The sequence below is a fragment of the Megascapheus bottae genome, chromosome X (assembly GCF_031878675.1).
Source record: "Megascapheus bottae isolate mThoBot1 chromosome X, mThoBot2.hap1, whole genome shotgun sequence".
Taxonomy (NCBI): Eukaryota; Metazoa; Chordata; class Mammalia; order Rodentia; family Geomyidae; genus Megascapheus; species Megascapheus bottae.
The window spans coordinates 35,584,691-35,656,779 of NC_143547.1; the positions used below are offsets into that span (position 1 = coordinate 35,584,691).

The window sequence follows — 72,089 nt, forward strand, 5'->3', positions numbered from 1 at the left end:
GTGATTTTGGTTATTGTTCACCTTCTAACATGTTTTTGTCCCTTTCCTGGTCAAATCCTTCCAAACACTTTCATAATGGGAATTTTTTACATATATATGTATGATTATTTATATATCTATATATGAATATATCTACATAAACACATACATAGGTACACACACATAGACACTCATACCCACACACATATACACAAAGAAATGTTCAACATCCATGGTCATAAAGGAAACAAAAGTCACCACAGAATTGATCCAAGCACCAGTGGTTCACTCCTGCAATAATCAATATTCAGGAAATTGAGATCTTTATATCAAGGGTCAAAGTCAGCCCACACAGAAAGTACATAAGAATTTAACCTCCAATTAAACACCAAAATGCTTCAAGAAGCACATTGGATCAAGTAGAACAAACAAAAGAAAACAAGCATTGAGATTTCATTTAACTCCAATTAGCATAGTCAGCAACAAGAACATAACAACAAAAATGCTTTGATGGAGGTGGGAGAAAAGGAACCTTTCACCTTGTTAGTGAAAATATTAACCATCATATAAAAAGAATATGTATGTACATATACACAAACACACAAATGTATACACATAAACACACAGAGATATACACATAAACACACCCACATAATCACTTATATGTAAACCATCCAGTTGTGGAGACCACCAGGCTGGAGATGCAAACTCTTTCCCAGTTTCTCACTCGTGGTTGTTCTTCCACACATTTCAGCTGTTTTATTCCTCTCTTGTGATTTTCAATGTTTTTCTAGATTGGCTCTTCTGAATATTGTCTCTCTTTTGTTTCCCAGACTCTTCTCTTTCAGCACCCACTGGAGAAATCTCCTTCACAGTGAATTTCTCTTCTCTTGCTACTTTCTGGTGGTCCTAGCAGCACTAAGAGGAAATAACTAGAGTCTGTTGAAAGCCAGATTCCTATCAAATGTCGCTTATTGGGGTACCACAAGCAAGTCATTTGCCTTCACTTAGGTTATCTAATTTGTTTAAAATTATTAGTAGCATTTTCATATTGAATTTGATAAATTTTCTGTACTCTAACTTTTTCATATCTAATTTTAATTCCTTCTTTTTCTTAATATGATTAGGAAAAGCTATGCTTTTATTGATTCTTCCTTTTCAAAATTATCTCATTAATCTCCCTTTTTCTAGATTTGGGGTTAGATTGATATTATATATAATTAAGCTGAAAATTAAATTACTAATTTAAAATCTTTTTGTTTTAAAAATTATATTTTTATTATCTTTAATTATATGAAGGAATTAACATTCAAAATTCAATTTATGAATACAATGCAGCATGCTTTCCTTTCATCATTCTCCCCTTCCCTCCAATCATTCCTTCAATTTTCTTAATTTCAAAGGATGCTCTTTGAATGTTATGACTGCATTGTCCCTCCCTTCCTCTCTTTATTTATCTATCCACATCCCTTCCTCATCCTCCCACACACCTTTCATTCACGTTTCCTGGTATTCATTTTGTTGTACTGTAAGTTTGTTTGCTGAGGAATTATGCTGTTTGAATTCTCCCATGTAAATACTATATTTTGGTTAATACATTTGTGTACATTTGCAAGCAACCCCATGTGTGTTTACCTGTAGATTTATAAATTCTAGTTTCCACTTATCAGAGAAAAACTACATCTTTGTCACTCTGGACCTTACTTGCTATATCTAACATAATTTTTCCAGGTATATCCATTTCTTTGTAAATGTTGGAATATCTTTCTTCCTGAAGTCTAAGTAAATTATATATATATATATATATATATATATATCATATCATATTATTGAACCATTCATCAGTTGAGGGGCATCTGGGCTATTTCCTTACCTTCACTATTGTGAATAATACATCAGTGAACATGTTGGGTAACTTGTTTTACTGTATCCTGATTTGAAATCTTTTGGATAAATATCCAAGAAGAGCATGCATAGGATATTTCTGCTAAGTTCTTTGAGGAACCCCAAAATGATTTCCTGAGAGGTTGAACAAATTTATATTCCTTCCAACTATGTATTAGGATTCCACCAATTCCTTTAAGACTTTCCTTGAAAATAATACCTCTCCTACCAGTATATTATAAAATGACTATAATGTTCTTTTTGGTTCTTTTAAAAATACTTCTATTGCCAGGCGCAGTGGCTCACGCCTCTTGTCCTAGCTATGCAGGAGGCTGAGATCTGAGGATGGAGGTTTGAAGCCAGCCCAGGCACTAAAAAAGTGGACTCTTATCTCCAATTAATCACTAGAAAATGGGAAGTGGGGCTGTGTCTTAAGTTGTAGGGTGGTAGCCTTGGGATAAAGAGCTCAGGGACAGCACCCAGACCCAGAGTTCAAGCCCCATGCCCGAAAAAAAAATATTTCTATTGTTTTACGTAGTTGTACAAAGGAATTACTAGCTCTCTAACACTTGAGCCACAATAGCACCACTCCTAGCTTTTTCAGAATAGTTTACTGGACATAAGAATTTCATGGACTTTGCTGCCTGAGCTGGCTTTGAACCAAGAGCGTCAGATCTCAGCCTCATGAATAACTAGGATTACAAACATGAACTACCATAAATTCTTAACTACATACTCTCCTCTTTCCCACTTCACTCAGCTACCCATCTCTTGGCCCCATTCCTCTCTTGCAAGTATCCATTTCCTGGTACTTATTTTGTTGGGCTTTGATCTTAAATTATAAATGAAATTTTACTAAATATCAGTGGCTAAAGTCTGCATTTTGAACTACTTGGAGGGCTGAGAGAAAAAATGAACCTTCACAGCCAGCACTAAGAAAACAAACAAAAAAGATCACCTGGAACTACCCTATAATAAAGCAATCCCACTCTTCAGCATTTATCAAATAGAGCACAAAGAATATTACTGTTATGCCATCAGTTCATCAATAATGGAATTTTACTTATCCATCAGAAAGAATGATATTGTTCCACTCGTGAGGAAATGGAAAGACTTGGACAAAATTATATTAAGTGAAGTTAGGCAAACCAATTAAAACCCCTTTTATTTGTTTTAAATTATTTTCATCTTTAATTTGCCCTCTTAGTTTTATTTTTACTCTACTCTGTACTTTTTTCATGATCTAGTTTATGAGTATTTTCTAATGTTCATTGTGACTTCCTTTTTGGTACATTGTTGAAGTGTATTGTTTGGTTTGTATTTATTTGTGAATTTTCTAGTCTTTCAAATGCTTTAATTTGTAACTGTTTCATTTTCTTCAGGAGACATAACTGGTATTGTTTCAATATTTTCAATAGATTTAACACTTATTTTTCATGCCTAATTTAGGAACTATATCTCCAGAATACTCCAGAGAACCTTGTGTTGTATGTATAATGGGCAATTTTAATTGAGTAATTTACATATGTCTAGTTCTCTTACAAATTTGTTCAAGTCTTCATTTTTGGTGTGCGCAGGTACTGGAGATTTAGCTCAGGGAGTCAGTACTATTCCTATGCATTTTAATTCATGGTCCCAAAACACCATAATAATGAAACTGAGTGTAAATCTGTATGTTGTATGCACTGAAAAATTAAATGAAGTTCCCTACTTTTCTGGTACTGGATACAGTAATGTTCTTAGAAGAACTGTGTTCTCAAAACACATTAAACACATCTTAGGAGAAAACGCACAATGCAGTTTGATATGAGATAACAAATAGAATCAATCATTAGCCACTTTTACTCCCCAGTCAATTTTCAGCAACATTTCAGAACATTTTCTAACTTATTTCCTTTTTCTGATTGATTTTCACTATTTAAGATGCACACTCCTTTTCCCCAGCACACATTCATTTTCTTTTATTTGCCAGTTCTGGGGCTTGAGCTCAAGACCTGAGCACTGTACTTGGGACTTTCTCAAGGCTAGAGCTCTACCACATGAGCCACAGCACCAGATCTGGCTTTTACTGTGTATGTGGTGCTGAGGAATGAACCCGGGCCTTCGTGCATGCTCTCTACCACTAGCTACACTCCTGGACCCAAGCACACATTATTTTGGGAATTCCCTGGAATCTCACAAGCTCTTTCATCTTCTGTATCCAACGTAAACAGAATATTCGAAAGCTCAACCCAAAGCATTCACTGGTTGAGGTTTTTCCCCAGTAGTTGCTGAGCTTAGGAATGTGAGCAGGTGCAGTTTCATTAACACATATCAGTAATATATAGCACATGTACATTTGTCATCGACCTAACCATTTTATATATCACAGACGTATAATATCCACAAATAACACTTAAGTAGATCTAAGCATATATAAGTCGAAAACATTCTGAACATCAGTATATTTGTGTATGAGTGTGTATAGCAACATTACACGTCTTCCCAATGATTTACTTCAAATAGTAAGCCACCAGGACTCTGAAAGTATTTTCATCTGTGCTGTGACAAATATGAGTCAACTCTTAAATATAGGCATGACAAAGTAGTCAGGGAACAGTTTTTGGGAAAGCAGATAAGCATATGCATTCAGGAATCACCAAAATATCATCCCTATGCTCATTAGACTCAAATGTTATTCACTAGCACAGCCCATCTTCACACTGATCCCTGCATGTCTTCAAGATTACATTTAAACATGAACTTCAGTGTCCAAAATCCTATGGTGCTAAGATACTCACACCCTCAGCTCTAGTCTTTTGGTTAGATGCTCTATGACTTCCCTGCCTCTGCATTGAGAGTTCTTTCTCCTACCCACATTTTACTCTGGAAAAGAAAACATACCTCATGGGCAGTAAAACTACTACTCTTGTAATGAAAGACTGACTGTTTTTATATTTATATATTGTGGAGGGATACTTACATATGTCATGGTGCAACTGTAAACATGCACACTTTCCAAAAAGACCAAGGACACATATAGTAAGTAAACTCATTACAAACAAGCAAAAATAGTATTATGGCAAACTATAGTTTTCCTTGTACTACTTTCTCTTGCATAAATTTATGGACATTCAATTTTGGTGGGCACACTCACTCATTTGTGATATGTCCTTTGTAGCTTATTTTACCAGTCTTGGGGCTTGGACTCAAGGCCTCAGCAGTGTCCTTGGGCTTTCCTCAAGGCTAGCCCTCTACCACTTGAGCCACAGCACCATTTCCAGCTTTTTCTATGTATGTGGTATGGAGCAATAGAACCTAGGGCTTCATGAATGCTAGGCAAGCACTTCACCAGTATGCCAAGCTCCCAGTCCTTTTTGTAGCTTTAAAATAAAAGGAAGTCTGATTTTATCAGTGAGATTTGATTTGGTATCATAAAGGCATGAAAGAACAGCAGTAAAAAAAAAAGTCAAGGTGGAACCAGTTCTACTTTCATTAAATTCCATGTAAGTAGGCCCTTTTGACACAAGCCTGGCTTCCTGGATGGAACAGAGTGCTCCATTTGTTCTGTCAGTGTCAGTTTGGCTACTCCATCAGAAACTATTTTTTTTTCTCTCTTGGAGTTTGAACTTTCAAGTTTCTATTTGTTAAGTGTTGTACCACTTGAACCACATCACCAGACCAAGTTTCGATGACTGGTTTTCAGAGGAGAGTCTGGACAAATCTGCCAGGTTCTACTAAAAACATAATCATGGAGGAAGACGGAAGATGGCACCAAGATAATAGAGACTCTGCCTAGCTTTCTCTCACAAAAAGAGAGAACCAGGGAGTCCCACGAGCCAACTACCTTAAGAAATCCACAACAACAAACTCAAAAAGCAACGGAGAAGGACTCAAACCGGAAAAGAAATCCAGATAAAGCTCACATCCAACTTTCTCAAAGAATTCGGAACGCGAGGACCCCTCCCCCACCCCTTGCCACCGGCTCTGAGCCGCCAGCGGCAGAGGGCACCAGGCCGGCCAGCCCCGACCCGCAGAAACCAGCATAGGACCAGGCCAGCGAGCCGCAGAAGCAACGGAACCCAGACGCGGAACACAGGTGGCAGAGGAGACCCGAGGGGAGTGAAAGACTCCCCACCACCGTGGAACACCCACAGACTGAACGCAGAGGCGTGAGTAATACAGCGCGTCCCCAAACACATCAGGAAAGCAGAGCTGCTGCCAAGCAACAGAACTTAACTCAGACCCCTCCACCCCGCCCGAGAAAGACCGGCAGGATCAGGGGGGCAAGGAATTTAGAATCTGTCCCTTCCCTCAACAGCCCCCTCCCCTAGGCCATTGACTGGAGACTGACAGGCGGACTACACTAAGACCCAGCACCCCACCAAGGGAGGCAGAGCTGTCCCAACTCCCACCCGCCCAACAGGCTCAACTCCCAGCCCTCTGACTGGAGACTGACAGGCGGGCTACACTAAGACTCAGCACCCCACCAGTGGAGGCGGAGCTGCCCCAGCTCCCACCCACCCAATAGGTTCCTCTCCCAGGCCACTGGATCTGGAGAGTGGACGGCGCTGCTTTACAACAGCAGGTGGGGTGTGTGGGAAAATAGGAGCCAGCATCTGCCCCCTCCAATCTTGAGCAGGGCATCCTCCAGCTGGGAAGCCTGAGCAAGACAGCACCAAGGGGCCCCCCACTGTCACAGACTCTCTGACAAAGCAGTGGAAACACAGCAGGGATCTGAAGGTCCGACCAGCAGCCAAGCTCCCCTTCTGAGAATCAGAAAGGCGAGGCTCCGCCCTTGGAGCCCACGTCCTCAGCTGGGCCTCGCCCCTGGGAACAGAGCAGTCTCCTGCTGGTCCTGCTGAGAGCCCCTGGAAACTCTCAAACCCCAGACCCTTGGCTGGGGGCCACCCCTGGAAGCAGCACAGGAAAATGTATGCCCAGCGAGCTCAGACTGAAGCTCACAGATCCATCCCACCGCCCACTGTGAGGCCACTGGTTGGGCTAAGAGCTAGTCGTGCAGCAACACATAAGTTTTATCTAATACTTTCCAAACTTTGTACTCAAATACGCTACCTACTTACCAACTTAGATCAGTTATCCTTATACTATACTTTTTCTTCAGTACTACAATATTCTTACACTCCTACGTTAATCCTCCCATACCTCCACTGACCTCTCTCATTCTATTTTTCTATCTCTGGACCTCTGTTGGTCTTTCAACCCTTATACTGCATGGATCTACACTTGATGGCTGTTGAGCAATACTGAATATCTAGGTGTTTAATTATTCTCTAGGCTCAGAGGGACTTAAATACAATAGAGATTGGATTGAGAGGCTTATTGTTTTGGGTATAAATCGCTTATCAGTGGTTGTATTAGGCTGGTCTATAAGTGCACAAAAAGAAAGAGTGATAACAACAATCAAAACTTGTGAACATCTAGTGTCTGCCAGCTACAGAGGTCTAGGTTGGTTATATCTGAAAAACTATAATCGTGTTTAGTATTAATCTTGCTCCCATTTTCAAATGGGCAGAACAAGAAACTCAAGAAAAATGTCAAATCAAGAAACAACATCAAAGCAGAATTAAATGATTTGGGATCCAAAAAAACTATAGAAAGAATCAAAAAAACAAGGAATTGGATCTTTGAAATAATTAACAAAATTGACAAACCCTTAGCAAATCTTACCAAAAAAAAGAAGAGAGCATACCGAAATAAACAAAATCACAGGCGAAAATGGTAATATCACGACAGAAATTACCAAGATCCAGAGTATCATGAGGGAATACTTCTCAAACCTTTACGCCGACAAATTTGAGAATCTAGAAGAAATGAATGAATTCCTAGCCAATATTAACATACCCACACTGAACCAAGAAGAAGTAACCCAACTAAACAGGCCTATTTCAAGCTTTGAAATAGAAATGGCAATAAGAGAACTTCCACCTAAGAAAAGCCCAGGGCCAGATGGATTCACAGCTGAATTCTATAAGGTCTTCAAAGCAGAGCTCACACCAATACTCCTCAAGCTCTTCAACGAAATTGAAAATGAAGGTTCTTTACCAAACTCATTCTATGAAGCCAGTATAACCCGCATCCGCAAACCAGACAGAGATTCATCAAAGAAAGAGAACTATAGACCTATTTCTTTGATGAACATCGATGCAAAACTTCTCAACAAAATACTGGCCAACCGTCTACAACAACTTATCAAAAAAATTATACATTATGATCAAACTGGATTCATCACAGGGAGGCAAAGCTGGTTCAACATACGCAAATCAATTAATATAATTCAACACATCAATAGGAGCAAGGACAAAAATCACATGATTGTCTCAATAGATGCAGAAAAGGCATTTGACAAGATCCAACACCCCTTTATGTTAAAAGCTCTGGAGAAACTAGGAATCCATGGAACATTCCTCAATATATAATAAAGGCTGTGTATGACAAACCCACTGCTACTATTACACTTAATGGTGAAAATCTAAAGCCATTCCCTCTAAAATCAGGAACGAGACAAGGATGCCCACTCTCTCCACTACTCTTTAACATAGTATTAGAATTCCTAGCCAGTGCCATAAGGCAAGAAGCAAGCATAAAGTGGATCCAAGTAGGGAAAGAGGAAGTAAAACTATCCCTCTTTGCAGATGACATGATTCTGTATTTAAAGAATCCTATAGACTCTATTCCCCAGCTCCTTGAGCTGATTCAAACTTTGGAAGGGTAGCAGGGTATAAAATTAACCCTCAAAAATCAACTGCCTTCCTCTATGCCAACAGTGAGAGGAACAAGGCAATAATCAGGAAAGCAACTCCTTTCACAATAGCCTCAAAGAAAATAAAGTACCTAGGAATTAGCTTAACTAAGAAAAGTTTTTGATGAAAACTTTAAAACCCTGAAAAAGGAAATTAAAGCAGAACTAAGGAAATGGAAAAACCTCCCATGCTCCTGGATTGGAAGAATCAACATTGTGAAAATGACAATCTTGCCAAGGGCTATCTACAAATTCAAGGCAATACCCATCAATATCCCAATGGCATTCTTTAAAGAAATAGAAGAGGCAATCCAAAATTTCATATGGAATAATAAAAGACCCCGTATAGCAAAAACACTTCTTAGCAGAAAGAATAGCGCCGGAGGAATTTCAATTCCAAACTTTAGACTCTATTACAGAGCTATAATTATCAAAACAGCTTGGTACTGGCACAAGAACAGGCCTGAAGACCAATGGAATAGAACTGAGTACCCAGATATTAAACCACAGATATTAAGCCACCTAATCTTTGACAAGGGAGCCAAAAAAATAGAATGAAAGAAACACAGCCTCTTCAACAGCTTGTGCTGGCAGAACTGGTTAAGCACCTGCAGAAAACTAAACTTGGATCCTTCTTTGTCACCCTGCACTAGAATTAACTCCAAATGGATCAAAGACCTGGAGGTAAAAGCTGACACACTGAAAACTTTACAAGAAGGAATAGGAGATACACTAGGCCTCCTTGGCACAGGTCAAAACTTTCTTAATAAGACCAAGAGTCACAGAAAATAAGAGAAAGGCTGGATAAGCGGGACTGCATTAAACTGCAGAGCTTTAGTATGGCAAAGGAAATAGCTAGTAAACTAATCAGGAAGCCTACAGAGTGGGAGAAGATCTTCACCAACCAAACAACGGACAAAGGCCTCATATCTAAAATATATCAACAACTCAAAAAATTGAATCACTCCAAAACTAATCTCCAACGTATTACTCACTGCTCACATCAGTGGACTCACAGTGCAGTCGGACTCCGTCATTCTTCCACTGTAGCCTTGAGGAGGTGCCAAGCAGATACCACTGCATCAAAGTCATCAAGCCTTTTCCTGACCACCCGACACCCCGCCCCTACCCCACAGTGAAGAAGACATGAACCCGTGTCCTGTGGACATCAGAGCAGCCTTGCTCACATAAATTCAATGAGTGCCTCCTACACACCCCAAAGCCTCATCCCCCCTCCACTCCTCCCTCCACTCCTCCCTCCAGTCCCTTGTGGACACCTCACCACAGCATGGCGACAACACCAGATCCTTCCATCCTCGGCCCGCCAAGGAGCTGCTGTAGCAGGCGGGAGCCTCCGGCCTCCATCTTCCATGACTGCAGAAGTGGATTCACAGAGCAGTGGATCCTCCCCGCCCACCCGGTCCCCAGTGCCGCTGACCAGGTCCAGCCCGTCCCCGTGGAGCAGGTGTCCTCCCCCCTCCTTTCCACCCCCTCGCACTGCCCAACCCACGACCTCCTCACTTTGTCCAGGCCGCGCCACCACCACAAAGGCCAGGCGACAGTGCCCCCTGTGGAGTACAGGACGGCCACCTCGAGGCTCCTCCACCTACAAGGCCAGGGACCACACGCCACCCCCGACCGAAGACCTCTGCGCTCCCTACCCCCAAACACACTCACAGGGAGACACTTAGACTTACTTAGACACTGAGACTTACTTAGACTGCAGCCAGGAGTGCTGAGGCCCCACTTGAACTTTTAGATCAAAGTTAGGGAGAATGCAGCACTAACTAGTGCGCGTTCCACCTCCCTGCAAGCGCCAAGGCTCGCTCTAACGCATGCGCAGTAAGGAACCCGCGCGAGTTGGGCTGCACACACAGCCTGCACATGCGCAATGTGGAAGATGCCCAGGGCTGAGCATGCACCGTCATAACTAAGTATAATGTCTAGAAATGGCCACAGCCACGAGGCAAGCACCTTTAGGCTTTAAACCTCTTTACCTCTCTGTAGGCAGACCTGCACAGCTCTATTTTCTGCTGCAAACCAACTTCTCTCCTATTTGTAGGACATTCAGAAAACAGACTCAGCTTGCCGCCATAGAGGAACGTGTCTAAAATCACCCACTATGAAAAAAAAAAGCTTTTGTAAAATGTTACTGTTGCCAGCGCCTGTGGTTCATGCCTGTAATCCTGGCTACTAAGAAGGCTGAGACCCAAGGAGTAGGGTTGAAAGCCAACTTGAGCGGGAGTCTGTGAGACTCGTTTATCTGTCTATCTATCTATCTATCTATCTATCTATCTATCTATCTATCTATCTATCTATCCTTATATAATTTTTGGAGTATTACTCCAATCCTTTATTTCCATCTTTCTTTCTGACTAGGAGTTTGCCCACTCTTCTGAGATAAAGACCCTCATTCCTGATGGCTTTTATATTTCTCTAATTTCATTACTAGATTAATAAACGCAATATGGGTGCTGACACCTCATCATCTCCTAATGTATTCTGACATTGGACTTTATTTTTTATGAAGTGTTTGCTTTTGATATCTTCCTTTGGGATGTCTAACCTATCACTACCTGTAACCAATTGCTTTGAGTACAGTATTTTTAGTTAAAACATCAAGTAATATTTATGCTAGTGAGATAGATCAGACGAGAAATGGGTACCTCTACCTGGAGATCAGGAGCAGAAATTAGGGTTGTAAGCATAACAAAATGCTGCTATTAAGTTCTGATTAATGCTATAGAATTGCTCCTCTGGTGAAATATACTTAAGTCTGTATCATCAAAAACCTTTTCAATGATTTCTGTTAATGACTGAAACTATCAAGACAGGCCTTCTTCTTATGGCTAGGAAATCTGTGTGGAAAATTCTTACACTGTGCCCTTTAAAATAACCGGATTATTGCATTGTTTTCTCTATGGGAGACTAATATTCCTCCATCTCACAAGTGCATAAAATTCCATGAGCTAAATATATAATCATTTATTTGGCTCTTTTGAGTTGATGTTTTCTTTGTATGTTTCAGCAACATATGTGAAATAAACACATTATACTACACAAATATATTGGGATTCACCATAATACTAACATCCACAAATTAAAGTATAAATGGAATTTCCAAATACTATATAAAATTCATTAGAATTACTGAATAAAAATTGGCAACAATACACAATTTAATATACTCAAAATTCTCTCAGACCCTGGGAGTCACAACTGCTGACCTAGTGGCTGCTGAGGTGACTTCTCATGGCATTGTGGTCACAGCAACTACAGATGCATGAGCTCCCTGAGCTCATATACAGGCTCCCTGTGATGAGAGATAAGGACTTGCAGAAGGGGATGGGGACAGCAATAGCCAGACCAATACACTGCACAACCTCAGCAGGTCTGGACCTATGGGTCCAGTTACCTCTGATCAACTGCCCTGAACACCTTAGATAAGGCATCTGCCGGCTTTGCCTCAGCCAGTTGCTCGAAGTCTGTGTTTCCCTAGTGATTCTCAAGCACTCCTCTCCTCATAGCCCAAATCTCAGGGCCCCATCTCTCCATTGGTCACGATTACTCCTGGCATAGTGGGGTATGATTATGCTCATTGAACAGGGCAGGAAACTGAGGTAAGCAGGATCTTGGCCTTCAGCTGCACAGCACATAAGAGCTCAGAAGCTCTTCACCACACACTCATCCAACCCTAAGACGTACCCTGCCCTTTCCTGCAGCACCATCTTGTAATATGTTTCCAGGCCCATGAAGGATACCCTAACTCAGAGTACCAATGGATTCTACACCCAGCACTGGGACCAGGGAGAGACTTTGTCAGGGTGGACAAGGACTTTGGCTTGTGTGTGACTTGGGATTGATTGCCTTTTCTCAAACATAAGCATCTACACCTCTGCCTTACAATTACCCAAGCATTTGCCTTTCCATTCTTCCTACTGCAAAGTCAGTATATGTGTATGAGTATGTATTTGTCTTGTTGGTGCATGCGTATAATGACAAAAATGTGTATGGATGCGCATGGGTGTGTTGTGTGTGACGATCCTGGGGCTAGTAATCAGGGCCTGAGTACTGTCCCTGAGTGTTCTTGGCTCCAGGCTCATGGTCTACTCCTTCAGCAACAGCTCAAATTCCACCTTTTTGGTAGCTGACTAGAATTCAGTCACAAGGATTTACATTCATAATTTCGCTTTGCCCCATGGTAACTCAGATCTCAGACTTCTGATTACCTAAGTAAACAGGCATAAGCCAGTAGAAGCTTGCTCAGGGGAAGCAAAAAGAAAGTATGAGAACAGTTCATGAATAACTTACAAATGAGCTCATGTTAGCAAGAGAAAAATAGAGGGTTGTAGACCATTTTAAACTCTCTTGAACAGCAATAATACTTGAGCTTTGCAGGAAGTGGGAACAGTGCTTACCTGAGGTTGCCTTCATCTGTCCCCATGCAGAAAGTCATATTCCAAGGAGTAAGCTGGCCTGGGACTAATGCTAGCTGTGACCAAACCAGGAGTAGATGTTTCAGTGTCTTCTTCCTGTCATTTCAGGTCTTCTCTGCTGTGGGCATAAGAGGCTCCTGTGGGTGATAGTTGACATTTCTGTAATGTGAATGTTCAATGGCTGAATTGAATCTGGTGACACCAACACCTCAATATGGGACCACAGCCACCACAGGACCACTGATGCCATACATAGAAAAGATGCTCTGACTTATCCGAATCTTCACAGACAGACATGACCTCATCCTGGACAAGGAATATCCAGAATGGGGAGTCATGGTGATTTCAGTCTCTGGCACTGTTTCCTAATAACTTCTTGATGGACACTACAGACATGGAACCAGACTTTACCATGGAAGCAGTTAGTCTTCTATCATGTACATTAAAATAATTTTATGAATACTTGGTGTAATATAAAGACACTTATGTGGTGTAATTAGAAGAATGTACATTAGAACAATGGAATTACTGTTGAAATATTTTTCAAATATTCAAGCAATGAATAACTAATCTTAGTTATTCAAGAAAGGTCTGAGGGTTGTGACATAAGTTGTAGAGAACCAGTTACAAAGAAATCTAATGGACATTGCCCAGATTCTGAGTTCAAGCTTCAGAACAAGCACAAGTAAAGCACTCTCAAATGAAAAATAAATGCAGTTCAGAATTTTGTCGGAAAGTATTCAAATGCACGTAACTTTCATCAAGAGAAAGAAAGTTTATGAATGCATAAATATTGAACTAGGACAGATAAGCTGATGTGATTATCATGTGCTGGGAACAAGTGATCACAGAGTTTCGTGAATGACATCTTGATTCAGGAGAACTGCGTTGTGATGTTGCATACATTGGTGCTTTTATGTTCCTGGACCTATGCCAGATGCACATTCAAATAATTTGCACAAAGTTTATACATACCTATTTATTAGACAATATTATAGTGGAACATATGTTATCCATTATTTTTTGTACATTTACTATAAAAAAGCCAATGCTATAGAACCTGCTACACAGAAAGATTAGAAATAGAATAAAGTACTGTATTGATAGTTTCTTAACTCTTATGTATGACTGTATAGTCATATGTATCTATTATTGACTTTGCCTTCATTCAGGCTGCTAGTTCTAGGAATCTAAAAATACAGGGATATCCAATGGCAATGAGGACCATCACCAGCTGAAAAAATCCACACTGACTCAAGAGAAATGCACCAGCACCTGATGTTCAAAGTAAAGTTTTGGGAAGAATATGTTGATGATAGCAAGTGAAGGATCCATGCATCATGCATCAGAGCATAGCAGGTAAAGAAGAAAATAAAATAGGACCGTGTCTCTAAAATTGCCCAAAAATTGACTGCAATAATGAAGATGGTAGCGTTTTCTGTGAAATGCTATTTCTCATTATAATGAACTTTTTATCTTTCTCAGAACCTTATTTGCTGTGTGTGAAAATATTGTGTGCTCCTCTGCCCCACCTCCTTTTCCATCTCCATGGAGCCACAGGGATAGGGAGCTGGGAGTGGAGAAATTCACTAGAGGCGGGAAGTACACTGCAGTATGCTTTTGTGAGCCATGGAATTTGTGAGATTTGTGACAGCAGAGGATATTGTTGTGGTGTGGCTAAGGTTTATGTTTGCAGCTGCCTGTGACACCTGATAAGGGCTGAGTCAGCTAATTTCAGTGAAGGGCCTGTGTCACCAAATTTCAGGAAAAGGCTCAATGGGTCTTGTCCAATATTCTTTTTCAAAGAAAAGGAATTCCTCTCCTTGTTTTCTCTCATTCTGTGCTTCTGCTGTTCCATGTCCCTTCCCCCCAAAAAAATCACTTAGCTCTCATTTTTGTACCACTCATAAAAACAGAGGCAAATCAGTGCTATCTTGCTCCTCAAAAACATAGTCTCTCCTTAGTTTGGTAAAGCAACTTGACTTCACTCTGAGGGCACAAACAAAACATTTCCTAACTGTTTATATGTTCTGTTTGTTCTGTGTTTACTGTTCTATAATGTATACAGTCCTTCTAAGTTAGCAACGTGTCAGACTGACTCCACAGGCTCCACTCATTTGTTACTTTTTCAACCCTTGTCAGTCACTGGTCCATAACTATAAGGAAGCAGAATTTGAACATTTAAATTCTGTGCAGGTTAATGTATCCTCATTGTGTGTGTGCATGTGTGTGGGTAGGCACATGAGCACATATGCATGCATTCATATGTGCCAGTCCTGGGGCTTGACTTAAGGGCCTGAACACTGTCCCTTTTTTGCTCAAGACTGGTGCTATTGTACTTGAGCCAAATATACACACAAGCATATCACCTAACTCTTCATTATAACACCTTAATAACCAAGAACATATTTTTTTATTTCTCTTCAAATAAATCTTAGCAGTTTTACTTTCTCTGTGAGTGAAAACATTCTTGAGACTATGAGACAATGGATTAGATGAATATGTTAAAAGTTTTCATATATCCATTTGACAAACTCCCACTTATGGAGCCATTGAGAGAATATCAGCAGAAACTGAAATGTCAAGGATGAGACAATACTTTCATTTGATTCCCATTATCTAGGGCCATTGGCAGAATTTTTTCTTCTTTGGTACTGGAGTTTGTACACCTAGGCTCCCAAATGCTAGGCAGGTATTGTACAACTTGAACCACATGTCCTGCAGTATTTTTCCTGCTTTTATTTTTTGCTAGTCCTGGGACTTGAACTCAGGGCCTGAGCATTGTCCTTTCTCAAGGCTAGAGCTCTACCACTTGAACCACACCACCACTTCTGGCATGCACTTCGTGCATGCTAGGCAAGCACTCTACCACTAGGTCAAACTCCCGGCCCTTTTCCTGGTTTTCTGAATTAGGGTTTGACAACTTCCCAACAGACACACCATCACTGAGGGAACTATTTGTTCAGTCTGTGGCATTTCTGAACAACTGTAAGGCAGGTTACTAGTGGTTCATATCTACCAGGGGATTGGGATGTGGAGGACAGAGTTTCAAGATTAACACAAGAAAAATACTCATTACATTATTCCTCCAAAGGAACCAGCAAAATCTCCTAGATTTTTAGTTTTTCCCTAATTGGAATTGAATACAGCATATTATGCTGGCTAGGTATTACCACATCAGATACATTCAAGTCCTCATCAGATACCACCTCGAGTTGATTTTGCTCAAAGTGGCCTTGAACTTTGATCCTCTTAATTCTCCCTCCTCAATAGCTGAGGAAATAAGACTCAAATACCTGACTGGTTTGCACAATAATAAAAGTGGAGCTGTGGATTAAAGTGGTGTAGCACCAGCCTTGAGAAAAAAAGCTCAGAGACAGTACCCAGGACCTGAATACAAATACCACATCCTTGGTACCACATACATAGAAAAAACCAGAACTGGTGCTGTGGCTCAAGTGGTAGAGCTCTATCCTTAAGAAAACCCAAGGACAGTGCTTTTCCCTGAAATCAAGCCCAGGACTGGCAAGAAAAAATTAGGGTCAAAGATAAAGAATACCACTTGTGCCCATAGACAAAGGAATTCCTCTGTGTTTTCTTGTATGCAAAATTATATACAGTGTCAAATTCAGGAAAAAAATTAAAGAGTAATGCTGAATGTAGCAGGAACAAAGTATCTGACTGACTATACTAGATTGTTCAAAAAAAGGGGGGAAGATAACACAGAGATAATATCCTGGAAATAGGAACTATATACAATAAGCTATTCAAATAAATGCATCTTCAAATGATTGACTTACATAAAGACAAGGAAGTAAAGAAATCCAAATAAATAATCTCTAATTAACATTAAACTATAGAAATAAAGTTGATAATGTATCACAAGAATTTCTTGCCCCAAATAGCTAAATTTTATTTTAAGTATTTCCTCAATGACATGTCTGGAAGAAGGGTTTGGTGGCTGCTTGAATTCAGTTACTGCTTTGATTTTTCGCCACCTATTAGGGAAAAAAAAGCAGCATTTAGGGATGTTAATTAAAAGAACGCATCACGGAGAAAATGTCAAAGGTAGTCAAACAAAATAGATCTTGGTTGTTTCAAAGAAACAAAGGCAGACAGTTAAAGTGGACCTTTAGAATCGCATGAAGAAATCCCTGGGGAGAACATGAAGGTGGACTTTCACACACCTTCATAATACCTTGAAACCAAGTGCTCTAATGAGATATAGAAGGAAATGTAAGACATCATTCAAACTCAGCAAAGCTTAAGTGCACTGTTCTGAGGTGAACTTTTAACACTGAGGTATAATAGAGTATTCTTATAGAGAAATATAATCATGAAACAACTGGTAATAAAATGAACATTTTAAGAAGAATTATTTGAGTATTTGACATAATATAAAATTCTAAACATAAAAGACAAAGGAGTATCACAAAAACTAGAATTACTTCAGTATATGTACAAGCAATAGTGCCCTTTTTCCAATATAGAGAAATAGAAAATGTTTCTATGGGCACTTTAGCATTTGTGCAGTTAAACAGGATAAGGATTGGTCTTCATTTTCATCCAAATTCCTTGTTTACTAAGGAAGACTTCCTCTTCATATTCATAAAATCAACACAATTGGCTTGAGAAATTTTATAGCCACAAGAGTTTTCCCCAGGAATTGATGAAAATGTAAACTAGCCTATTTTACAAATATATATTTGTAAAATGCAGCCACTTTTGAAAGTATGCAAAATACTTAAAATCTAAACCAATTGTTTTTACTTTTCTCAATTTAATATGATTTGGGCCAAATTTGTTTCAACCTCAAGCAGTCAAAGGCAGCCATTTCAACTTTGAACTACTTTTTAAAGAAGCTAAACATGTGGCTTCAGATATGAAAATAGTAGGAATGATATCCATTCATGAATAACAGAATAATGTGGTAGCAAGTGGAAATGGCCTGATTCACCTTCATGGTGATACAAATGCCTGCTCCTGGCACTAGAAAGGTCTCCAGTCTCTAAACTTCCCTCTTGCAAGACATTGTCTGTACTTACCCTCTGACATTTTAGGAGCCCATTCCTCCTTCTGAACTTTAACCACATTGGTCCCTGAAAAGGAAAGGACTTGTTAAGTGCCTTGTTTAAGTCTCAAGGCATGATTCACAAATACATAAATACAAATATTTCTCATCCCAGACCATGAGACAAAAGCCTACTTCCTAGTGTGGTAATAAGTGTCATGAATAATATTTGTTGGAGGATCCTATCAAAATATTCTGCCAGGAATAAAACACCCTGGTTGTAAAATCTGCAATTTTGCTCTTTAATGAGACTTCCTTCAAACTACTAAGGTGAATATTTTGGTCTTCACTACCATTTGATTTTTTATGCTTAGCATATTAATAGTCACATTTCAGAATAGAGGAAGAGAAGAGAATGGAAGATGATAAGTGTACGAAATGTAAGAAATAGGGGCCAGGAGTTTGGCCTAGTGGTAGAGTGCTTGTCTAGCATGCACGAAGACCCAGGTTCAATTCCTCGGTACCACATACATAGAAAAGTCAAAAACAGTGGTGTGGCTCGGTATAGCACTAGCCTTGGGGAAAAGGACAGTGCTCAGGCCCTAAATTCAAGCCCCAGGAATGGCAAAAGAAAAAGTAAGAAATGGGGATTTATTTATGAATGACTTTCACACAACTAGATTGATAAAACTTTCCTGGGTCATCAAAAGAAAAAACACCTATTGAAAAAATAATGACCTTGTCCATACTGGAGCAGAACCAAAGTCCATGACCGGTAAGTGCAATGCAACTTTCACACCTAGACTCTCATTAAGATAAAGTTCCTATACAGAAAAATTATCAAGGCAAGTAGCAAAACACCTAGACAGAATATATCCTCAATTAGTGTATATTCACAGTTAGCTTAACTGAGTGTACCAAGGGACTACAGTATGTGAAATTTTATTTGAAATAATCAGCTTTAAGAGCAAACTGAAAAAAAAATATGTTAAAGAGTAAGGAGGTAGGAAGAAGGAGACAGATAAGAAGCAAAGAACTATTAAAAACTGATAAAAATATAATGAAATCATGAAGCATTTGACATTTTTTCCTAACAGTCCCCTGGGTTGATGCCTCTTTGTAAAAGAAATCATTGGAGGATGAGGATGAAAAGAAGGAAAGTGTGTGTCATTACAAATAATTACTGAAAATTGTGAAAATCAATACCTAAACTACCTTTTCAAACCCTTGAGATTCATACCATAGTGACCATGACTCAGTAAAGGAGAGACTTCTTAGCTGTAGGGTCTAGGGACCAACGAATGGGCTGTTGTACCAGTTTTGTCCCTTTTGTTTTACTGTAAAATTTCCAAGGTAGTCTGAAATTTCTAGTTAGCTTTTCTGCTTTTGTCTTAAGGCCTTTCTAATAATAAGTCCTTAAATTAGGACTAACATTTTTGGACTCTTCATTCAGTTTAAAAAGTTATTAGCTCTAATTTTCTGGAGTTAAAGGATGAAGATAAAGGGTAGTATCTGTCTACATTAGGAAATCTATGGAGCAGAAACCTTGCCTAGGACTGGATTTTCCATTTGAAACATTCTGGGACCTCCCCATAATCACCCTAACAGGAAGAGGAATAGCCATTATTTATTTCATCTTCTGACCAGTTAGAACATTTTAATATTTGACTGCTAATTTTTTTGTTGGTCGTGGGATTTGAACTGTGGGCCTGGGCACTGTCCTTGAGTTCTTCAGCTCAAGGCTACCACCTTACCCCTTGAGCCACAGTGCCACTGCCTTTTGGTTTTTTTAAGTCAAGATTGGTCTTGAGAAATTCAAAGAGGTTTCTGTTTTTCACCAGGAGACAGGGAGGACCAATTGAAGTGGTAAATTAAGACCTAAAGTTTTCTAACACTCAGGATGCTGACTTTGATAGAAGTCATGTTTGTATATTTGTAATCTTATACAGGGAAATGTGTATAAAGCTATTTTAATATGAATGTAGATTTTCAATAAATCTCAATACCTCGAAAAAAATAATGAAATCAATGTGAGTTTTTTCATTTTCCTGAAAACTAAAACATGCATACTATGTCAATATCAAAATTAAAAATATGCCAAATATTTTAAAAGAATGCTACATTTTTATGAATACTGAGGTTTGTTTTAACTACACTTCAATATTTGGGGCCAGATTTTATATGTTTATTTCCCAGTGTTATAGAATCTCTGTTTTCTAAAGAACAGCGAGTGGATAAATCAAAATGAATACACTGTGTGGTGTGTTGTATGAGAATTAACTGAACATCTGAACTCTGGAGACTGAGGAGGAGTCCAGGTGTATTTTATGTGTAATTTTCTGTACATTAAATGAAGAATTTTAGGACTTGTTGCATCTCTTCTAAAACTGGAGTGATGAAACTAAACTCTGTGTTGTAAAAATAATATTGTATTTAGTCCTAAAGGTGCTAGGTTGTTTCCTATGAGGAAATCCAGTGTTCCAGCAAAGCAGGAAAGATTTGAAGAAATTAATGAACATTGTGGTCAATGATACTTTAAAAACCTTGTCACCAGGGAGTGCTTTCATTATGCTTACCTTGTACCACAAAAACGTTTTCTTATGAATATTGCGCAATGAAGAATTGGTAGCGTTAGCTTCTTTTAGATTTTCTAAATCTGGAATTGCTTTCCTTAAAAATCAACATTGAGCCAGGTGCGGTGGCTCACACCTATAATTCTAACTACTCAAGAGGCTGAGATCTAAGAATTGCAGTTCAAAGCCAGCCCGGGCACGAAATTATGTGATACTCTTATTTCCAATTAACCATGAGAAAAACAGAAAGTGGTGCTGTGGATCAAGTGGTAGGGTGGTAGCCTTGAGCTGAAGAAGCTCAGGGACAGTGCCCAGGCCCAGCGTTCAATCCTCATGACTGACAAAAACAAAAAGAATCAACAATGAAACTGTATGAAAACAGCTATCCCATACACAAGTTTTTGCTGCGAAGAGTAGATAAAATCAATAAAATCTAAACTACCCAGGAGACTGAATTAGGGAAGATCAAGAGACCACCATTCTGCAGTCAGTTTGCAGCAAAATTTCAGAACATTTTCTAACTTATTTTCTTTTCCTCATTGAATCTCACTATTCAGGACTCACACTCCTTTTCCCCAGCATACATCCCTTTGGGAATTACCTGGAATGTCGCAAGCTCCTACATCTTCTGTCTTCACCTTAGACAGAACATTGGAAAATTCACCTAATACATTCACTGGTTGTGGCTTCTCCTCAGTAGATTGCCGAGCCTAGGAGTGTGAGCAGGTGCAGTTTCATGAACACATATCAGTAATACATAGTACATGTGTGCATGCCATAGACCTAAGCATTTTACATATCACAGATGTTCAATCTTCATAGATAACATATAGGTATATTTAATCATATATAAGTTGAAATCATTTTGAACATCAACATGTGTGTGTATTAAGTACTATTATTCTTCTCCCAACCAGATTACTCCAAGTAGTAGGCCTCAAGGACTTTGAAGTTATTTTCATCTATACTAAGGTAAGTAGGTACCATCTCTTGAATATAGGCACCACAAAACTGTAACTGAACATACTTAGGGAAATTGGATGAGCATATGTATTCAGGCATCACTACAATATCATCCCCTAGGTTCATTAGACTCAGCCCATCTGCACACTTATTCCTGCATCTATTCACGATTACATTTTTTTATTTTAAAATTTTCATACTAAATGTATTATACAGAGGAGTTACAATTATATAGTCGGTCAATGAGTACATTTTCATTTTCTCCTACATTTTTTCCTCTCAACACACACACACACACACACACACACACACACACACACACACACACACACACACACACATTACATATAAAAAGGAACTTTGGCTAAGATACTCACCTCATTAGCTCGAGGCTTTTGGTTGGACGCTCCACGGCTTCTTGGCCCTCTGCGCCTATAGTTCCGTCTCCTCCCCATATTTCACTCTGAAATATGACATTGACATTAGGAAAATGCACCTCACGACTACTCTTGTGATGAAAGGCTGACTTAGAAATGTTATATATTATGGAGGCATATTCACAATATGTCATAGAGCAACTATACACATGCACACTTTCCAGACACATATATGGTAAACTAAACTCATTTCAAATAGGCACACAAATCCTCAGTTCTCATAGAATATCATCTTTTGTCTTTTACTACTTTCTCTTGTATTAATATTTGGACAATCCAATGGCAGTAAATTTTTTTCTGGTATATTTTTAGTAGCCTTAACAGATTAAGGACTTCTGATTTTATCAATGACATATGGTTTGCTATCAGAGCAGCATGAAATAAGATTAAAAATATATATAACAAAGTCAAATTGGAGCTACTAGTACTTTCATAACATTCCCTTTACCTAGGCCCCTTGGAAGCAAAAGGTTTCTAGAATAGAGGAGTGTTCTACATATTCTTGTGTAGTGTCAAGATGCCTACGCCATCAGAAATTTTTTCGCTCTTCTAGAGTTTAAACTTCCAGGCTTCTATTTGCTCAATGGATGGATTCTTTTTTTTTTTTTTTACCACTCGAACCACATCTCAAGACCAAGTTTTGATGATTGGTTTTGAGATGACAGTCTGGAAAACTCTCCTCAAAACAATCATTCTGGGGCCAGGAGTTTGGCCTAGTGGTAAAGTGTTGCCTAGCATGCACTAAGAACTGGGTTTGATTCTTTGGTACCATATACATAGAAAAAAGCTGGAAGTGGTACTGTGGCTCACATGGTAGAATTCTAGCTTTGAGAAAGCCCAAGGACAGTGCTCAGGCCCTGAGTTCAAGGGAAAAATCCCTTTCAAAGCCTCTTGGCAGTTATTAGTGAAGGCACCTTCATGGATTTTATTACTGCTCAAGACATAAGGGAGTTGATTCACACAGTAGTGGGAATCTCTACCATCCTATGACTCAACAATCCAGACTAGAGCTGGACACACCCTGCATTCCAGCATTTTCATCACAATCTGCCCCCCCCATCTCACTACCTTCCTGTGGCTGGCCCCCTTATCATCACAGTCACACCCACCTGGGGCTGAGTGTCCCCAGTCCAACTCCTACCTGTTCATCCTACCTGTTATTAACCCAACACCACCTCAAAGGCCATTTCATTCACTCTCAGACACTCCAGTGGCCAAAAAGTCCAACAATTTTTGTGCCTGTGCTGGCCAGTTTTTCTTTTTTTATAATTTAATTTTTATTGTAATTAATAAAAGGGTTACATGATATTTGCCAGATAGAAGGTGCATTAATTCACATACATTGATACCCTTTCATATGTCTTGGTACCCATCACCCTCCCCCCCACCCACCACCCACCCCCTGTCTTAGTTTTCCCCCCTTCTCTATCAAATTTCAAATAAGCAAGGCCAGTTTTTCATACAGGCTGGCACTTGAACTCTTGAACCATTGCCCCACTTCTGACTCTATGAACAGAAAAGTTTCATGGATTTCCTAATCATACTGGCTTTGAACTATAATTCTCACATCTAAGCCTCCTGAGTAGTTATGATTACAGGCATGAGTCACTGGAACCAGTAATGAGCCACTGGAACCAGGCTGTTGTGTATCATTCAGTACTGCTAGCGGCAAAAGAGAGCGGATGATTTAAATACCCATGGGAGCTCCTTATCTCCCTCTCCTCCTCTAACTTCCTAATGACCAGATCCCACAGAATCAAGACTGCCAGACACTTTCCTCATCCCAGGCCTGCAATTTATACCACTGGTAATGAAAGATTGCAGCATCTGTCCTGTGGCCATCACAGACTTCCCTGTCCCCAGCTCACTGAAGGCTAAATGCTAGTCTCTCACACTGTCCCTTTTTCTCCCACTCCACTGCTGCCTCCTTACTCCAGAGGGGTCTCAGATACACAATCCTTCAGCTCTTAGCCTCCTAAGTAATTACCATTACTAGCAGAAGTCATAAGTGTCCTTGTTCAAGGCCTTGTGGAGACATTTATTCATAGAGCAGTATGACTCCCTGTCACCCTTCCTCCTGCTCTGACTTCCTGCTGAAAAGATACTGCAGAGTCAAGAAGGGCAGTCACAGTCCCCACTGCCCAAGCTGCATCCCATGCCCAGGGAAGATCCCAGCCTCTGTGGTATGTCCAACAGATGTGCCACACTGTGAGGCTTCCTGAGGGACTCATCAACGTCCTAAATGTTCTTGTCTCATTCATCTTCCTCCTGTCTCCCCACTATACCACAATGAACTCAAAGCATGATCCTTCTATAGTTCAACTCCCACTATAGTCTGAACCACTGACGGTTATCTATTTCACTGCTTACCAAATAGTGGAGAAGATTACTCATAGAGCAAAGAGAACCCATCACACTTGGAATGTCTGATTTCCTTCTGAACAGATCCCTCGGAATCAAGTCGACCAGCCCTTTCCTCATTTCCTGGGTGACTCCTGGCCTGTGCCGAGGAAGCATCCATAGTCTCTCCTGTTGACAACACCGGTTTCCCACTCTGCCCTGTGATGGACTTACAAAGGCTCATTTCTCTTTGGTCTTTATCTCACTGCCAAATTTCCACTACCTTACAAGCCTGGGCCTGAAAATGCTCTCCTTCTGCTCTGATCACAGATTTTATTCTCCTTCTGCTCTGATCACAGATTTTGTTCTCCTTTTATTTTTAGTCGCTGCCCGCAGGAGTTAATTCACCGAGGAGTGAGACCCTGGCTCCACCCTGACACCGATGAGTGCTGAACACAACACGACCCTCCGTGTCCAGATCCCCACACATGTTCCTCCCCTAAGCTCCCGTCCCCACCCCCCACTCAAGACCCCTGTCCTGTGGACATTAGAGATCCCGCACCCCCACCAATGAGCGCTCCTACACACCCCAAAGCCTCATCCCCCCTCCCCCCTCCACTCCCCCCTCCACTCCTCCCTCCTGTGCCTTGTGGACACCTCACCACAGCATGGCAACAACACCAGATCCTTTCATCCTCAGCCCGCCAAGGAGCTGCTGTAGCGGGCGGAGCCTCCGGCCTCCATCTTCCATGACTGCAGAAGTGGATTCACAGAGCAGTGGACCCTCCCCGTCCACCCGGTCCCCAGGGCCGCTGACCAGGTCCAGCCCGTCCCCGTGGAGCAGGTGTCCTCCCCCCTCCTTTCCACCCCCTCGCACTGCCCACCCCACGACCTCCTCACTTTGTCCAGGCCGCGCCACCACCACAAAGGCCAGGCGACAGTGCCACCTATGGAGGACAGAATGGCCACCTCGAGGGTCCTCCACTTACAAGGTCAAGGACCACACGCCACGCCTGACCGAAGCCCTCTGCCCCCCCCCCACACACACACGGAGTCACATTTACTTAGAGTGCACCCAGGACTACCCCAAGGTAGCCTTACCTGAACCTCAAGATCAATATTAAGGAGAACGCAAATGACTGCACCAACTCCTCACGGTGTAAAGCTGTAAGAATCAAAGCTTGCTCATGGGCATACGCAATAATGAGATCGCACTCGGAGGAGTGGGCACAGAGCCTGCACGCGCACAATGTGGAACACGCCCATGGTGGATCATGTACCTATAAATCATCATAATGCCTGGAAACGGTCTTTCCCATCAAGGCAAGCACCTATGGACCTATATCTCTTTTCCCACCAGTATGCCAAATGGACCCTTCTAGATACCCTAAGACCGAAAATACATGTGTATATCACTTTTCTCTCAACCAACTTTTCTTCTACTTACAGGACGTTCAGAAAATAGGGCCAACTTCCGGCTCTGGAGAAATGTGTCTAAGAATACAAACTGTGACAAAAAGATATTTTTTGCCAGTCCTGGAGCTTGTACTCAGGGCATTAGCTCTGTCTTTGGGCTTTCTTAAGACTAGCACTTTACTACTTGAGCCTTTTTCTATGTATGTGGTACCGAGGAGTCGAACCCGGCTCTTTGTGCATGTTAGGCAAGGATTCTACCACTAGGCCAAACTCCCGGAAGACAAAATTTTTAAATGTTACTTTTGCCTGATGCCTGTGGTTCACCTCTGTAGCAGTACCTACTCAGGCATTTGAAATCTGTGGATCTTGCTTCGAGACCAGCCTGAGTAGGACAGTCTGAAAGACACATATCTCCAACAATCTATTTAGATAAAGTCAGAGTGGTAGAGAACCACGCCTCAGGAACAGCGGCAAGAACTTGAGTTCAAGTCCCAGGACGGCAAAAATTTTAAATTATATATTTAAATAATATACTTTTAAATATATACATATATGGGGATATATATATATACATATATACATACACACACAAGACTATGACTGATGGTCCTTCGTTATAAACAGACTTCTGACATCCAGACAGTGTAAATCAAAATAAATGACAACATTTCTAAGTCTGTTTTTAAAGAAAAATACATAATGGAAAGGCAATTTACCCATGAGGTTTTAATAATTCATATGAAAGAAACCGATACTATAGAATCTACTCCATAAGACAAGAATAAGAATAGAATGCTGCATTGAAAGTTTCTTAGCCCTTATTTATGACTATATGTTCATATACATATAATACTGACTTCCTGCATTCAGGCTCCTATTTCTAGAAAAGCAGGAGTATCAATGAGGGCCATGACCAAATCAAGACTAGATCTGCACTGGCTCAAGAGAGATGCACCAACACCTGAGGATCAAAGTAAAGTTTTGGAAAAAGGAGATAGTGTAAGTGACAGATCCTTGCACCACTCACCATAGCACACCAGGTAAGAAAAAGGAAACAATAGGATGTTGTCTTTAACACTGGCTGAAAGGTGACCAGAACAATGAATGTGGTAGAGTTCAGTGCCGAGTGCTGTCCCTCAGTATAATCAACTTCCCTTTCTCATTTGCTGTGTGTGAAAACATTCTGCTCCCTTTGCTCCTCCTCCTTTTCTGTCTCCATCGAGCCTCAAGGTAGATAACGTGGACAGGTGTAAGGAGTAACCATGAGAGACATGATTTCAGTCTGGGGCTCAGTTTGGTCTAAAAGACTCAAATATTTTGAACTACAAAATTTCAGGGATCAATGAAGCTTTCTTAAGACAGCTTCCAACATTTAGGAAATCCTACTATCTTTGCTTACTTACCACACATTCATGAAATAACATTTTTGACATACTCGTGCACAGCCTTTCTTAGCATGCTAAACTGCAGACTTTTCTTTCATCAGACTGACAAAACAATCATCATAGTTGCATGTTACTATGTTACTATTAAAATGTTTAGGTCTTTTTAAGATATGTATTTTATATTTTGTTATATTCTGTGTTATTACCATATACTGTTCATTTTTAATTGTCAGTAAGATTTTTAAATTTTATTTTAAAGGTAATTTACAGAGGGTCTCGATTTATACTGTAAACTGTGGGATTTTAGTGTGATAGAATATCAGAGTGAAAAAATTAGGATAGCACTTTGTTTCGCAGTATACATATTTAACCATTAGCTAATATTTTCCAGAAACTTTTATAAATGCTTGGTTTATAAATGCAGAATATTTCCACAAGAATGGATTTTCATGAAATATGCCAGGGTATAGAATCACACTCCTTTTAGAACACCATGAGTTCAATTCCACCTGTGCTATATAACAAGACACACTCTCAAAAACGAAGATTAAAGGGCCGGGAGTTTGGCCTAGTGGTAGAGTGCTTGCCTAGCATGCACGAAGATCTGGGTTTGATTCTTCAGTACTACTGCATAGAAAAAAGCCAGAACTGATGCTAAGGCTCAAGTGGTAGAACTCTAGCCTTGAGAAAGTCCAAGGACGGTGATCAGGCCCTGAACTCAAGCCCAGGACCGGCAAAAAAGATTTTTTAAAAAGTATGGGCTCAGAGTTTGGCCTGGTGGTAGAGTGCTTGCCTAGCATGAATGAAGACCCATGTTTGACTCCTTGAGAAAAAGCTGAAAATGGTGCGGTGGCTCAAGTGGTAGAATGCTAGCCTTGAGAAAGCCGAAAGACAGTGCTCAGGCCCTGAGTTCAAGCCCCAAGATTGCAAGAAAAGTGGGGGGGGGCCAGGAGTGAGGTCTAGTATTAGAGTGCTTGCCTACCAAGCACGAAGCCCTGGGTTTGATTTTTTAGTACCACATGCACAGAAAAAGCTGGAAATGATATTGTGGCTCAAGTGGTAGAGTACTAGCCTTGAAAAAAACCCAAGGGCAGTGTTCAAGCCCTGAGTTCAAGCCCCAGAAATGGCAAATAAAAGCAGGATATACTGTCTACACAGAAATATTCCTTGTGATTATGACAATTCGTTAGCTTCTGTCACTTTTATAATATATTGTCGAAGTTGATTTTGGTATTTTTCACCTTTTTTCTAAAATTTATTTTTCACCTTTTAACAGTCTTTTTGTCCTTTTCCCATTAAAATCTCTGGCATTTCCACAATGGCAAATATTTTATACATATACATGTATAAATGTTAATATATCCATATATCTATATATTTCATATATATAGATACATAGATAAATAGATACATGCATATGTAATCTATGCATACACATGCACCTACCCTCCCATTCCCAAACACAGAAACACAACGAAATGCTTAACATCTCTGGCATTGAATTAAATGCACGTTAAAACAGAACTGATCCTTGCAGGAGAGAATCACTCCTATAATTCTAGGTAGTGCAGAGATTGAGATTTGTATAATCAGGGTCAAGATTAGTCCAGACAAGCAAGGTTATGAGACTTTCTTTCTCAAATTAACAACCATAATACTTGAAGTGGAGGTCTAGATTATGTGGAACAAAACAAAACAACCCAGCACTGAGATGTCCAATTAGAATAGTGTGATGAAGAACATAACAAAATAAAAAAATTCTTTGTTGGGGTCAACATAAAGTCTCATATATATGTACATAGGGATATGTATATAAAGATATATGTATGGGTTGGGAGTGTGGCCTAGTGGTAGAGTGCTCACCTAGCCTGCACCAAACCCTGGGTTCAATTCCTTGGTACCACATTACACAGAAAAAAGCTGAAGTGCCATTATCACTCAAGTGTCAGAGTGCTCGCTTTGAGCAAAATAACGCCCAATGACACTGCCCAGGTTCTGAGTTCAAGCCCCAGGACTAGACAAAAAAAGACACACACACACACACACACACACACACACACACACACAAATGAAACACAAATGAATATACACATACCCGTATGCTCATTTATACATCATCCACACAATTGTGGAGGCTACCAGGATTACCTTGTGGTGATGGCTGGAGCGGCAAACTCTTTCCTAGCTTTCCCTCTCATGGCTGTTCTCCCACACCTTTCAGCTGTTCTATTGTGTTGTGGTTCTGTCTTCCAGTTTGGCTCTTCTGAACAGAGTCTCTCTTTTGTTTCCCAGACACCTTACTATCTTCACCTGATAAGAAATTTACTCCCCAACACTGAATTACTCTCCTCTTGCTCTTCTTCACATCACCAATGCATGTATGAGGCATTATTTACCTGCTGGGGAACCTGTCAGTCATATGCATCCATGGCCCTCTCCTCATTTGCTTCCTAGGTCGGGGAGGTGTTGCATTCTGAAATCAAGTGCAGTTACTTCTCAGGAAGATGATTAAAACCAGAGACTTCCCAATGAAACCATGCAGAATCTCATGGCCCATGACAGGCACCACCATGCAGGAAGTCAATATCCTGAAGGAATGGAGGAAGGGAAGGAGAAATGAAAGGAAATAGGAAGGAGAAAGGGAGCAAGAAATACAAGGACACAGAGAGTGACATGGAGCCCCCAATAAAATTGAAAGTTGAAGCAAGGCAGTCCTTGCATTGTCTCATCTCTTAGGGGCTGATTGCCCAGCCCAACCCACTCATGTAGACAACTGACTTCTACTTATGTGCCTTGAGCTTTCTTCAGCCTGATCAGTGTGATTACCCTAATATCCCAGCTTCCTTTACCATAGGCAATTATCTCTCATGTTCTACATCTCCAGTTGTGGCACAACAAACAAAACAAAAACACAATAAGCAGGCCTCAGGTTCCTGTTTATCTCAGAGCTTGGAGGACAGTGGTGTAAACCTTACACAGTGGCCATGTTGCTTGTGCCATTTCCACAAAGCTCCTTAGAGTTACTCAAGCATAATGAGGGCATGCCCAACATCACTTTCAGTTTTATGGAAAAGAAGCAGGAGACCTGAGTATGGAGTACATTACTGAGCTATAGTGACAGAAGTCAGGCCTGGATTGGTCCTTTCTTGGCCTTTGCCTCTCTTGGTCTTAGTTAGGCTATGTCTAAGCTTCATTTACCATTTCTACTCCAGGTGTCTACTGTCAGAATCCCCACATGGCCTGCTCAGATCCAATCTGATTGACATCAACGATTTCATCCATGGAAAGCATACTGCAGTTGGACCCACCCTTGTGTATCTAGCTGGGCTTCCCCCAGGCCCAACTCAGCACATTCTGCTCAGTCCACTCCCAACCTTCCAAAGCTCTTATTTGGGCCTATTTGTCTAGGTTTTCAAACAAAGAAACATTTTGACCCTAAGAAACCTAAAATTTGGATTGGTATCACCTTGAACTCCTCCTTGACCCCTTCCTAATCTCCACTGTCCGAGAACTCCTACGCAGGCTTTGGGATTAGATCAAAATCTCTCTTTTGAGACAGTAATGGGGCTTAAACTCATGGCCTCAAGCTTTGATTCACCTTTTCGCAGATGGCAGGTGCTTTACAACTTGAATCACTTTTTCACTCCTTGAATTTTTCTGGTTAATTTGCTAGTTAAGAGCATCACAAGAATGTGTTATATAGTCACTCCCTTCAAAGCTCAATCCTCAGATCACAGCCTCTGGCATAGTTATGATTATATGTCAGATTTATTTGAGTGACTGAGTTTATCTATTCACCTTCTGTGAAAATGTGTAAAAAGAAAAATTCATAATTCACATTACACACTCCAGACAGTTCACTTTCCAACTTCCTACAGTTGATGGTGGAGATAGTTAAGAGAATGAGGTAGGGTGGGGGAGGTGTGGGAGTCATGCTCCAGTAATAGGTTTCAGTGCTAGTAAAGAAGGAACCCTGCTAGGTACTGAGAGCTCAGACTTGTAATTCTAGTAAGTTCAGGCAGAAAAATCAATGAGAAATCTCTAAGAAGAAAAACAAGCCAGAAGTAGAAGTATCTCTCAAGTTTGAGAACACTAGACTTCAGTGTAAAAGCTAAGCAGAAATATGAGGCACCAAGTTCAAAACAAATACTAGAATAAAAGCCATAGGAGAATTTGGTGCCCAATTGAGTTATATATCTACTGAATGTTCTTGGGTTACAAGATGTATCCATACTTGAGAAGCCAGATAGAATTTCATAGGGCAGCAGAACTCAGTTGGCTAAAATGTTTACAGCATATATAAGCAAATGTTGAGAATTCTGAAATTTGAATACTACGAAACACAGAGGGAGAAAGGGAGGAAAAGGCAGATAGAATTGCAGTGGTTCAGTATTCTTTGAGGCACAAGTTCAATGTTTGGACTAAGGCTGATTTCCCTACTCTCTGTGGTCATTTGTTTCTCCATCATGAGAATAATCTCTCTTAGGAGGAAAGAGGATGAACAAAAATGTACTCAGGATAGCAGTTAATAATAAAAAACTAAAAATGTAACTTCCTATGATTCTGCTCTACCACTCCTTAGTATAGACCAGGAGGAATGTAAATCAACATAAACCCAACTGGATTTGTACCCACATCTTCCTGATTCAAGGCCAGTGCTCACAGTTCTAGGGCTTGTCTGGCTCTCCGACAAAGTGAGAGAGGATATAGAAAGAATTTCTAAGACACCTGGGCAGGCATTTGATGTGTCCTGGTTAAGGTTCTGTCTATGAGAAAACAGACACAGGAGGATGGCCAGCAAAGTAAACAGACACAGGAGGATGGCCAGCAAAGTTTTGTCCTAGAAGAAATAGCACAATAGTCTCTCAGTCCTTACTGAGACATGGTATCTAGTACAGGACAGAACAAAATAGGAAGACAGACATTCAGGGAAAGAAAAATCTCAACAAGGGTCCAGTTCCTGCAAAGTTAGCTGAATCCACAATTCAGGGGCCAAAGGAAAAGTTAGCAATATGGTAAAAATGCAGCCATTCCATATTTATATATCATTGAGCAATGCCCTCAAAATATCTAAGCCTTGGGACATGTTGAGAAACAGTTCATATAAGATTTTTGCTATATGCATTCTAAAATAGGGGAGAGGAAGAACTCAGGTCTGAATATGACCTAATAGAATGCTGACTCCACACAGGTCAAGGAAGGACAGAACAAACTTCAACTATTCTCAAGGATAAACAGACATCCAGAATGTAGAGGGAATTTAGCAGGATTTCATGTCGAGATTTAGAAATGCACATGAGACAATTTATAAAATGCCAATGGAAGGGAAAGGAACTCAAGAGCAAACCATGGAAAAAACATGGTGAATGAAAATCAAACCAGAAACCCATATGAAGAACAAACAAAAGGTTGTAATGAACATGAAAAATGGGTTAAAATATTCAAGATTGAAAACTACCTCCACTCTGAGTGTTTGATGGAGAAAGGACCTTCCCTGCTCCTTTTCCTACCACCTCATAGAAAAATAAGGTAAGCTTGGGGTTGGTGGCTCTTTCCTATAATCCTAATCCTAGTTACTCAGGAGGCTGAAATCTGAGGATCTGAGCTTTTTACCAGCCTGAACAGGGAAGTCCATGAGAGTCTTATTTAGACTTAATCACCAAATATCAAATGTGGAGTTTTGGCTCAGGTACCCTTGGGAGCCAAAGCTCAGGAACAGTGCCCAAGCCCAAAGTTCAAAATCCAGGACTTGCACCAAAACAAACAGACAAAAAACAACAACACAAAAAGGAACAGGGATAGTTAGAAATTGAGTAAAATTTTGGTTGGTATTTACTTTGTGACTAAGGATGTTCAGCATGCTTTCATGTATTTATTATCTAAATGTTTCTGAGTTAGACTGCATTTGTTTCCATTTTGGTTGTGTCTAAGTGACTTATTGTGTTATACTTCCAGTTCAGATTGTTTTTTTTTTTTTGCCAGTCCTGGGCTTGAGCTCAGGGCCTGAGCACTGTCCTTGGACTTTCTCAAGCCTAGAGCTCTACCACTTGAGCCTCAGCACCACTTCCGGCTTTTTTCTATGTATGTGGTACCAAGGAATCGAACCCGGGTATTCATGCATGCTAGGCACGCACTTTAACCACTAGGCCAAACTCCTGGCCCCAAGTTCAGATTGTTTTATTGCTCACAATAGATTTGTTCAATGGCTACACCTATAAATAATCTCCACTCCTGGTCCAAAATACCCCTCCACAAACAAATGAAAAGGAGAATTAAATGGGGGAATGCCTACCTATGGTTTTGAACTTCTACTTTGTGCAATTACAGAGCTCTGGGTTGATTTTTGTCTTAAAATTGTGTTCTGTTCTGGTACCAGATTTACTTTTTATTGCCAAATTGACAAAACAAACAATACAAACACATTTATGGCAGTGTTGGAACTGGAAGGTATAGAGGTGGAGGGAGGGTGTGGACTTGCTGCCAAGGCCATTAGTAACTGCATCTTTCATTTCTCTGTGTGTATTGGGGGGGCAGCATATGCACTGTGTGTGTAGAGAGATGTTTCCCTTTCTTTCCTTATTGAATAAGTAGAGACTCCGGATCTTTTGCTAACTCTTGAATTTATGATACCAGGACAGTACTTTGGTGAGTGGAAATTGAGAGTGAACAGGTTGCTTTCTCAGCCTCAGAAGCCATTTTCGACCCCAGAGGACTGAGCCCCAAGTTGTCAACTGCTACTCACAATGATTGAGGGGTGGCAGGTGGTGGGCACCAAAGTAACACTAGCTGTAAGGAGGGAGCTATTCCTACATCTCCTACCTAGACCAGGATTAACTGGAAGTTAGCCTCCCGTCCTATCTCTACTTGGAGCTGGAGAGAACCAAAGCCCCTCCTGGCTCTTGGGCTATGGGAAGGTGCCACCCACAGGACTAAGGAATAGAATAGAACCTTTGAATATTCCCAATCACTCTAATGAGTTGGTCACACCCACAGACTTGTCTGGGATTAATGAGTTGTCCCATATCACAAGTTGCTCAGATACTTGCATGGGTCCTAGTCAGGCTCCAGGCCAGACCAAGGTTAACATGCTTCCCTACACTGCCGTTGGCTGGCTGAGCCACAGTACTGGGCCTGCAGGTTTTATCTTCATTTTGTTTTATACTTTTTTTTCTTTGTCCTTTTAATATTGGGTTCAGACAAAACAATTCCCCAGTTATCCCCAACCCCAACTCAGAGCCCCTCCAAATGAAAGCAGAGCCCAAATCAGGGACTAGGATGTTGAGTGGCACATTCTGGGAATAAGGAAATACCTGGGAGTCCTACCCCATGCTATTAGCACTAAAACCCAAATGACACAAGTGGCCTCTACCACCCTGAGCAGGCGCATCTGTGAGATGACTGGAAAGTAGATGATTCCTCTACAAAACTTCAAGGACTAGGAGCAGAGCTCCCTTGCTCAATATCTGTGTGGCATAATATTGCACACACACACACACACACACACACACACACACACACACACACACACAATACTGTATCAAGCCTCCTCTGTTATTTCAAAGAGAAGGCACAACATATTTTTGTAGGTTTTTTTTGTCAGTCAGAGAGCTAGAACTGAGGACTGGGAACTGTGCATGAGCTCTTGCTCAAGGCTGGCACTCTATCACTTGTGTGCAGTTTTCTGATGATTAACTGGAGAAAAGTTTCTCAGGGACGTCTCTGTCCAGGCTGGGTTTGAACAATGACCCTTGTATCTCAGCCCCCTAAGTACCTAAGATTAAAGGCATGAGCCAGCAGTGCCCAGCTAGTTCCGTATTTAAGATGATAAGGGTAGTTAGGATGGGGTTGGATTACTACAACACTTGGTTTCATTTGCTTTTTCTTAGATTATATGTCCGTGTGTGCTTGTGTGCATGCATATGTGTGTGTGTGTGTGTGTGTGTGTGTGTGTGTGTTTAAATGTTCAGTGTCACAAGGAAATTAAGCTCTGAGCAATAAAGGTAGCTCATAGTTTAATGCTTTAGTCACATTGTAATAAGTATATGCAGAATACACAGAATGTACAGTTCGAATGTTGGAGTCTTTATTAAAAAGGCCAGTGACTGCATGGTGGACTCACATCTCAAAGGCCAGTAGGCAGAAAAATGCACTCAATATAGTTAGGAAACAGGCCAGAGATGACAGAAACAACAGATACAATACCAGTAAGACAATTCAGCTCCAATGGAGAGCTGAATTGGGATGTGATAGTGGTGGGAAAACAGCCAGGAGACTGGACACAGGACCTGAACATGGAGATACATGGCAATGGTATCCTGGTGCTTAAGCTGGTTCAGACTTCCATAGACTCAAGGTAGGAGGAAGGGTCATAGGAAGCTCCCAGTCTCAGGTACTAGACTGACAGGCCTAGTAACCTACAGCCAAGTGCCTGCCCTTGTCTCCAGGGATGTAGGCACCACTCATCACCTGGGGGAGGGGGGGTTTTACCCTCCCTTTTCACTGTGAGCTAAGCATCCGCATTTAATGAATAGCCTTTTTTCACCACTAGGGTTTCAAACACTGGTTGGAGAATTCCCTCCCCCAGCCCAGAGGCACCAGGATGGCAAAAAAGCCACCAGCCTCCAGCACCTGGGCAGGTGCTGGCATGGCTGTGACTCAGTTTCCTTACTTAGATTCAGCCATCTTACTTCAACATAATTCCTGAATTCAGATAAACAGGAAACAGAAAATAGCAGATTTCACTTAGAAATGATGATTCTTAAAAAAAAAAAGGTAAAGCTCATACTCAAATTCACAAAACTTATTTCTTAAGCCAAAGTACACTTTGAATTAATATGGAACATCAATTGGCTCAGAAACAAAAGTATATTTGTTTCATTATTTACATAATCGTTTACAATTTCAGATCTCAGCAGCTATAAGGACAGTCCCAGGGAATCCTCAGCTTTCGCTGTGGGTCTTGAGAAAGCCCTGGAATAGTACATGAGCAGACATAGGGCCAAGGAATGTATGGGAAGCCTTCATGGGTTCACCAGGGCCCTCATCACCAATCCCAAAGCCTCTTCAAAGCCAGCTGACACCTTTGAGTTTATGCTTACCTGGCCTCAGATCTGCTGGCCGAGCCTTTGTGGTCTTGCCAGCTGGTACACACTGGGTGGATGTCAGTTCTGGCCACAGGACTCAAGACTGGGCTTTGGCCCCAAGGAAGGGTGAGCTCAATTTGTTGCTCTGCTAGCTATCCTTGGGAGTACACGATGTCAAAGTCTCATTAATAAAGTTAAAAGCAAGAACTTTTGCACAAATCACTTTACTCCAGTGAGTCTGTTTACCTCGCACAGCCCCAGCTACTGAAGTGCTAAGAGGAGATGGTTCTTAACAACACGTAACAGTGCAAACTCTCTCAACAGTGTTGTTCTTGTATCAATATATTTGTGCAGTGATGAATGTATTTATTTCTTAGAAAAGGAAGTAGTAGCATCTGCGCTCTACCACTTGTGCACACTCAGAACACAGCCATTGCAAGGCCATCTCCAAGATAGAAAAAAAGGAAAAGAAAAAAGGAAAAGTTGAACCTTCCCAGAAATCCCTGTCTAGTATGCCCCCCATTTCACTTGTTTCCACTTTAATTTTTTACAGTTGCCCCACTTTGTTTTTCCTTAACTGACCTTCCATTAATATTTATTACTGTAATTTATTGACCTTGAATAAGCAGACTTCAATGGGAGCAGGTGGGGGTCCAGGAGAGCCCCTCCACTTGGCAGGACCCCTTGGGGTCCTACCCCTCTCTACTGCTTCCATCACTTGCTTCTCCCTACCTGCTAGGAGCTCTAGGCTGGGCTCTGTTCCAATCTCACATCCTCCCAGGGGAAGATGAAGGGATAGGGTTAGAGCTCTTTTTTAAATTTTGTTTATATTTTTTGGCGATTGTGGGGCTTGAACTCTGGGCTTAGGCACTGTCACTCTGCTCTTCAGCTCAAAGCTACTGCTCTCCCACTTGAGCCACAGCTCCACTTACGGTTTTCTGGTGGTTAATTGGACTTAAGAATCTCATGGACTTCCATGCCCTGGCTGGCTTTCAATGGCAATCCTCAGAACTCAGCCTCTTGAATAGCTAGGATTACATGCATGAGCCGCTGGCAGCCAGTGGATTAGAGCTCTTCTGTGGAAGGGGATCATGCTCTATAGCCTTCACAAAGGGAGGCAGAATGACCAGGATCACACTCCTGTACTGGCCACTTCCTATGATACTCACCACAATGAGCTCACATCCCTCAAGAGTTGGGAGAAATTCAGGTCAGAGTTGCAGGCTTGTAACCCTCACAGGAAAGTGACTGGCTGCTGATTGATCTCCATTCAGAAATGTGTAGTATTAATGTACGGTCATGAGAAACTTATTTTTTGATCATTCCATGAAAAGCATAATAGACAACTCTAAAAAGAATTTGATGCAGAAAACTAGTTTTTATTGTAATTTCCCAGTGACATGGCTGGCAGAAGGGCTTTGTTGTATTCAATTACTTCGCCGATTTCCCCTCACCTATAAGAAAACACAACAGTTGTGGCTGTTAACTAATAGAACTTCTCTGGGAAAATGTTAAAGGCACATAGAAGATATGGCTTCATTATATTACAAAGGGACTGAACCAGAACCCTAAGGTGGAACTTTAGGCTCCCATGCAGCAAACACCTAGTCAGAATGTGAAGGTGGACTTTCACAGATATTCAAGGTAAAGATAACACTCTGGTAAAATATGTAAGAAAATATGTCATCCTTCTACCTTAGAAATTACTGAATACACTGATTTGAGGGGAAGGTTTACTATATAGGTAAAACAGAGTATACTTTTATAGACATTTAATCATGAAACAGCTGGAAACAAAATATTTTAACAAGAATTATTTGGGTATTTTACATAAAATAACATTCCAGCTGGGAGTGGTGGCTCACACCTGTAATCCTAGCTACTCAGGAGGCTGAGATCTGAGGATTGTGGTTCAAAGCCAGCCCAGGAAATAAAGAACTTGAAACTATCTCCAACTAACCACCAGAAAACCGGAAATGGCACTGTGGCTCAAGGGACAGGTCAGTAGCCTTGAGCTGAAGAGCTCAGGGACAGATCCCAGGCCCAGAGTCCAAGCTTCACAACCAAAAAAAATTCTAGGGCTCCGAGTTTGGCCTAGTGGTAGAGTACTTGCCTAGCATGTACCAAGACCAGGGTTTGATTCCTTGATACCACATACATAGAGGAAGAAAAAAAAAACCTTGAAGTGATGCTGTGCCTGTGGCTCAAGTGGTAGATCTCTAGCCTTGATAAAGCCTAAGGCCAGTGCTCAGGCCTTGAGTTCAAGCCCCAGGACTGGCAAAAAATAAAAAATAAATAACATTCTAAATATGAGATAAAAACAACATGACAACTGCAATTACTTATGTAAAATATGTATAACCTAATATAGAGGTTAAAATTTTTTGATGAGCATTTTAGCAGTGTGTAGTTATGTTAAACAAGACAATGATTGGTCCACATTTTCACCCAGCCATGATTTACAGAAGAAAAATTCCTCTTTATATGCTTTAAACAACCCAAATTGCTGGAGAAATTGTACAGCCACAAGAGTTTTAAGCAATTTTTGTCAAGGAGCTATCAAAACGTAAACTGGCACAGTTTACAAATGTCTATTTGTGAAAAGCAGCCCCTTTCCTAGGTATGTAAAACTACTAAAAAATGTAAGCAAAACAGCTGAGCTCCAGTGGCTCATGCCTGTAATCTTAGCTACTCAGGAGGCTGATATCTGAAGGTCATGGTTCAAAGCCAGCCTAAGCTAAAAGGTCCATGAGACTCTTATTTCCAATCAACCAATAGGAAAGTGGAAGTGACACTGTGGTTCAGCACCTAGACCCTAAAGTTCAAGCTTCATGACCAATCTCTCTCTCTCTCTCTCTCTCTCTCTCTCTCTCTCTCTCTCTCTCTCTCTCTCTCTCTCTCTCTCTCTCCCTCCCTCCCTCCCTCCCTCCCTCCCTCTTTTTTCTCTCCTCTCTCCCCACATATGTGTGTGATATAATTTTTTTCTTCACTTCTCCCAGATTATCATGAGTTTAAAGGTTCAATCCCTTACTACCACAAGCAGTCAGATACAGGCATTTGGGTTCTGAACTGCCTTACAAAGAACCTCAGTATGTGACTTCACATATGAAAATGATTCCTGTACATGAATGAAAGAATAATGTGGTGTCAGGTCAAAAATTTCCTGGTTCCCGCTCATGGTAGAGTGCATGACTCTGGCACTAAATGGCCTCTAGATTCAGAACAATCTCTTCCTGCACTTGTGGACAGTGTTGGCACTTACCATCGGACTTTTTAGGAGTTGGTTCCTTCTTCTGATCCTTATCCTTGACTTGGTTAAATCCTGAAAAACAAAACACTTGTTACTTTAAGTCTCAAGGCATGATTCACAAATACATACTATTTCTCACACAAACCATGAACTAAAAGCCTTTTCTCTAGTGTGGTATTAAATGTCACATATAAAAATTGCTTGAGGAATCTATCACATGATCTCTGCCAGGAACAATCACATGTTCTCTGCCAGGAACAAATAAAGCCCAGTTGTAAAACCAGTAACTTCTTTCTTTTCCAAGAGTTCCTTCAAAATATTAATTGTATTTTTGTTCTCCCTGACATTTGATTTTTTGATGTTTACCGTATTCAGCACCTCATTTTGTTACGTAGAGAATAAATGGATAATGGAAAGTGTACTACAATTTAGACACGGAAAAATTACTGAATGGCTCTCAGAACGGGGCTGATGAAAATTCCCTGCGTCATCAAAAGCAATGCAGCTCTTGAAAAACTATGGATCTTGTCCACGATGAAGTAGAATAATTGTTCATGACCAGTAAATGCAATGCAGCATTCACAACTGAACTCTGGTTCAGATAAGATTCCTGTACTGGAAAATACAAACAGAAGTAGGAAAATACCAAGACAGATTATATCCTCAGCTACTGTAGTTTCTCATTGTTAGGTTAACTAAATGAGTGTGGCATGGACTCATGACATAAGAATCTTAAGTTGAGGTATTCAGCTTTAAGAGCAATTGAGGAAAAATGCACAGATGTACACATATGGTGAACACTAAGGGAGACACAGAAAGAAGAGAGATAAACCAAAACAATTAAAAGCTGATAAAGCTGAATGAAATAAAGGCGAGGTGTTTTTCCTACTCCTGAAAGCTGAAATAGAGATTTAATTACATCAATGTTAAAAGTAAAAAGGATATTTTTAAAATCTTGCTTTTTAAGGAATATTGAGAAATTTTGAAAGCCACAGGTGCAATAATTGGGGCTGGAATTATATGTTTATTTCCCTGTGTTATGGAATCTCTGTGTTCTAAAGGACAGCCTGAGAATTAAACAGGATGCGTTGGCATGCATTGTATGGTATGTGTGGTATACGAACATTAACAATGACATCTGAAGTATGCATCCTGTGGAGGATTCTAGGAATACTCCTGTCTAATTTTGTATAATTTTAAATGGAAAATCTTGGACCCTGTTCTATCTCTGATAATACCTGGAATGATGAATGTAAACTCTTCATAGAATAAAGTTTTATTTGCCACCAAAGTTGCTACAGCCAACTTACCATGAAGAAATCCAGTGTACAGACAAAGCATAAAAAATCAAAATTTACTATCTCATGGGGAGGGTAAAGAAAGTGTAAGTTAAAGAAATTAATTAATTGATGTTTGTTGCCAATGATAATCTAGAAATACTTTCATGAGAGAATGGATGCCTTATGCATGCTTTGTGGCTCACAAATACTTTCCTTACAAATATTATTTATTGAGGAATTGGTTAGGCTATCTGATTTTATATTCACTTTTCACATTTGAAATTAGTTTTCCTTTAAAACTCCACTCTAAAAGTGTATGAAGCTGGGCTCTGGTAGCTCACACCTGTAAGCCTATCTACTCAGGAAGCTGAGGTCTGAGGATTGCAGTTCAAAGCCAGCACAGGCATGGAAGTCTGTGAGACTCTTCTCTCCAATTAACCACCAGAAAACCAGAAGTGGCACTGTGGCTCTAATTGGTAAAGCATTAGCCTTGAGCTGAAGAGCTCAGGGACAGTACCCAGACCCAGAGTTCAAGCCCCATGACTCAAAAAAAAAATAATAGTGTATGAAAAGAGCTAATTCTCGCAAAATATTTGCTGGACAGTTTGATTTATTCTTGAAATCCTAACTATCAAGGAGGCTGAGATAGAGAGAATCACAGTTCCCAATCAGATCCAGGAAAAACATCATGAGATCAGGACTCAACCAACAAAAAATTGAACAAAGTGGCATAGGCCTGTCATCCTAACTATAAATAGAATAAATAAATATAATCCTAATCCAGGCTGTTTGGAAAAATGCTAGATGCTACTAAAAAAAATCATAAAATCAAGAGTGACTAGAAGGAAGTATGACTCAGGTGGCAGAGCACCTGACTGGCTAACACAAAGCCCCAAGTTCAATTTCCTATACCGAACAAAATAAAAACCCCAATCAACAGGCTTTGAATAAATATTGCTATATAAAATTATGAAGCCATGAAAGCAATGGAAAATAAAGACTAAGTGAAATTTTCTATTATTATTTTACTTTTCCATTGAACCATATATATGGTGCCATACACAACTATTTTATATTACAAGCTACTGATTTATAAGCATTTTTGCCAGTTCTGGGCTTTAACTCAGGGCCTGGGCACTGTTCCTGGGCTTTCTCAAGACTAGACCTCTACAACTTGAGCCATAGCCCCACTTCCAGCTTTTTTTTCTGTGTATGTGGTACCGAGGAATTGAACCCAGGGCCTTCACGCATGCTAGGCAAGCACTCTACCACTAGGCTCAATTTATAAGCATTTTGAGGAAAGTCATTTAATTCTCACAGTTAAATATAACTGGGAATAAGAGCACAAATTTTTGAATGAAATATGCATCTGTCTCCTTTAGTCTTCTGCTTCTTAAGTCACAATATCTAAGGTCTAAATTCAGATATTTACTAAAAAGGCTTCATATCAGTATGCAACCAGGCTCTTCTGAAGTACAAGCTATGTTGGTTTAAAAATTCCAAAGAGGTGGGTTACATTTTTAATGAAATAACTATAAGGCCCCAACACACCACTGTAATGAAACTGAGTTTAACTCTTTACATTGTGTATACTGACAAATTAACCAAAGTTCTGTAAATACCAGGGGTTTGTTACGGTAGTGCTCCAACAAGAACTGTACTTCAGAGTGCATTAAATATTTCTTGGGGGAAAAGGCACTATGTTGTTTGATATGAAACAACAAGTGTAATAAAATGTTGGGCAATTCCAAGTTCTAGTCAAATTTCAGGAACACTTCAGACCTCGTTCTAACATATTTGTTCGTCTTCCTTGTATTTCACTATGCAGGAAGCACATCCCTTTTCCCCGGCAAACATTCTTTCCTAAGATTTACCTGGAATATTGGGAAAGCTTCCATCTTTCTTCGGTCTAACATACCTAATATGGTATACCTTAGGCTTTGGTTTCTCCTCAGGAATATGCTGAGCCTAGGAGTGTGAGCACATGAAGGTTAATTAATTAATAACAAACATATAAGCCATATATGCCTATCATGCATATATGCATTTTATATACCACGGGTATGTAATATCACAAAGTTCATAGAGCTAATCATAAACAATTGGAAAATGTTTTCAATATCAGCATATATGGGGCTATATATATTTATGTAAATATATTTGTGTGTATATATATATATGCAAATATTCATAGTAATTTTACTTCTCTCCCAGACAGGTTACTCCAGATAGTAGGCCATATGTACAAAGACTTTGCGGTATTTTCTTTTTCTTTATACAAATTTATTTTTTATTTTGTATTCTGAGTTTACTCTTTTTATTGTTAGGGTGATGTATAGAGTGGTGACAGTTACATTCATCAGGTACATTACTTCTTGAACATTAATACACCTTCCCACATTTTTCTCATACTTTCCCTCCCCTACCCCCTCTAAATCATATGATTTCCCCCCTTAACATCCCTATTTGAAACAAACAAACAAACAAACAAACGTATATATAATATACCAGGTACCAAAGTAAGATACAGTAAAAACATGAGATAAAACCATGAGGGAAAAAAGAGAAAAGAAATAACTTCACATAATGCATTAAGAACAACCATCACAAAGATAAAACTTGATTCCATATCCTCTGGTTCATTTTGTTTAGCCTTATCCTATATGGCCATATGTACATAGTTTTTTTGTTTGTTTTTTTTTTTAGCTAATGTGATCCTCTACTAGGAGAATCCTAACCGTTTACTAATTATTACAAGTGAAGGAAACCATAGACCCTCTGTTTCTTGTGGTCTGGCTTACTTCCCTTAATATGATTTTTTCCAAGTCTTTCTATTTCCTTACAAATTGGACAGTGTCATTCTTTCTGATTACAATATAGAATTCCACATCTTGATCCATTTATCCACTGAGGGGAATCTGGGTTGGTTCCATCTCTTACCTATGGTAAATAATGCTACAACGAACATGGTTGTGCTAATTGCGATAGAATGTCCTTGTTTATGGACATTTGGGTAAATACCCAGGAGTGGGATTGCTGGGTCATAGGAGAGCTCTATGTTTAATCTTCTGAGAAACTGCCACACTGTTTTCCAAAGTGGCTGAACAAGTTTACACTCCCACCAACAGTATAGGAATGAACTCTTCTGGCCATAGCCCTGCCAGCATCTGTTGTTTTTAGGTTTATTGATAATGGCCATTCTGGAGAGAGGTTGAATCTCAAAGTTGTTTTTTTTTTAATGTGTGTTTCTTGTATCGTCAGAAATGTTGAGCATTTCTTCATGTATCAACTGTCCATTCTTATTTCCTCTTCAGATAAGTCTCTCTTTAAGTCTTTAGTACATATTTTAATGGGATGGTTGTCTCTTTAAGGATTTGATTTTAAGAGATTCAATTTTTTGAGCTGTAGGTATACTTCAGATATAAGGCCCTTGTCTGTTGTACGGCTAGTGAAGATGTTCTCCCACTCTGTGGACTTTCTATTTATCTTGCTAGCTATATCATTTGCCATACAGAAGCTCTGAAGTTTAATGCAGTTCCATTTGTCCAAACTTTCTTTAATTGATTATGTTTCAAGGTCTATTAAGAAAGTTTCAACCTGTACCAACAAGCTCTACTGTGTCTTATATTCCTTCCTGTAAAGTTTTCAGGGTGCCTTTGCAGGTATTTTCATCTCCAATAAGATCAGTGTGTGCCTACTACTGCATAAAGGTATGAAAATACACTCATATGATATATTCCTAGTTAAAAGGAGTATCATCCTCCAAGATCACTAGAATCCAATGTTATTCACTAGCATTTCACTTCTACAATTTCATACCTGCATCTATTCTAGTTTACAATTCCTGTGACTCAATTCCTGCAGTGCTAAGATACTCACAGTCTCAGCGCCAGTTTGTTCATAAGGTACTGCTCCATGTTCCTTCCCTCTGCCTTTAGGTTTCCTTTCCTTATCCATTTTTCACTGTGAAACATGACACTGATATTAGGAAAATGCATCTCATAGATAACAGTATTTGACTACTCCTGTGGTAAAAGAATGATTTGTAAATTTTATACATGGTTGAGGTATATTAACAATGTGTCATAGAGCAATTATAAACATGTATACTTTGAAATAAAAATATATTGATATATGATAAGGTAAACATACATAAATTAGGCACAAAATACCCTTATTTCCCATGACTAACATCTTTTTCCTTGATCAAGTTTACCTTGCTTACAGATTTTGAAAATCCAATTTTACCAGGGAGTCTATTGTTTGAAATATTTTCTTTGTAGCCTTAACACATGATGACTTCTGATTCTCTTAATCAGATTTGATGTGTTATCATGGAGGCATCAAGGATAACAGCAATAAAAAAAATTAAGATGGAGCTAGGACTACTTTTATTATATTACTCTTAGCTAGTCTCTTTTGCCACAAACATGGGTGGAACAGAATCCCCCATTCCTCCTTGTGTAGTGTTAGCCTGTTCATTCTAACAGGACATCTGTTATTTTTCTGGCATGGACTTCAATATTCATTTTCTAGTTTGATAGTTGGGTGTTCTACCACTTGAACCATATCATCAGGCTAGATTTTGCTGAATGTTTTTCAGATAAGTCTGGTCAACTTTCTTTCCCAGATTGTCTTCTGAATGTGATACTTCTACTATCAGCCTCCTAGATAGTTATGAGTATAGCCAGTGGTATAGTTTAAGTATTTTTCTCTTTTTGAACCATTCAAGGACAAATGGAGTTGACTAACATAGCAATGTGAACCTCTTTCATTCCCATGCCCCAACAATTCTGATGGCTACATTGTAGGCATCTTCCTCACCAGCTGCCCACCTCATTCCTCTAGCTTCCTGTGGTTAGTTCCCCATGTTTCCAATACAGGCAGCCACAGAAGAGGTTCAGTGAGTGTCTGTAGCAGAAATTCAGGTTCACTCTACCTACCTCTTACCACCACTACCACCACCTTAAACTAGTGTGGCTCCATAAAGCAAACCTTATACTCTCAGACAGTCCACTATCCAATGTGGTCCCACTTTTTGTGCCTGAACTGAGGCTTGAACTCAAGGAATACAGCCCATCCCTTGGATTTTTCAATCAAGGCTGGCACTCTAATCCTTGATTCATAACTCCACTTCTGGTTTTTTGGAGAGAAAACTTCAATGAACTCAGGCTGGCATCCAACTCCAGTCCTCAGATCTCAGTCTCCTGTGTAGTTAGGATTACAGGTATAAACCACTCTCACCAGGCTGGCATCTATCTTTATGATGCCAATCCCATTGGAGAGAGGATAATTCAAAGGGCAGTGAGAGCTCCCTTTTCCAGACTCCTTCCTCCTTTCATTTCCAGCTGAACAGATAGCACACAGTCAACAATGCTAGGCGAGTTCTTCTGTGGCCCCTGTATCCATTCCTACATTCATGGAGGATTCCATCACCTGCATTTTGGCCATAAGAGACATCCCCTCCTCAGCTCAGTGAAGGCTAAATGCTTCTCTCATTCATATTTATCATTCCTCCTCCTCCCCACTACAGTCATCTGACAACACAGTGAATTCAGAAACAAGGACTTTCAGCTTTTAGCCTTCCTATTAGCTACCACTGCATATGTGAACCATTAGTGTCCTGTATTTATTACTGCTCAAATCTTTGGACAGTTTATTCACAGAGCAGATCAATGCTACCCATTATATCCCCACCCCTGCTGTGTCTTCCTGCTGAACAGATTTTTGCTAGGCAATTACTCCACTCCCACAATGCCACGCCATCCCCAAGATTCCAGGATGTAGGTTTGTTCAACACAGGTATTCCTCTCTGAGGATAGGGAGGGTCTCCAGTATTATCTTAAAAAGTTTATCTCATCCTGCTCCCTTCTCCCATTCCTCACCACAGCCACCAGACTACTGACCTCAAAATATGATCTTTCACTATCTACCTCTCAAGTATCTACTGAAGTCTTGAACCACTGAAATCTTTTCACTCCATTCAGAATAGGGAAGAAATTAATTCATCGAGCATCCCACTGCTTGCTTTGATTTCCTGCGGACCAGATCTCTCAGAATCAAGATTGACACATTTTCCACATTGCTTGCCCTGAACCTAGGCGCATGCTCTTGGGGGGCTCCAAAGGCTAACTTATGGGCAACACCTATGTGTGTGAACTACCATGGCTAAGGGCTTCTCCTCCCCTTACTCCTTGGTGTCCCTGCCCCACCGTGGCTCCGTTACTCCATAGAGGACTCAGAACGCGATCCTTTCGCTGTGTACATGAACGCCCATCTTTATCACTGCTCATGAGAGAAGTGGATTCAAAGGGAGAGGGGCTGGCCACTCCACCCAGACACTGACTAGTACTGAACACATCCCTCCACGTCCACATACACACGCATTTTACTCTCCACTCTCCTGTTCCCACCTCTCACTCAAGACTCCTGTCCTGAGGACATCTAAGTTACATGCACCCCGAAATTGAATGAGAACCTCCTATACACCCCAAAGCCTCATTCCCCCCTACACTCCCTTGTGGATACCTCATCACAGCATGGCGACAACACCAGATCCTTCCGCCCTCAGCCCGCCAAGGAGCTGCTGTGGCAGGCGGAGCCTCCGGCCTCCATCTTCCATGACTGCAGAAGTGGATTCACAGAGCAGTGGACCCTCCCCGTCCACCCGGACCCAGTGCCGCTGACCAGGTCCAGCCCGTCCCCGTGGAGCAGGTGTCCTCCCCCCTCCTATCCTCCCCCCCTCTCACTGCCCACCCCACGACCTCCTCACTTTGTCCAGGCCGCACCACCACCACAAAGTCCCAGAAAACAGCGCAACCTGTCAAGAAAATCCCTGAGACCTCGAGGGTCGTCCACTTATAAGGAACCGGATTACTCGCCGCGCACGGACGAAGCCCTCTGCCCCCTCCCCCCACACACCGAGTCACATTTACTTAGAATGCAGCCAGGACTGCTCTGAGGCCTTACCGGAACGTTTAGAGGAAAGTTAAGGAGAACGCAGAATAAGAACACGCATGAATCTAACTAGGCTTCTTCGCGCCAAAGCTCGCAAAGCGCATGCACAGTAAGGAACAGACGCAGGGTATGCTGGGCACAGAAGCTGCACATGCGCGATGTGAAATATGCGCAGCACACACAGTGGCCACGCCCACAGACACAATCACCCATAGGCCACAGAGCTTTCCCTGCCTGCATGCAGAATCCACACTGCTAAATGGCTCAGGGGAGACTCCGCAGTGTATCCAGTGGACAAAACCAGTGCCTATGTGTGTGGACTGCGAGGGATAAGGGCTTCTCCTCGCCTTACTCCTTCGTATTCCCGCCCCACTGCGGCCTCGATACTCCACAGAGGACTCAGAACGCCATCATTCCACTGTACACTCGAACTCCTATCTTTATCTGCCCAGGCGCTGACAAGTGCTGAACACTTCCCTCCCCGCATTTTCCTCCCCACACTCTCATCCCCACCTCACACTCAAGGCCCCTGTCCTGTGGACATTAGAGATCCGCACCCCGACATTCAGTGAGCGCTCCTACACACCCCAAAGCCTCATCCCCCCTCCACTCCTCCCTCCCGTCCCTGTGGACACCTCACCACAGCATGGCAACAACACCAGATCCTTCCATCCTCAGCCCGCCAAGGAGCTGCTGTAGCAGGCGGAGCCTCCGGCCTCCATCTTCCATGACTGCAGAAGTGGATTCACAGAGCAGTGGACCCTCCCCGTCCACCCGGACCCAGTGCCGCTGACCAGGTCCAGCCCGTCCCCGTGGAGCAGGTGTCCTCCCCCCTCCTATCCTCCCCCCCTCTCACTGCCCACCCCACGACCTCCTCACTTTGTCCAGGCCGCGCCACCACCACAAAGGCCAGGCGACAGTGCCACCTGTGGAGGACGGGACGGCCACCTCGAGGCTCCTCCACCTACAAGGCCATAGACCACAGGCCACACCATACCAAAGCCTTCCGCGGACACCCACCCAACCCCCCCCCCACACACACGCACACACATGGAGTCACATTTACTTAGAGAGCTGCCAGAACTTTTCTGAGGCCTTACCTGAACTTTTTAGATCAAAGTTATGGAGAACACAGAAGGACCTCACACACTTCCTTCCGGTGCACAGCTGCAAGTGCCAAGGCTCCGTCAATCGCATGCGCAGTAAGAAGCTCGTGCGGGGAAGGCAGGACACAGAGCCTGCACATGCGCAATGTGGAACCCTCCCAAGTCTAGGCATACACCATCATAATTCTGCATAATGGCCATGCCCGCAGAACCAAGCACCTTTGGTCTTTAAATTCCTCCTGAATGCAGAATTGACTCTTCTACATACAAGAAGGTTGCTCCCAACCAACTTTTCTTTCATTTACAATGTTCAGAAATTACAACTAGCTTGCAGCTGTGGACAAATGCGTCACACCCCCCCCCCCGACAAAAAGATTTTTAAATTGTTACATTTGCCAGGCCCTATGGTTAGCACCTGTAATCCTAGCTACTCAACTACTAAAATCTGTGGATCACAGTTCAAAGCCAGCCAGGGCTGGAAAGTCCATGAGACACTGTTGTGCCCCTGAGACTATTCAATAAGTCCCTGCCTATGCCTGTAATTTCTCTCTTGCAGTAGTTTCAGAGATTCATTCTGATTCTCAGTTGTCATAGTGTTAATTTTGACTTTTAATGGGGTATGCATATTTCAATTTGTATTTGCATATCTTTTTAGGAGCTCTAGATCTTTGTAATCTTGAAATTGTTTTTTGTATATCCCTTTTGATTTTATTGCCCAATTCTGTCATCATTTCCTTAATGGATATTCTGTCCTCCATTTCTTTTTCAATGTCAGTGGGGTCCTTCCTTAGATTGTTGATGGCTTTTGGATTTTGTTTGTTGTCTTGTTAATGAGTCTCATAATCTTTCCTTGTGATTCATGCATCTGGGTTTATGGATTTTCAGGGCTATGGCCCAGACTAGCTCATACTAGGTAAATTAGCCAGCAAGCTCTCCATGGTCTGATGAGTCCTTGGTCTGGTCTGGGGTGTGTGTTGGGAGGCCTAGATTCAGACCACCAGGGGAGGCATGCACCACAGAAGGGGTGGACTCCCAAGAGTAAGAGGGAGTTTGTCTCTCCATTTGGCCCAAGGTGGTGGTGGTTGCTCTCTTCTTGGGCCTCAATTTGGTTCTGCCTTCTAGCAGGTCAGATTTCCCTGCCAGCAGCCAGGATGTCAGAAAACATAGTGCCATACTGCCCCCGCCCCCCAGTTTTAATCTAGGTGTCTTCCACTGGAGGCCAACAGTAGAGGGGAGGTGATAGGAAAGGTCTCTGGCTTCCTTGTCCTCTTTAAGTGTGATGTCCCATGTTGGGAAGGAGAAAGGGGTCCAAGCCGAGGTCTCTGGATCACCACTAGAGCTACACTCCTAGCGGAGGGGTGAATTCCCAGCAGGGCATTCAATGATTATGGACTTTGTTGTGTACTAACCAGTAGCAGCACTTTGGAAGCTTTCTGTGTGTGGAAGTTACAGTCTCCTTGGTCAGATTCCAGGTACCAGGCAGCCACAGCACCCCTCTCCTAACTTAGCCACCCTGCCTGAGTGGGATGTGGGAGTTGTGGGAAGGTGCATCAGTTTTCCATTCTTACATGTGCTAGTGAGGAGGTTTTTCCCATTCCTATGAATCTCTGTTTATATATATATTTTTTTTTCTTGTCAATCTCTTGGCCTTTCCTGTCATGGACATGGGAGGCTTCTGTGGCTAAGAGTGGGTATCATTGTAATGTGGACACTCAATGACTGAATTTTGTTTGGTGACACCAACATCTCACTCTGGGACCACAGTCACCATGATAGAAAAGATGCTCTGACTTATCAGAATTCTCACAGACAGACATGACCTCATCCTAGACAAGGAATATCCAGAATGGGGAGTCATGGCGATTTCAGGTCTCTGGCAGTGTTTCCTAATAACTTCCTGATGGACACTGCAGACATAAACCAAACATAACCAGATTTCAACATAAATGCTCCTCCTCTCTATCTGTCTTTTTTCTTTGATGGTCCTAGGGCTTAAACTTAGGGCCAGGGAGCTGTTCCTGAGGCTCTTTGTGCTCAAGGCTAGAGTTCTACCACTTGAACCAGTGTCACTTCTGGCTTTTTCTGAGTAGTTGATTGGAGATAAGAGTTGTGTGGACTTTCCTACTCTAGCTGGCTTTGAATCACAATCCTCAGATCTCCCTTCCTAAGTAGCTAAGAATACAGGCATGAATAAGCTACCTCGCCTGGGAATCCCATACTCTTTATCATGTGCATTAAAGTGATGTTTATAACTACTTCACATAATATAAACAAGAATTTATGTGGTATAATTAGAACAACAATGGAATGTATTGCTAAGATATTTTCAAATAGTCAGGCAATGGTAGCTCTATTGGATGTTTCTTAGCCCTTCTTTATGACTATAGACATATGAATATATCATTGACTTTGCCTTCATTTAGGCGATTTCTAGGAATCCAGCCATACATTGATGAACCCATGTCCCTAAAAGCCACCACCAACTAACATAGATCCAACTGGCTCAAGAGTGATGCATCAGCATTTCAATTTCAAAATAAAGTTTATGGAAGAATGGGTTGATGAGTGGAAATGATGGATCCTTGTATTACACATCACTGCATACCAGATAAAGCAAACAACAGGATGGGGTCTACTATTAGCTGAAAACCAAGTGGAACAACAAACATGGTAGTGTTACTGACATGTACTGGCCTTAAGTATAATGGATTTTCAACCTTCATAGGATCTTGTACTCAGATGCTTCACCTACTTTTGTCTTCTTGGACCTCATGGTACATTAAGGTTCAGAGGTCAAAATAGTATACACGAAGGGCTGGGAGTTTGGCCTAGTGGTAGAGTGCTTGCCTAGCATACACGAAGACCCGGGTTCAATTCCTGGTACCACATACATAGAAAAAAAACAGAAATGGTGCTGTGGCTCAAGTGGCAGAGTGCTAGCCTTGAGGAAAAAGCCCAAGGACAGAGCTCAGGCTGAGTTTATGCCCCAGGACTGGCTAAAAAAAAAAGAAAAAAAATAGTATAAACGAGAGACAGGATTTCAGTCTTGACTTCACAGTCCAGTCTGAAAGACAACTAACAAAATACAAAATACCTTCTTACATGACTTCACCAAGGTGAAGAAAGAGGCTCACTTCAGAAGATCATGAACCAAGAGCAGCCTGTGCTAGCAGGACCGAATCTCAATAAAGAAGATAAAATACAAGTGGGCACTATTGCCTACACTATAATACTCTTTGTGATTATGCCAAACCCATTAGCTTCCATCCTTTTTATAATATGTTCATGGATGTGATTTTGGTATTTTACCCTAACATTCTTTGTTTTCCTTACCCATGAAAATCTCTCAATAATTTCCACAATGGCAATTGTTTTATACATATATATGTAAGTATATTTATCTATCCATATACATCTGTATATTTATACATATATATCTATACATGAACACACACACACACACACACACACACACACACACACACACACAATACATTCAATATCCCTGGCCATAATGGAAATGCAAGTCAAAACAAAGTTGATCCTGGCACCAGTGATTCATTCCTATCATACTACATATACAATAAATTGAGATCTATGCACAAAGGGTCAAAGTCAACCAAGACAGGAAAGTGCACAAGACTTTTTTTTCCAGCCCTGGGCTTGAACTCAGGGCCTGAACACTGTCCTTGGACTTTCTCAAGGCTAGAGCTCTACCACCTGAGCCACAGCACCACTTCCAGCTTTTTTCTATGTATGTCGTACTGAGGAATCAAACCTGGGTCTTCATGCATTCTAGGCAAGCACTCTACCACTAGGCCAAACTCCTGGCCCATCCACGAGGCTTTTTTATTCCAATTAACTGCCAAACTGCTTGAAGCAGAGCTTCATACAAAACAAAACAAAACAACCCAGCACTGAAATTTCATTTTACCCCAATAAGAATAGTCATTAGCAAGAACATAACAAAAATGCTTCTAATAATGTTGGGGAAAAGGAACATTTAAACCCTATGGTTCTTAATGTAATCTTTCATATACATGTATATAAGGATATGTATATAAAACATATATAATTATACATAAACACACAAATGTATACACATGTCCATATTACCAAAAGTTTATATATAATCTACTCTGTGGTGGAGAATACCAGGCTTACCTTTTGTTGGAGGTTGGAGCTACAAAGTCTTTCCTAGCTTTCTCTCACATAGCTGTCCTCTCATACTTCAATTCTGTTCTGTTCTTCTCTTGTGGTTCTCAGTGTTCCCTTCAGCATCTGAATGAGAAATCTACTCTCCCTACACCGAAGTCCTCCCCTCTGGCTTGTTCCTTCATCTCATCCATTCCATGTATGACACATTGCTTACCTGTTGGCCAACTTATCAGTCCCTTGCCCATGGCCCACTCCTCCTCATTTGCTTCCTGGGGCTGGGAAGAGTTGCCTACCATGTTACTGCATTCTCACATCCAAGCACAGAGTCATTGCTGAACTACAAGAGAGAATACACAAGGAAATGAAAAGACAAGATGAGGGGTGGGGTGGGGGGAGGGAAATGGGGATGAAGACATGAGAAAGGGTATCAATGTTTGTGAAGTAATGCACTTTCTATCTGATGAATATAATGTAACCCTTCTGTTAATTACAATAAAAATATATGGAAAAAATTTTTAAAAAGAGAGAGAATGCACAATAAAACAGTCTAGAACCTCATGGACCATGACTGTCACCACCATGCAGAAAGGAGGACAGTAAAGAGCAACCAGGACCTTGTTCACACACAAAGCCTAGTTAACGTTAGCGCAAACACAAAGACACACACCCAAGCCTATCACTTAATTCCTCATACAACACCTTAATAATAACAATAAAATCATATTTTTAGAGTTTTTCTTCAAATAAATCTTAGCACTTTTACTTCTCCTTCAGTGAAGTGAACTCATTCTTGAGCCTATGAAGACAGTAGACTAAATACATATGTTACGGTTTTCATATATCAGTTTGACAGATTCCCACTTAGGGAGACATTGAGAAAATATCAGTAGAAAATGAAATGTCAAGGATGAGACAATACTTTCATTTGATTCCCATTATCTAGGGCCTTTGGCAGAGTTTTTTCTTGTTTGGTGCTAGAGTTTGTACATCTAGGCTCCCAAATGCTAGGCAGGTATTGTACAACTTGAACCACTTGTCTAATAGTATATTCCCTGATTTGACATCTTTGCACAGACACACCATCACTGTGGGAACGATTTGTTCAATCTGTGTCATTAAAGAAAAACTGTAACCCAGGTGCTAGTGGTTCATGTCTATAGCTACTCAGGATATTGTGATTTGGTGGATAGCATTTCCCAGTTTATCCCAAGGGGAAAAATACATTCACTAGACTTTACTTCCAGATGAACTAGTAAAAACTCCCACATTTGTAGTTTTCCCCTAATTGAATTGAACATATCATGCTGGCTAGGTAATTATCACATTAGACACAGTCTAGTTCTTGTATTTTAAGATAGGGTCTGGAACTGAATTTTCTCAGGGGGGCCTTGAACTAAGATCCTCTTAATTCTTCCTCCTCAGCAACTGGTGAGATAAGAAAATCCCAAAATACCTGGCTGGTCTGAACAGTATAGCTTTACTAAGTTTCTCTTCAATATGGTCTCAAATCACAATCTGCCATTCTATGCTACCTGACTAATAAATCCTCTTTTTTAGTCCTTATCATTTAATTATGTAGGCATTAGAAAATTATATCCCACTCCTGGGCATCGACGCTGAGCCTCATAACCCAGGATATGATAAGGATGCCTGCTCAGCTATGTTTATCTCTGCATTATTCACAATAGCCAAGTGATAGAAACAACCCACATGCCCTACTACAGATGAATGAATTAAAAAATGTGGTACAATGACAAACCCACAGCTAACATTATACTTAATGGCAAAAAGCTAAGGCCATTCCTCTAAAATCAGGAATGAGACAAGGATGCCCACTCTCTCCACTCCTCTTTAACATAGTATTAGAATTCCTAGCCAGAGCAAGAAGCAAGCATAAAGGGGATCCAAATAGGGAAAGAGGAAGTGAAACTTTCCCTCTTTGCAGACGACATGATTCTGTATTTAAAGAACCCTATAGACTCCACTCCCAAGCCCTTGAGCTGATTCACAACTTTGGAAGGGTAGCAGGGTATAAAATTAACCCTCAAAAATCAACTGCCTTCCTATATGCCAACAGTGAGAGGAATGAGGCAACAATCAAGAAAGCAACTCCTTTTGCAATAGCCTTAACTAAAAATGTAAAGGACATAGTTGATGAAAACTTTAAAACCCTGAAAAAGGAAATTAAAGCAGAACTGAGGAAATGGAAAAACCTCCCATGCTCCTGGATTGGAAGAATCAACATCGTGAAAATGACGATCTTGCCAAGGCCTATCTACAAATTCAACGCAATACCCATCCATATCCCAATGGCATTCTTTAAAGAAATAGAAGAGGCAATCCAAAATTTCATATGGAATAATAAAAGACCCCGTATAGCAAAACCACTTCTTAGCAGAAAGAACAGCGCTGGAGGAATTTCAATACCAAACTTTAGACTCTATTACAGAGGTATAGTGACAAAAACAGCTTGGCACTGGTACAAGAACATCCCTGAAGACCAATGGAATAAAACTGAGGACCTATGACCACCTAATCTTTGACAAGGAAGCCAAAAATATAGAATGGAAGAAAGACAGCCTCTTCAACAAGTGGTGCTGCCAGAACTGGCTAAGCACCTGCAGAAAATTAAGTTGGATCCTTCTTTGTTACCTTGCATCAGGATTAACTCCAAATGGATCAAAGACCTCAAGGTATAAGCTGACACACTGAAAACTTTACAAGAAGGAATAGGAGATACACTAGGTCTCCTTGGCACAGGTCGAAACTTTCTTAATAAGGACCAAGAGTCACAACAAATCAGAGAAAGGCTGGATAAGTGGGACTGCATTAAACTGCAGAACTTTTGTATGGCAAAGGACATAGCTAGTAAATTAATTAGGAAGCCTACAGAGTGGGAGAAGATCTTCACTAACCACACAACGGACAAAGGCCTCATATCTAAAATATATCAACAGCTCAAAAATTTGAATCACTCCAAAACTAATCTCCAAAGAAACAACCATCCCATTAAAAATGGGCCAAAGACTTAAAGAGAGTCTTCTCTGAAGAAGAAATAAAAGTAGCCTATAGGCACATGAAGAAATGCTCAACATCTCTGGGCATAAAAGTAATGCAAATCAAAAAAACTCTGAGATTCCATCTCACTCCAATTAGAATGGCCAGGATCAAGAAATCTAATAACAAAAGATGCTGGAGGAGATGTGGCCAGGAGGTATCACTACTACACTGTTGGTGGGAGTGCAAACTCATTCAACCACTGTTGAAAGCAGTATGGCAGTCCCTCAAAAGACTAAACATAGAACTCCCCTATGACCCAGCAATTCCACTACTTGGCATTTACCCAATCATTCAGAAACAAGGACATACTAAATCTACTAGCACAACGATGTTCATTGCAGCACTATTTACTATAGCAAAGATATAAAACCAACCCAGATGTCCCTCAGTAGATGATTGGATCAACAAGATGTGGTATTTATACACAATGGAATTCTATGCTGCTGTCAGAAGGAACGACATCACCCCATTTGTTAGGAAATGGAAAGACTTAGAAAAAATCATATTAAGTGAAGTAAGCCAGACTCAATGGTTTCCCTCATTTGTCATAATCAGTAGAAACCTTGGGCTCTCCTAGCAGAGATTTACAATAGAACAAAATCTAGATAATAAGGCCATATAGTGTGATGCTAAATGTAAGGACCTCCAAGATATAGAAACAAAAACCATATAATGAGTGACTGTTGTCCTTAATGTACTATGTTATCTCTCATCTCTTTTGCTGTCCCTTGGTTATCTCATATTATTACAATATTTCACCTTGTTATATATATATATATATATTCTATATATGCTTAATTGGTTATTTGAAATTGGATAGGGAAAGGGGGAAATCAAGATTTGCGGGGGGAGAGGGGAGGGAAATGGGGACCATGACATGAGAAAGGGTATCAATCTTTGTGAAGTAATACACCTTCTATCTGGTGAATATAATGTAACCCTTCTATTAATTACAATAAAAATATATGGAAAAAATGTGGTACACATATACAATGGAATTTTACATAGCCCACAGACAATATAAAATAATGGCATTCACGGGGAAGTGGATGAAACTAGAGCAAATCCCCTTGAGTGAGATAAGTCAAGACCAAAGGAACAAAAGGCACATGGTCTCCTTGATATGAGGATATTAGTTCCAAACAGTGCAAGAGCGATGACTCAATATTCAGGTACCCAAGGTTATGGACATGGTCTTATAGATATAAGCATGACTACATAGATATAAAAATCTATGATGGGCTATATACTCTATAGACATAATGTTATATCATCTAGATTAATATGCATCTATGGCATATAACCCCTCAGCTTAATTTTAATTATGTTCTAAAATCTATGTGCCAGTAAAAGGGTTTTTATTGGCCACTGGGGGTTAACTTAAGGCCTAGGCACTGTCCTTAGGCTTTCTCAAGGCTAGCACTTGAGCCACAGTGCCCTTCTGGATTTTTTTTATGAATGTGATACAGAGGAATAGAACCCAGGCCATGCTTTTGGTCTGACAATAAATATTTTTAAAAAGAAAAATATATCTGTGCATCCTATTAGTTATTTGTCAGATACATTATATCTGATGCAATTCAGCATGTTTCCAAAAATCATTTTATTTTGGGAAATTATACCAGCAAAATGAACAGTGAATATCATTGTTAAATATATAGAATTCCACTTGTGACCATGGATAGAGAATGGAAGGAATTCCACTGTCTTTTTTCTATTTAAAATTGTACAGTGTTAAATTCAGGAAAACAAATTTTAGAGAGTAATGCTGATAATATCAGGAACAAAGTGTTATTTTGCAAAGATGCACTGACAGCACTAGGTTGATGGAAAAGGGGGAAGGAAATATGCTAATAACATGAGAAATAAAATATTCAATAAGCTGTTCAAAAATGCATCTTCAAAGGTTTGATTTAAATAAAGACAAAGATGTAAAAATCTAAAAGTATAATCTCTAATAACATTAAACTATAGAAACAAAGTTGATAATTCATCACAAGAATTTATTGCCCCAAACAGTAAAATTTTATTTTACATATTCCCCCAGTGACATGTTTGGCAGAAGGACTTGGTGAGAACTTGCATTCAGTCACTGCTTTGATTTTTCTTCACCTATTAGAAAAAAAAGAGCATTTGGGGATGTTAATTAGTAGAACTTCACTGAGAAAATGTCAAAGGTACTCAAACAAAAAGGACCTTGGCTTTTCCAAAGGATAGAACCAGAACTATAATGTGGATGCTTAGACTCACATACAGAAAGGCACTAGGGAGATTGTGAGGTGGATTTTCACACACATTCATGATATCTTGAAACAAAACACTCTCCTAAGATATATAAGGAAATGTGAGACACTCCTCAAACTCAGAAACGATTAAATGGTCTGATCTCAGGTGAATTTTTACTGCAGAGGTAGTGTAGGTTGTAGTGCTATAGAAATTTAATCATGAAACCACTGAAAACAAAGCATATATTTTCAGAAGAATTATACTGATATTTGGCATAAAACAATGCCATGTTTTGTTCTTTCTAATATAAAGAAGTAGAAAATATTTTTGTGGACACATTAGCATTTGTGTAATTATTTTAAACAGGAAAATGATGAGGTCTCATTTTCATCCAAACTCCTGGTTTACTAAGGAAGATTCCATCTTCATCTTCATAAAATCAACCCAATTTGTTTGAGAAATTGTACAGTCATCAAAAAGTATCAAAAAGTAAACTAGCCAGGCACTGGTGGCTCACGCCTGTAATCCTAGCTACTTAGGAGGCTGAGATCTGAGGATCGTGGTTCAAAGCCAGTTAGAGCAGGAAAGTACAGTGAGATACTTATCTCCAATTAATCACCAGAAAACCAGAGGTTGTGCTATGGCTCAAGTGGTGGAGTGGTAGCCTTAAGCTAAGAGCTCAGGGACAGTGCCCAGGCCCAGAGTTCAAGCCTCACAACCATCAAAAAAAAAGTAAAACAGCTTATTTTACAGATATTTATTTCTGGAATGCATTCCCTTTCAAAGATATATAAAATGCTCAGAAATATAAACCAATCATTTCCACTTCTCCCAGTTTAATATGAGTTTGTCAAAAGTTGTTTCAACCCTCAAGCAGTCAAACGTGGGGAATTTAACTCTAAACTACTTTTCAAAGAAATTAGACAAGTGACTTCAGATAGGAAAATAGTAGTGATGATTCCTGTACATGAATAAAAGAATAATGTGTAGAACTGGCCTGATTCACATACATAGTGCCTCCCCCTGGCACTAGAAAGGCCTTTAGATTCTGTAAACTCTCTTCTTGCACATCAGGACATTGTCTGTACTTACCCTCAGACATTTCAGGAGCCCGTTCTTCCCTTTGAACCTTAAGCACATCAGGTCCTGAAAAGAAAAAAACAAAAACAAACAAAAACAAACCATTTGCTATTTTAAGTCTCAAAGCATGGTTTACAAATACAAAAATAAGTATGCATCTCACTCCACACAAAGAAATAAAAGCCTATGTGCTAGTGTGGTAAAAGATGTCATGAATAAAAATTGCTGGACAATCTTATCAAAAGTTGTCTGCCAGAGCCAGGCGTGGTGGCTCACACCTGTAATCCTAGCTACTCAGGAGTCTGAGATCTGAGAATTGTGGTTCAAAGCCAGCCCAGGCACTAAAAAGTCCATGAGACTCACCTCCAATTAATCACCAGAAAACTGGAAGTGGCACTGTGGTTCAGGGGCCCAGAGTTCAAGCCAACCAAAAAAAAAAAAAAGTTCTGCCTGAAATACAACAAAGTCCCACTGTAAAATCAGCACTTCTCTTTCCCAACTTCCTTCAAACCATTTCGGTGAATATTTTGGTCTTCATTGCTATTTGATTTTTTTAATGCTTATTGTATTAAGAATCACATTTTATACCATAAGTGGATAGATGGAGAATGACAAGTGTATAGAATATAAGAAATAAGGACAAATTTGTGAATGGCTTTCAGAACTGGACTGATTAAATTTTCTTCAGTCATCAAAAGCAACACAGCTTTTGAAAAGCTAAGGACATTGTCCATGTTGAAATAGAACCTGTGTGCATGACCAGTAAGTGCAATGCAGCTTTCACATCTAGAATCTCCTTCAGGTCAAATCTCCCTCAGCAAATTATCAAGACAAATAGCCAAATACCTTGTCAGAATATACATTCAACTACTGTATTTCCTCCTTATTAGAGTAACTAAATGAGTGTATCAAAGGAGCATAGTATGTGAGATTTTATTTCGAATCATCAGTTTTAATCAAAAACTGAATAAAATGTATATGTACATGGAGAGAGAAAAGAGGCTGCGAGAAAGAGGCATTATTAAAAACTGAAGAGATAATGAAATAAATGTGAGGATTTTTTTTATTTTTCCTGAAAACTCAAACATAGATTCTACAACATCAATATAAAAATGTACACAATATTAAGAATACTAGTAATTTAGGAATAATTAAGTTTATTTCAATAACTTTTTTTGTTTGTTTTGGTTTTGGTTTTTTTGTCAGCCATGAGGATTGAACTCTGGGCCTGGGCACTGTCCCTGAGCTCTTCAGCTCAAGGTTAATGCACTACCACTTGAGCCACAGTGCCACTTCTAGGAATATTGAAATATTTTTAACTACACTTTAAATATTTGGGACCAGAATTTATTTATTTCCCTTTGTTATATAATCTCTGTTTTCTAAAGTGTAGCCTAGCCTGTGGGTAAATCAAAATGAATTGACAAGTACTATATGGTATGGTGTATGGTTATTCACTATTAATGACATCTGAAGATTGCAACCTGGGGAGGCTTTCAGGAATACTTTATGTCTAATTTTCTGTTACACTAAATGAAGAAACTTGGAGCCAGTTACATCACTGCTACTAACTGGAGTGATGAAAGCAAACTCTGTGTTTTAAGAAACATACAGTTTCATTTAGCCCTAAAGGTGCTACATGCAATTTCCTGTGAGGAAATCCCATGTACAGACAAAGCAGGAAAGATTTAAAGAAATTAATGGAGGGCTGAGAGTTTGGCCTAGTGGTAGAGTGCTTGCCAAGCATGCACGAAGACCTGGGTTTGATTCCTCATACATAGAAAAAGTCGGAAATGGTGCTGAGGCTCAAGTGGTAGAGTTTTAGCCTTGAGAAAGCCCAAGGACAGCGCTCAGGCCTGAATTCAACCTCCAGCACTAGCAAAAAAAAAGAAGAAATTAATGGACATTATAGTCAACGATACTTTATAAATATTGTCACTAGGGAATCCTTGTCTTATGTACATCTTGTGACACAAAAATATTTTCTTTCAACTATTGTACATTGAAGAAATGGTGGGCATAGCTTAATTACTTTCAGATTTTCTACAACCGAAGATACTTTCCTTAAAAATCAACATTAACAATGCATGTAAACACTTCCCTCTTGTCCCATTCTTGCTACAAAGAGTGGCTGTAGATGGAATCCAAATTACTCGAGACTGAGGTAGGGAGGATCACAATTCCTAACCAGCTTCAGTAAACACTTCATGATACCTTAGGTCAACCAACAAAAATATAGCCAGAGTGCTGTGCGCCTGTCTCCTAGCTACACAGGTAAAATAAATAGGATTCTGGCCAAGGCTATATTGTGTAAAAAGGTATATGCTAACAAAATTTCACAAAATGAATAATGTCTAGAATAAAACATGACTCTGTATCGCCAAAAACCTTTTCCATGATTTCTGTGAATGACTTAAACTATCAAGACAGGCTTGGAAACTTGGGTGGAAAATTCTTATACTCTGCCCTTTAAAATAATTAGATTATTTTATTGTCTTCTCTGTGAGAGACTCATATTTCTCCATCTCATAGGTGCATTAAATTCCATGAACTAAATATATAATCATTTATTTGGCTGTTTTGAGTTGATTTTTCTATGTTTTAGGTATTACACATAGCAATATATATAGAATAAACATATTACAATATACAAATATATTGGGATTTACCGGAATGAAAACATCCACAAATTAAAGTATAAATGGAATTTTCAAATACTATTAAAAAAAAACTTGGGGCTGGGAGTTTGGCCTAGGTGCATGCACGAAGACCCTGGTTTGATTCCTTAGTACCACATACATAGAAAAAGCCAGAAGTGGTGCTGTGGCTCAAGTGGTAAAGCTCTAGCCTTGAGAAAGTCCAAGGACAGTGCTCAGGCCCTGAGTTCAAGCCCAGGACTGGCACAAAAAAAACTCATTAGAATTACTGAATAAAAATTGGCAACAATACACAATTTAATATACTCAAAATTCCCTCAGACCCTGAGAGTCACAACTGCTGACCTGGTGGCTGCTGAGGTGACTTCTCATGGCATTGTGGTCACAGCAACTAAAGATGCATGAGCTCCCTGAGCTCATATACAGGCTCCCTGTGATGAGAGAAAAGGACTTGCAGAAGGGGATGGGGACAGCAATAGCCAGACCAATACACTGCACAACCTCAGCAGGTCTGGACCTATGGGTCCAGTTACCTCTGATCAACTGCCCTGAACACCTTAGATAAGGCATCTGCCGGCTTTGCCTCAGCCAGTTGCTCGAAGTCTGTGTTTCCCCAGTGATTCTCAAGCATTCCTCTCCTCATAGTCCAAATCTGCTCTCTCAGGGCCCCATCTCTCCACTGGTCACGATTACTCCTGGCATCAGGAGCTACTGGCACCAGGCTTTGTTTTTCATTTGAGAATACTTTTCTTCTGATGGTTTGAAATCAGAGTCTGGCCATTGTCCTTTAGCATTCTTGTTACAGTCTGGAGGTCTACCACTTGAGTCACAATCCTAACATCTCTTTCTGCCTAAGTAGGATTAAGGGTATGAGCCACCATTACCTGGATATTTGAAAATACATATTCTTGTGGGTCATGGGGTTAAACTCAGCCTGGGCGCTGTCCCTGAGCTCTTCAGCTCAATGCTATGGCCCTACTCTTGAGCCACAGCCCCACTTCCCATTTTCCATGGTAATTTGGAGATAAAAAAAAAGTATGCTCTCATTTTTCATAGTTTAATATGAATTTGTTTCTAGATCAAACAGTTGAAAATAGTCATTTGGGGTTCTGAACTACCGTTCAAAGAACCTTGAATGTGAACCAGGGTATAAAAATAGTAGTGATGATTCCTGTACATGACTAATGGCATAATGAGGTGGAAGGTGGAAATCTCCAATTTCCCTTCATGGTGTTGTGCATACCTCCCCCTGGCACTAGAAAGATCTCTAGATTCGGTAGAATCTCCTTCTGCCCATCAACACATTGTCAGTACTTACCCATAGACTGTTTTGGAGCCAGCTTCCTTCTTCTGATCCTTATCCAGGTCAAGCCCTACATGGCAAAACAGCATTTTAAGTTCTAATACATCACTGAAGAATAAAAAAGTAATGTTTATCACTAGAAATCATGAAAGAAAAGCTAGTAATATAATAAAAGACATGAATAAGAATTCCAGGAGAATCATTTCAAATACTGATTTTTTTTACTACAGAAAATAGACTGGAAATACAAACATATTATTTTGCAATGTTACTTCCCAATAAATTCAAGATACTCCTCTAGGTCCTAAGAATGAGAGTTGAACAGGCAGCACAAGCTCACGTCCAAACATGACTGCATAATGAAGGCTCTTGAATAGCTAGGACTACATACTGGTGCCCAGCTGTCGTGGATTGTAAGTATTTTCATGTGATCTTACTGAAATTTTCAATATTGTTTTTTTATGGTGATGTGGGGTTTGAACTCAAGGCACTGTACTTGTTAGATAGGCCACTAACTGTGCCACTTGAAGCATACCTGCAGCAATTTTTACTCTGATTACTTTTTTCATATATTTTTATTGTAATTAATAGAAGGGTTACATTATATTCACCAGATAGAAGGTGCAGTACTTCACAAACATTGATACTCTTTCTCATGTCTTGGTCCCTATATCCCTCCTCCCACCCACCCCTCATCTTGTTTTCCTCCCTTCCCTACCTGACTGCAAATAACCAAATATGCATATATACACTATATCAGATAACAAGGTGAAATACTGTAACCAAGGACAGCAAAAGAGATGAGAGATAACATAGTACATTAAGGACAACAATCACTCATTATATGGCTTTTGTTTCTATGTCCTGGAGGTCCTTTCATTTAGTGTCATACTATATGGCCTTATGTATCTAGGTTTTGCTCTATTGTAAATCTCTGCTAGGAGAGCCCAAGGTTTCTACTGATTATGACAAATGAGGGAAACCATTGAACCTATGTTCCTTTGAGTCTGGCTTACTTCACTTAATATGATTTTTTCTAAGTCTTTCCATCATTCTATATGGCCTTATGGATCTAGGTTTTGTTCTATTGTAAATCGCTGCTAGGAGAGCCCAAGGTTTCTACTGATTATGACAAATGAGGGAAACCACTGAGCCTATGTTCCCTTGAGTCTGGCTTACTTCACTTAACATGATTTTTTCTAAGTCTTTCCATTTCTTTACAAATGGGGCAATGTACTCTTGATTACTTTTGACTAACATCTCACTTTTTTGCCTGATCCGCCTGAACTACAATTCTGTTATTTACCCTTCTCATAATACGTAGTGTGACAAAAATGTACTGCCATGCTTAGCTTCTTATTGGATGGAACCTTTCACCTAGGAACTTCATACTGGTCTCACACTAGGAACCCATAACAATACCAGCAGGATGTCTCTGGAACTTACCAGTGGCCTATCAATAGGAATGAGGCTCCCTTGTATTGGCTGCTTCTGGGCTCACATTGGTTGATTAGTGAAGTCTCTGCAATTCTCCCTTTCCTTTCTTCCCTATTCTTCCAATGCTCTTGTTATCTACAGAATAAGACTAGTTGTGCCCCTAAGTCCCCTTGTCTGGTACCTGCACCAGTCCCCTGGACTTGCTTCTCTCCGTCAACCATCAGTCCTCACCTCTGTGAATCTCAACTGCAAATCTCAGCACACATGAGGCTAAGAAGCCACTATTGGAGCCTCTCCTCCTTGGGGATGGTCTTCTTTGCCTCCTCCCAAGACTCCTTGTGATACCTGGACTCATGCCCTAGGTATCACAAGGCTATGCCACCCACCCATGATGTCCTTATTTTAGCTTTCTATTTCATCATCACCTCTTAATGCTTTCACTTTCCTCTCTAAAGACTTCAAACACATAGCCTTCAATATTTTAGAGGCCTCCACCATGCTTCCACCATGATTCTTTACCTTCCCCCTGGTCCTTCATCTTCTAGCTTACTTACAGCTATGAATTCTCACGTACACATCCGCTCCATTCTCCTTAGCCTCCTGGAAACATTCCTAATGGACAAATTCTACATCTTCCACAGCTGTACCTACTTTCTTCTCTACTTATAATAATCCTCCTCAAGTAGATACCAACTCTTCTTGTGATATTCACTAAGCAATCATCAAGAAAACACAAAGGACTATTTGGTGAATATAACTATAATCCTTCTATACATTAAAATATTTTTGTTGGTTTTTTTTTAACTGTATTTTTTTTGTCTTTTCTTTTTTGGCACTGGGGATCGAACCCAGGACGTTGCACTTCCTAGGCAAGCACTTTGCCACTGAGCTACATCCCAGCCCCATTAAAATATTTTTTAAATAGAAGAAAAAAACACAAAGGAATTCTCACTACCTCCCAGCAACACTAATTCTTCACTTCTAAAGCCCTGCTCTCCCTCTCTTGAGAAAGTGACAAGACCCACTTGAAAATCAGGCCTTTCTCCTCAATGCTCTGACCATCCACGGCTTCCAGGAGCACAGTGGCTTCCAAATACTAATTACTTTTTGTAGAAACATGTTCTCCTTGTCTTCTGGATCTTTCCATTGCCTACAAACAAACTCATACCTTAAACAAATTGAAGTCTTTCAAGCAATATAATGGCTTCAAATGAAATTTAAAGAAAGTATATCTTCAGCCAAACATGATGAGCCATGGTCTGGGAACTTAGCTCTCTGCCCTGAAAAATTCCATGGGTGAGGGAAAAAAAGAAAAGAAGTTTTAAAATATTTTATAAAACAGAGAAAATAATTTTTTTTCATTTTTATTGTTATTTTAAATGTGATATATAGAAGGGTTATAATAACGTAAGTCAGGTAATGAATGCATTTCTTATGAACAGTGTCATGCTTCCCTTGCTCTCTCTTAGATTTTCCCTCCCATCTCTACCCACAAGGTGTAGAGTTCATTTTCAACACAGCATCTAGTGAGTACCACTGCTGCATCTGTTCACTATTTTTCCCATCATTTCTGTGCCTCTCTTACCCTCCCAATGACAGTTAACCAACCAACAAGATAAAAAGAAAAGCAAACAAAAACAGAAACTCTCATTACCATTCCTTGGAGTTTATTTCGATAAATATTTTATATGTTTAGATGCATATAGGTATTGTACCTTTGTGTTCCTCTCCTAAGAATATCTTCCTTTCATTGTTTGTGAATGTCTAGAATCTTGTATAATTTACCTTGTTTTAGTGTATGTTAACTGATGCAGATGAGAAAAAAAACATGCATTGATCGTCTATTTGACTTGGCTTATCTCATTTAATATGATTTGTTCTGGGTCCATCCATTTCCCTGCAAATGAAATATTATTCTTTCTAATAGATAAAATTCTATTTATTTCAGACTTTCGAATAGCAAGTCTTAGGCTTTCCAATACTTAATTTCCACAGTTTTTCCTATATATAATTTCTAATTAATTTTTTTGTCTTTTCTTTTTTGGTACTGGGAATTGAACCCAGGACATTGCACTTGCTAGTCAAGTGCTTCACCACTGAGCTACATCCCAACCCTCTACTAGATTTCTAAGCAGAGAGAAAATCAATTATTTCAAGGTTTTAAACTCATATATACTTCCCAAATACTAAGTCACAGTTTTTCCTATACTTAATTTCTAGTCAGCTGTGTTTTGTTACAACTCATTTCCATGCCTATAATACTAGCTAATAGGAAGCAAAGATCTGAGGATCATAGTTTGAAGCCAGCTTGGGCACGGAAGTCTGTGAGACTCTTATTTCCAATTACCACCACAAAACCAGAAGGGTTGCTATGGCAACACTTGGTATGTTAGAGTAATAGCCTTGAGCTGAAGAGCTCAGAGACAGCATCCAGGCCCATGACTGACGATTAAAAAAAAAGGATGGGGGCTGGGAGTTTGGCCTAGTGGTAGAGTGCTTAGCTAGCATGCACAAAGACCTGGGTTCGATTCCTGGGTACTACATACATAGAAAAAAGCCAGAAGTGGTGCTGAGGCTCAAGTGGTAGATCTCTAGCTTGAGAAAGTTCAGGGACAGTACTTAGACCCTGAGATCAAGTAGGAGAACGCTATACTGCTTCTAACATTATACACTGTGTTCTCCACTCTCACAAAATCTTGTGCCTGAAATGTGTGTAGATACTTCTTTTTTTTTTCAGTCATGGGGCTTGTCCTCTGGGCCTGGGCACTGTCCCTGAGATCTCCCTTCAGTTCAAGGCTAGTTCTCTACCCCTTTGAGCTACCGCACCACTTCAGGTTTTCTAGTGGTTAACTGGAAATAAGGGTCTTACAGACTTTAGTGCCTGGGCTGGCTTTGAACAGAGATCCTCAGATGTCAGCCTCCTGCGTAGCTAAGATCACAGTCATGAGCTACCGTGCCTGGCTTAGATATTTCTAAGAATCAAAACCCTAGAGACAGCAGACTACATGTTCAGGAGTAGAAGTTGCTTTTAATTATGACAATGGTTCCTAGAAAGGAGGTCTCTCTACTCTTTCCGTACCTGATATCTTAATACACAGGAACTGTTCACACCCATCCAAGACAACTTAACAGCAGAGAAGAAAAATATGAAGGATCAAGGGAGCAATCGGTCATTTTTAGAGACAATGAAGCAAGGCTACAAGAGGGTCAAGAAAGCAAAATAAAGTACATGAAGGTACTATGAAAAGAAAAACTGAAATTACCTTTAATGGTAGGTGGTAAAAGAATTCTCATAGGCGAAGCCACTACATATGCCCCCTCATCTCTTCCATTGATAGCAACACCATCTTTCACTTCCACCACTAGTCTACACATAGCAATTCTTGGTTTCTCCATCTATTCTGGACCTTTTCTTTGTTTTGTCTTCGAGGGGCTTAAACTTAGGGTGGTATGTTTGCTATATAGACAGCCACTTAAGCCATGATTCCAGTCCCCTACCATTTCTGCTCTCCTACACCCAGAGTAAAATAATGTTCATGCCTGCAAGACTTAGTGAATCAGATTCTGTAGGATCCAACATTATAGTCAGAGAAAGGTAAAGCAAAAATCAGGTAGGATATTATATAAAATATCTAACAACGTAAAATTTCCATAAGTTCATAGTTATCACATAAAAAATAAGATAGATTATCCTGGCAGGTAGTGGAAAACTCAGATTTTTGCCAAGTATTTGGATAACATGAAATGTTAATTACCTAGTTACAGGAATTTTCTTTGGCTTGGGGGTCTTCAAAGTATTCTGGTGGTGAGTTTAGACAGGAAACTAGAAACACCATAGAAGCATAGGGGCCAAAAAGATATACTAGTATAGGTAGAACAGGAAGGACATTTTCAGCCACATAAAATAAATTATATGTATGTGAAAACCAAAAGCATACTTGAAAATAAATCTCAACACAAGTCCAATTGTGATGTGGCTCAAATGGTAAAGCATATGCTTAGAACACCCAAGACCCAGCTCAATTCACAGTACTGAAAAATAAAAATAAAAATATTCCCCAAAATATTTGAAATATATGCAACAAATAGGGGGTGATTTCTGTACCTACTATTAAAATCAATAATATAACTATTTTTCAAAACTAGTAAATCACGTGGGCAGAAAAACAAGAAATATTATCAAATATTACTGACAGTATAAATGGATAGTAGGTTCCCCACAATATGTGTGAGGAGTAGAAACTGGGGTATTGAATACCATAAATATTTACTTGGGAGTTCCCATAGTAAATACTCCTATTTTCTAAGTATGAGATCTGAGGATGGAGGTTCAAAGCCAATCTGGGCAGGAATATCCATGAGGCGATTATAGCCAACTGATCACACACACACAAAAAACAGAAGTAGAGCTGGGACTTAAGTGACAGAGTGCTAGCCTTGAGCAAAGAAAAAAAAAAGCTCTAGGACAGTACCTGGGTCTTGAGTTCAAGCCCTAGGACAGGCCACATACACACATAAAAAATCTACTTCTAAAAATCTGTAACAAATAATGAAAAGTGGTGAAAATATCTGTCCTAAATATTTCTTAAATTTGAAGGATGGAGTATTTGTAGGAGTGGAGAGGGGGGACAGTACTGTATCTTGCACTCTGACCAATGATCTCTGGCTTTTTCACTTAAGGCTGGAGCTCTCCCAGTTACGCCATACCTCAACCCCTAGTTTTCTGCTGTTTGATTGGAGATAAGTGTTTCTTGGTCTCTTCTGCCCAAACTGTCTTCGAATCATGATTCTTAGACCTCAGCCTCCTAAGTAGTGGGATGACAAGTGTGATCCCCTGGCACCTAGCAAAGATGAACTATCTTTGAGGAATTCATTCATGTTCTTTCCTCTCATACATTTCCTTGACTGAATTTCCATAGGCGTTCCAACAATATGATATCTACCATTACCAGGACAGAAGATTAGAATCTATAGGGCTATTTGTGCAAAGTAGCTTTACAGGTACAGATATTATTACCACCATTAAGTACATGTCTTGGTACTATGGCACACAACTGTGGTGTGGGTTACCGAAAGTCTCAGGATGCCTCAAGGGGAGCACCGTTGTTCTTGTTCTGTCACATTCTAGATTACACACTGAATGGTAAAGTGCTTTCCTGCCCACAGGGAATCAATGAAATGAAAGGGAAAATGTAAAAGACAAACAAGCAAGTTTTGTTTTAACTGTACTAAAAATATTTATTGCTCATAAGAAAGCACTAAATGGAAAGAAAAGCCAGGTAGGAACCAGTGGAAACACTAGAGTATTATGAAATCAAGTTCTCCCCCAAGTAGTCAACAAATGCCTAAGCTGGGATCATGCTGCTAGGCACGGTTCTGTTGGTGACCTGGAAAATTAATGGTGAGCAAACAAACAAGGCAAAATGATCTCCTATGCTTAGAACAAATACTTTATATCATTGAAATGGGTATAGGTGTTGTTTTCCACATCAATAAAGAAATATTTGTCACGATCATATACAAATAATCATCTCTTTCCAATGGGCATTAGGACAGGATAAGGAATGCCAAGTATATGAGATAGAACACACTAACTGTACAAGCTATTGGGTGGGATTCAGTGTTCGTGTGTGTGTGTGTGTGTGTGTGTGTGTGTGTGTGTGTGTGTGTGTGTGTGTGTGTGAAGCCCAGCAGACTAGGAAAATGAGGAATGGTTAGCTCACAGCAAATATAGGAGATATCTTTCATATACTTCACTGAGATTAAGGGAACAAGGTTGAAATATGGCCTAGTGGTAGAGTGCTTGCCTAGCATGCATGAAGCCCTGAGTTCTACTCCTAGGCACCACATAAACAGAAAGAGCCAGCAGTGTTGCTGTGGCTCAAGTGGTAAAGTGCTAGCTAGCCTTGAGCACGGGGACAATGCCCAGGCTCTGATTTCAAGTTCCAGGACTAGCAAAAAATAAACAGATTTAAAAAAAAAAGATTAAGGGAACAAAGTAATTTTAGAGGAGATGAAGCTGGATAACTAGGGAAAATGAGAAATGATCAGTTTATAGCAAATAAAGGAGATAGCCCTCCATGTACTTCCCTTAAGATTAAGGAAACTAAAGTCACTACAGGAGAAATGAAACAGAATAATTTAAGGAAACTGATATCTGGTGAAGGCAACTCAGAAATAGTGTATTTAGAAGCATAGAAGTGCTATGTTTGCTTCAAAGAGAGACAACAGGATGCATTTCTTTTTGAGGGATGCATTTCTCACCCAACTTAACAGCTGACAGAATGTATACCTTCCTGAGAAAACTTAAGCTACCTGTCCCCAAATGCAGACAATAGGGCACCTCCTTGTCTCAAGGATAAGGGTCTGTTATATAGCAGGATGCATTCTTACCTGGAAACTCAGAAAGTAACACCAGCTGTGGTCAGCTCAAAGACAAAGCACCTATCTTTACATAACTCAGAAAGCCAGACACCCACTTGTACCTAGGAGAGTGTTCAAAGATCCCTCCCTCCCCCCCTCCCTCTCTCTCTCTCTCTCTCTCTCTCTCTCTCTCTCTCTCTCTCTCTCTCTCTCTCTCTCTCTCTCTCTCTCTCTCTCTCTCTCCCTCCTTCCTTCCCTCCCTCCCTGTGTGTGTGTGTGTGTGTCTTGTTCTCTCCCTGTTTATTTCACTGAATGTTTTTCTCACCTTACCTATCTCCCCATGAGTGCACACACAATCTGTTAGTGTGTGCATCTGCCCATCGGTTTGTCTGCTTTTTTCTCTGCTTGCCTGCTTGTTTACTTACTCAATAAAGCTCTGCCAAGTTTTCTTACCATTGTAACTTGTCCAGAAGTTCTTATTCTGTGATCATGGAAGTCAAGGACCCTAAGTGAAGACTTCCTATATTTAAAGGATAATTGCACTAAACCTCACCTCCTTCTCATGACAAGTTTGTGTGTGTAAGGGTTTTTTTGGTTGGGGGGGGTTGGATTAAAGTAAGAGTATGAATATTCTGGATGCATGTTTAAAATGTATCTTTAGGAATGAAAGCCTTAGAAGCAATTATTACAAAATAGAATTCATGGTGACTATGGATGATGGGGCTGTGGGTAAGAATTTCCAAACTGATTCTCCAATTAGTTTATTATAGCTTATTAAATATGTTCTAAAATTTAAAAAAAAAGAATTTCCAAACTGAGGATCAATGACATTCTTACTGAATAAAAGCATTACTAAAGGTTCCGAAATTTAAAAAAAGAAAGAAAGAAAGAAAGAAAGAAAGAAAGGAAAGAAAAAAAACCCCACAAAACAAAACTAGAAAATAAGACCTTGCAGAGAAGCAG

The 72,089-nt window shown here is 40.3% G+C and overlaps 3 long non-coding RNA genes across 3 annotated transcripts; all 3 read right to left on the reverse strand.

Moving 5' to 3' along the window:
• Positions 1–16,929: 16,929 nt before the first annotated feature.
• On the reverse strand, positions 16,930–25,568 carry LOC150040832 (uncharacterized). The gene is made up of 5 exons (XR_016533827.1): positions 25,467–25,568; positions 21,966–22,051; positions 21,227–21,335; positions 18,087–18,140; positions 16,930–17,039 (listed from the first exon to the last, which is right to left on the reverse strand). It is a non-coding gene; the product is annotated as an uncharacterized LOC150040832 (long non-coding RNA).
• A 12,039-nt stretch (positions 25,569–37,607) lies between these two features.
• LOC150040833 (uncharacterized) lies at positions 37,608–42,741 on the reverse strand. The gene is made up of 3 exons (XR_016533888.1): positions 42,654–42,741; positions 39,512–39,571; positions 37,608–37,703 (listed from the first exon to the last, which is right to left on the reverse strand). It is a non-coding gene; the product is annotated as an uncharacterized LOC150040833 (long non-coding RNA).
• A 15,337-nt stretch (positions 42,742–58,078) lies between these two features.
• Positions 58,079–59,810, reverse strand: LOC150040834 (uncharacterized). Its single transcript, XR_016533876.1, has 3 exons — positions 59,730–59,810; positions 59,379–59,415; positions 58,079–58,172 (listed from the first exon to the last, which is right to left on the reverse strand). It is a non-coding gene; the product is annotated as an uncharacterized LOC150040834 (long non-coding RNA).
• Positions 59,811–72,089: the final 12,279 nt, after the last annotated feature.